Genomic DNA, 72,089 nt, shown 5'->3' with positions numbered 1-72,089 from the left:
GATCCGACCAAAGTCGTTCCTAATCTGGCAGTTTCTCTCTTCCATTTACCGAGTCTTGGTAGATATGCCAGCTCTTAGGAAGACCGAGGAGAGAAATATTCTCCATGTCCTTATCGACTGTTGTGATCCCTACACTTCCAATCTCATCCCTGCAGGTGGTGAGCTTGTTCAGATATGTAGAGATTGTGTCACCCTTTTCACACTTGATTTTCCAAATCTTGTCTTTCAACGCCAGCTTCCTCTGATCATTTTTGTTCTGATATAGATCCTTCAATGTTTTCCACATTGAAAACGATGTCTCCTTCCCATGGAGACTCGAGACAATGTGGTCTCGAACTCCCTCCAAAAGGATCATCCTTGCTCTAGCCACACATTTCTTCCATTCTACCAATTCTTGGGCATTAGAAGTTGCTAGCTTGGGGACTTCTTGATCAATGAAGTCCTTCAAACCGTTTTCCTCTAATACCGCTTCCATGTGATCCTTCTAGGCTATATAATTCGAGCTGCCATCAAGGGCATACTCGAGTCTTAAACCGTTGAACACCATTGGTGAAATTTGAGATGTGATAAGAATTCGATTTCTATAATCAGGAACTTCAAACTTCGAACTTCTCCCTTCTTTGTATACTGTTCTTCGCTTTGATCACCTTTGCTCTGATACCATGTAGAGTTTCCCGCTGTAGATCACTAGATAATGCAATATACTAAAGCAAAATACTTGATCTACTTCTACAAACAAACTTGCGTAAGCTTAATCAATTTTGAGCAAGATCAAATAGAACACATATAACAGAAAATGAGAAATCAATCACACATGAACACATAAGAATACTCTGGGGAAAGCCTTAGCTAAAAACCCCGATATTTGTATTATCATACAAGTGGAAATATGTCCGGATTACATAAAGCTTTAGCTCACAAGCTATCCAGCTCTCAGTACAGTCTCTCAATGCTGCTCATAGAATGAATAGACACAACATATGCCTTCCCCCAGTCCTCCAAGCCTCCTATTTCCTTGCACAGTTTCTCCTGGGTCCTTTGGCTGCCACCTATGTGAATTGACCTCTCACACAACTCACCAAACTCCGAAGTAACTACATAATCTCCAAGGAATGAATTCCTTCTTGATCAGGTGCTCATGTCCTAAGTGTCATAAAATGCTCAAAATTTAAAGTGCTTAGAACTAGTTCAAAGTTGAACGACTGGAAAGTGCTCATCTTCCCAATTCCGGCGCCACAAACGGTTCGAAAAACGGTCGCCGTATGAGGAAGTTATGGCAAAAAGAAGAATTTGTTGATAACAGTTATGCACTTTACCGTTAGGCCACGGGGGCATGTGTTGATAAAAGGGCGGAAAAAGTCTTATTTAATGTTTAACATTCTGTTGGGCGGGGCCCAAAGGGGGCCAGCCCCCCTTTCATATGACCACGACCCAGAACCAAGGGCTTAAGCCCCAACCGCCAGCCCAAACCGCCAGCACGAACTCCGAGATAAACCACAGCAATAAATGTAACTGCAGTCTTTTGGCGGAAATTCTGGCAGGAGCGCCAAAATTGGCGAGCCTAACTGGACATTAACTAAAGTTAGCTAGAGTTCTTTTAGGCTAAACTAGAGGGGATCCTTAAATGGCCATAACTTTGGCTAGGAAAGGCGGTTTTGGACGAATTTTTTTATTTATTTTTTATTTTTATTTTTTATTTTGGGTATTTTCGACCTTCTGAAGCCATTGGTGTAGGTATTACAGCCATATGAGGTCATTTGCAGAGGTTTTGGAGCCGTGAAAGTTCTAGGAGCTACCAAGGCCCAGTATTGTGAAGACTGTATAGGGTTGCAGGTATCCATTGGAGGTGATCCAATAGTCAATCCTGAAGGATTCAAGTGTTTTGAATCCATTTTTACCATCTATTTCACCTGTAGATGCTTCTATTTAGCTGTATTTTCAATTTGAGCATTTAATGAAAACAAGGACAAGCCCATCTGGGAGCTTTGGACCCAGCAGACGTAGCCCAGGAGGGGTGAACTGCTTTATCAACTTCTTTTGCATCTGTGGTTGAGTTATTTTGCAGAACAAATTCGTTTTAGTGTGTTAAACAGTAAAAGGAAATAAATCTGCTATGCTTAAATGGGTAATGAACAACTGAAAATTTCATTTGTTTTCTTTCTGCAAGACATGGAAATCTTTTAAACATGTATAATTCTGAATTGAATACCTTGCAAACAAATTACAAGTAGTTTCAAATTCAGATCAAGTTGGTATCAGAGCTCAAGGTTTTGTGCAAAGATCTTCTAACTGTCTTTCAAGTATTGATGCTTACCAGGTTGAAACTTAAAAGAGGGGAAGGACAGTTGACTAGAGAACGAGAGAATCCTCAGTCAAGGAAGGCCAGAGAGCCATCACCTCCACCTTCCATTTCACCCTCAAGAGTCTCAGCAGAAGTTTCAAGGATGTCTGAACATGAAGGGGAAATTCCTACAGAGATAGATCCAAAAGAAGAAGAAAGAGTTTTCAGAAAGGCTTTCTTGGACCTCACTGAAATGGTAAGGATATTGTACCAAGAAAGAAATGAGAAATTGGCCGGAGAAGGGTCCAAACATCCACATGAAGGAGAGGGCTCTTCAGGAGGTAAGAAGGATGATGATCATTCCAAGAAAGGACATGGAGGAAATGGTGATCCACCACCCCCATCTTCACCTTCTTCCTCTTCATCCTCGTCTTCTTCTGTTCATAAGCATAGATCCTCTGGAAAAAGTCCTTTTTTGAAGCTTGATGTAAAATTTGAATTACCTATGTTTAATGGTGAAGTGAATGTAGAAAAGCTTGACAACTGGATTAGGCAGTTGGAAGTTTACTCGAGGATCCAAAATATGCATGATGATGCCACAAAGATTCAGTTGGATTCTTTGAGAATGGATGGAGCAGCATTGGTCTGGTGGGAGGCCAAGACTAAAGAGGAGATCAAGAAATTTGGTAAGGTTACCTTAACATGGCCTGAATTTCTGTTAGCCATTAAAAAACAGTTTTATCCTCTTGCTCACATGCAGAAAGCCATTATGAATTGGCAAAATTTCAGAAAACTTAAGGGTCAGAGTGTCCAAGACTACACCCAAGAATTCAGGAGAAGAGCTCTCTTTTTAGGGGTAGATTTACAGACCCAGGAGACCTTGCTGAAATACACTGGTGGCTTGCATAGCTACCTTAGACACACCATCTTGATGTTTAACCCTACTAGCCTGGACGAGGTTTGTGTCCAAGCTACCCATTTAGAGGCAAGGGGAAAAAACACATTTGAAGAGGGGAGAAACAAGCCCCCTAAGGGGAAAAACAAAGAGAAAACCTCCAAGGGAAAGGGCAAAAAGAATGCATCTGTCAAACAGGAGAGTGAGAAAGTGATCTGTAAACACTGTTCTAAACCAGGTCATGAGAAGAAAAACTGTTGGAAATTACATCCTGAAAAAAGACCTCAATCTAACAAATCCAAAGGGAAACAAAAAACTGCTGCTACTACATCTACCCCTCAGGATTTAGGGGATGATTCAGGTGATGAAACCAAAATTGCAGCCATGGGTTTGAAAAACTTGAAGGGAAAAGAAATTGAAACTCAAGCCAGCACTAGTACCTCAAACTGCCATGTACAAGCTCCTAATGAGGAAGAAAGAATTGAACTGTTTCATGTGAGGGTGATTTCAAAACATACTAAAATTGACACAATTTTTGATAGTGGGTCACAAGAAAACCTTATATCAGAGGACTTGGTCAAGCAGCTTAAACTTGAGACCGTTCCACATCCGAAGCCATATCCACTTGGATGGACTTGCAAGGATGCAAATTTACAAGTTTCAAGAAAGTGCACATTGCGCTTTGCAATTACTGCACATTTTATTGACATAGTTGAACTTGATGTGGTACCTTTTGATATAGCAGGAATTGTTTTGGGAAGTCCTTACTTGTTTGACAGGAAAGCTATCTTTCATCGCCATGAAAACAAATATCATCTTTTCAAAGATGGAAAGGAGTTCATTGTTAGAGCTCATCACAAGAAGACAAATATAGCGATGGTGAATGCAGGACAGGTAAAAAGGCTGGTCAATTCAAGTAAGAATTTTGTTCTTCTTTTGATTAAGCCCAAGGTTGATGTGAATCATGAGTCATTTGACAATTGTGATCCAAAACATAAATCAGATCTGTATGATGTTGTTGATGCATATCATGAGATGTTTCAGGAGCCAACAGGTCCTAAGAGGGAGATTCAGCATGAAATCCATTTGCATCCAGATTGTCCTCTTCCAAACATAGGCATGTACCGCATGTCTATTATGGAGAATGCTGAAATAAAGAAGCAAATCAAGGACTTGTTGGACAAGGGTTTCATAAGGCCAAGTACTTCGCCATGTGGGTCACCGATTGTATTGATTCCAAAGAAAGATGACATTTGGCGTATGTGTGTTGATTTCGGGGCCTTGAACAAGATAACGGTAAAGAATCGTTACCCACTCCCAAGGATAGATGATTTGTTAGACCAGCTGAAAGATGCTCGATATTTCACTAAGCTAGACTTGCGCAGTGGATATCATCAAGTAAGAATTGAAGAAAGTGACATTTGGAAGACAACCTTTAAAACCAAACAAGGACTCTTTGAGTGGCTTGTGATGTCGTTTGGTTTGTGCAATACACCTGCAACTTTCATGCGGGTAATGGATGATGTCTTGCGTCCTTTCTTGATGATTTCATTATTTTCTACTTAGATGACGTCTTAATTTTCAGCAAGTCTAGAGAAGATCATGTCATACATGTTAGGAAAGTACTTGATGTTTTGAAGAAGAATCAATTATTTCTTAAAATGTCAAAGTGTGAATTTGGAAAGACTTCTTTGGTTTATTTGGGACACATAGTAGGAGGAGGTGCTTTGAGAATTGATCCTGCTAAGATTGAGGCTATTGTGAAGTGGCCTACTCCCAAATCCATAACAGAGGTAAGAAGTTTTTTGGGTGCAGCTCAATATTGGAGGAAGTTTATCTCTAACTTCTCTTCTATAGCAGCTCCTATGCATGCAGTGACAAGTGTGAAGCATGCTTTCCAATGGGGAGGCAAGCAGCAAAGAGCTTTCGAATCTTTGAAAGAGAAGATTAGTTCAGCTCCAGTCCTTGCATTACCGGATTTGAGACAGCCATTTGAGATACAAACTGATGCTAGTGATTATGCTATGGGTGCAGTTCTTCTACAACATGGTAAGCCTATTGCTTTTCATTTTGAAACTTTTAATGGTGCTGTTGTAAATTATCCTACATATGATAAGGAGATGTATGCGTTGGTACAAAGCGTCAAAAAGTGGAAACACTATTTGATGGGCAAAGAAACTGTTATACATACTGACCATCAACCCTTACAGTACTTGCAATCACAAAGCAAGTTACAACAGTCACGACACTTCAGATGGATGGGCTTCTTGCAACAGTTCCATTTGGTAATAAGGTACAAGAAAGGTACTTTGAATAAGGTTGCTGATATGCTTTCAAGGCCTATTATTGGTGCTGTTACTTTACTTAAGAATGATTCCATTGTACATGATAGTTACATAGAACAATATGCATCTCATGATGACTTTAAAGATGTGTATGCTAACTTGAGTAAAGGGAATCATGTAGAGGAAAATGACTATCACATGCATAACAATTTGCTGTTTCATTTGGGAAAGTTGTGTATACCACAGGGGGAGAGGATAAATGTCATAAGAGAAGCTCATTCTTCTCTTATTGCTGGCCATTTTGGTGTGAGCAAAATAGTTGCACATCTACAGAGGTATTGCTATTGGCCTCGCATGGTAGATTCTGTTTCAAGGTTCATAAGAGGATGTTCATTATGTGCTACAAGCAAGCCTAGCAATAGGAAGCTTGGTTTGTATACTCCTTTTCCGGTACCTTCTAGACCATGGGAGAGCATCTCTATGGATTTTGTAGGAGGTTTGCCAAAATCTAGAAAGCAACATGATTATTTATATGTAGTAGTTGATCGTTTCAGCAAAATGTGTATACTTATGCCTTGTAAGAAAACTATAACTGCTGAACAAACTACAAAATTATTTTTTCATCATGTATGGATTCACTTTGGTTTGCCTACTTCCATTATTAGTGACAGGGATTCCAGATTTGTGGGGAATTTTTGGTCCAACCTATGGGAGATGATGGACACAAAGTTGAAGAAAAGTATTGCTTTCCATCCGCAAACAGATGGACAAACCGAAGTTGTGAACAGAACCATTGTGCACCTCTTGAGAGGTTATTGCAGCAAGCATCCCAAGCTTTGGAATGAACATTTGCACTACATACAGCATGCTTACAATCGTGCCAAGCACTCTTCCACAAACACCTCACCGTTTGAAGCTTGTTTTGGTTACTTGCCAAAATCACCTCTTGATTTCATTCTTGAGAAAGATGTTGCCATTGAGGGACATAGTGATATTGAAAAAGCTCGTTCATTCATTGAAAGAATTCAGCAAATACATCAGCAAATTCAAGAACAGCTTGAGAAGAGTCAAGACAAGTACAAGGAAAGACACGACAAGCATAGAGTTGATCACAAGTTTCAAGAAGGGGATGAGGTATGGCTGTACATTAGTAAGGAAAGGATGCAAGGAGAAGGTAAAAAGCTGAAGCCTATTCATTATGGTCCATTCAAAATCCTCAAGAAGGTTGGAAATAATGCTTTTCAATTAGATTTTCCTTCCTACATGCAAATGTATTATGTTGTCAATGTGGAGAACTTACGTTTGTATGAACCTCCTTTGATTGCTGATCATGAAAATGTTGTTTAGTTGCCATCTATAGAATATTTCTCACCAGAATTCTTAGATGAGCTGAAAGAAGATACAATCCTTGACAGAAGGACACGCACTTCAAGAAGGGGTAGTGTAGATTATGTTTGGGTTGGTTTCAAAGGCAGCAAAATGAACAAGGAAAAGTGGATGGAGGTGGACAGAGTGAGGGAGATGTACCCTCACCTCTTTAACAGGTAGTTGAAGGCTTTTGGGGTCCAAAAGCTTCCCAATGGGGAGGCATGATCAGGTGCTCATGTCCTAAGTGTTGTAAAATGCTCAAAATTTAAAGTGCTCAGAACTAGTTCAAATTTGAATGACTAGAAAGTGCTCGTCTTCCTGATTTTGGTGCCACAAACGGTTCGAAAAACGGTCGCCGTATGAGGAAGTTATGGCAAAAAGAAGAATTTGTCAATAATATTGGAAATTTTAATTTTTGAAAAAAATTAAAAAAGGAATATTCCGCCGAATATTCCTTGGAATATTCTAGGCAATATTCCCTTTTCAGCAACCAATCACAGGCTGCCACGTGGCCCCGAGATGACGTCAGCAAGCTCATGGGCGGATATAATCAAAATTTTATGGTTAGATTGTGAATCGAACCGCGACCTCATCAATAACAATTATGCACTTTACCATTAGGCCACAAGGGCATGTGTTGATAAAAGGGCGGAAAAAGTCTTATTTAATGTTTAATGTTCTGTTGGGTGGGGCCTGAAGGGGGCCAACCCCCCTTTCATATGACCGCGACCTAGAACCAAGGGCTTAAGCCCCAACCGCCAGCCCAAATCGCCAGCGCGAACTCCGAGATAAACCACAACAATAAATGTAACTGCAATCTTTTGGCGGAAATTCTGGCAGGAGCGCCAAAATTTGCAGGCCCGCCATATTTGGCGGGCCTAACTGGACATTAACTAAAGCTAGTTGGAGTTCTTTTATGCTAAACTGGAGGGGATCATTAAATGGCCATAACTTTGGCTAAGAAAGGCGGTTTTGGACGATTTTTTTTTTGATTTTGGGTATTTTCGACCTTTTGAAGCCATTGGTGCAGGTATTATAGCCATCTGAGGTCATTTGCAAAGGTTTTGGAGCCGTGAAATTTCTAGGAGCCACTAGGGCCCAGTATTGTGAAGACGTATAGGGTTGCAGGTATCCATTGGAGGTGATCCAATAGTCAATCCTGAAGGATTCAAGTGTTCTGAATCCATTTTTACCATATATTTCACCTGTAGATGCTTCTATTCATCTTTATTTTCAATTTGAGCATTTAATGAAAACAAGGACAAGCCCATTTGGGAGCTTTGGACCCAGCAGACGTAGCCCAGGAGGGGTGAACTGCTTTATCAACTTCTTTTGCATCTGTGGTTGAGTTATTTTGCAGAACACATTCGTTTTAGTGTGTCAAACAGTAAAAGGAAATAAATCTGCTATGCTTAAATGGGTCATGAACAGCTGAAAATTTCATTTGTTTTCTTTCTGCAAGACATGGAAATCTTTTAAACATGTATAATTCTGAATTGAATACCTTGCAAACAAATTACAAGTAGTTTCAAATTCAGATCACTTCTGCATGCAAGAGATATCCTCAATGGAATATTCCTGCAACTGATAGTACACTGTACCATCATTTGATCTCAACTGGGTCTTTGATTGAACTGACATGCATGAGTTATTTATGAGAGAATATTCAGTTATCTAAAGTATAGTAGTTACATGCATGCATGCATTAACTAACTAAACTCACAATCAGTTCCACAAACTGTTGGAACTAATCTAACTGGAATTAACTCAATTAACTGAGCTAACTCATTACAACTCAAAGTACAACTCATCCTGATCACTTTAATTAAGGGATAACTTCCTCAATCAAAGGGAGAACTGTTGCATGTCTTCACATAGACTTCATGTTTGATTTTCTCCAACTAATTAACTCAAGATGAATTAATTAATTATTTTTCAAACAACTGCTAAGATCAAATTCGAATTTTAGTTCTCAATTTTAGTTCAGGGACTAACTAAAATTGGAATGTATCCCAAAACGCTATTTATAGCAATGCTATTTTTAGAACTTCTATATTTAGCATTTCTTGTTGCTATTTTCAACAAAATAATGGTGTCTCGGTGGGCCTAGTGATTAGGTGTGGATTGTGGTAAAGCCTATAGACTAAGAGATATGAAAATTCCTCACGGTGTAGGTGGATAAATCCAGTGGAATCCATGCTTGTTTTGGCATAGTGATCCAGTGTGGATTGCGGTAAAACCTAGTTTCTATTGATGAGGGTGAGGTGGTTTAGCCTCGGGATGCCCTGGTTGGTTCTTTTGATTCGAGTCCCACATTCATGCTTGGAATATGGCATAAGGGTGATTGGCTGAAGAGAGAATTGGCTCAGCAAATCTATGGTCAGGTGGAATGTGGTAGTCCCATACAGAGTTGGCTTTTGCATTCATTAATAAGAGGTTATTTCCTTGGTATCTTATGTGTAAATGTACTAGTTTATATGTGGATTCTATGACTGATGTATCCTTGATATTTCTATTGTTATTATGTTGGTTATAAGCATGTATTATGACAATGATGATGTATGTCTCTCCTCATGTTTTGATTTGTAAATGAATGAAAAATGTATCTATGGCCTAATAGATGATAATGCAACTAACGATATAAGGGAACAATGCTTCTTAGTGAAACTCAGATAAGTATGAGACCCCTATGCTCAACTCTACTGTTAAGACCTGTAGCTTTCATATTTGCGATATGTTTGAGGAAATGCCTATCATGGCTAGTAGGGGTCCAACCTAGTCCTTGCTAATGTTTTTGCAAATGTATATTTGTTCCTGTTGGGACAAGGTCCCCTAAGGTCAATTTTGGGGCAAAAGCCCACGTTTTGGGGCTAAAGGTCCAAGTTTTTGTATGTAAAGTGTAAAGTCTCCACAATTTGTGGTTGCGGAGTGCGTAGATGTAAAGTGTCATAAAAGGGTTTTACCCTTTGTTTATGTAAGTTGTGTCGGCTTTAGAAGATCTACCCATGATCCACAGATCATGGGATTGTATAAAAAAGGAGAGTCTTAGAGAGTATAAGGTAGTTAAGAAAAAGTAAGTCTTGAAGATGAATGTAATGGGTCAGTAGTAGTGAAGAACAAAGAGTCTTAGAGTAGAATAGAGGCTCTGCAGTTGTGTGCGCAGAGGCCTAGAGAAGAGTCCGCAGTTGAGTGTGCGGACCCCTGCAGCTGAGTGTGCAAGGTAGTTTTGAGTCTGTAAGCAAATCTGAAGTATAAATAAAGAGATTGTTCTGAAAATATCTGTGTTCTATCCATTTATTTCTATTATGAATGAATGCATTTATGTTATGATGAATAATGGGTTTATGATTTAATGCTTTATTGATGCACGAATATGTATGTTTTACATTGTTATATGAACGCAAGTAATAATATATGTTTTTGCGAAGAGTATCTTAATACATGCTAAAGATATCAAAAACTTAAGATGATCTAGGTAATAACAGACTTAGGAGTGATTATAGAGGCGTGTAAGTGGTTGATTCTCCTGTTTAGGGTCTGCAAAAGACAGTCGTAGACCTTCGCGAAGGTCTAGAGGCTAGTAAGAGGAAGTTATATCGATAAGCCTCTAGGGCTTATCGATCTGAACAAAAGTAGATAAAGGGTATACAATGACATCATAACCATCTCTGGGTGTGGAAACTTGGTTCCAGTATCCCCCGCGATTGACAAAAGAACAGTGGTTGGATAGATATCTATACACAGAGATACATGAAATTTTCTTCTGTTCCTTCCCGGTTGAATTATATGAGTGGATCGCTAAATTGGCAGACAACCAAGGAAGGTGGAGGCTTGACGACCCAATAGTGTGGACCCCGGAGTTAGTGCAGAGATTGGAAGCCTCTAAAGATAAGATCACACGTGTTGTCGATCACTGGCTTGATTGTATCATACGAGGATTTGTGACAGAGTTCACGGTCGATACCTCAATTAGCTACAATGAAGTAGAGCGACGCTTCTTCAAAGGACCATGAGGTAAGTATTTAAGGTCTTTGAATACTTGGATTAAAATTCTCTTGTGTGAAAAGCGGGTTATGCAATTACCTTGATGTTTGGAGCTACGAAAAGTGGAAAGTTATTCAGGGATAGAAAAGGAACAAGACCTAAATATAGCCCACTGATTGAGCCTCCTTTGAGTGATGATGAAGAAGCAGCATAGGCTTCCCGATGGTTGCGTTAGCAGACATACAGATTGCACTGAATAAGGAATTCAGTGGGCCTATGTCTGAAGCACATTCAATCGTTGGATTCAAGGAAATCATGATGAAGCCTAGCGAGACACCCTGGGAGTTGGATCGGATTGAAATGAAAGATCCATGAAGGTAGCATGAATCTTACGGATGGGCAGCACCATAAATGGTTTGTGGCTTCACTCTTGCCTCATCTAAGGGTTGCTTTATCATAGCAAAAGATTGGGACCCAGGTGGAGGCCTTGGAGATTGCAATGAGATTACATGAGACACCAATTCAAGATGTTGCTTTGGGAGTTCAGCAGATTCACGCGGAGTTGCAGAACCTTTTCCTAGAATTCCAAAGTCTGAAGAAGGATAGAGCAAATCGGTCAGAGGTGCGCAAAGAGGTTTGGTGTTTGAAATGTAAGATTCAAGGGCATGATAAATATCATTGCCCTGTCTTCGCGAATTATGTTGCAGGAGGAGGGTCGATGCCTCTGAGGCCGGAAGCTCAAACAGGGCCAAGTGCAGGGCCCGCACTGTAGGGCCTGCACTGTGGTGTGCTATCTGTCAGGTAGCTAGAAAACATGCAACAGATAATTGCCACTTGTTGCAGAAATTTGTACAGACACCGCAACATCTCTTCTGCAACTTCTGCCAATCAGTAGGCCATGATGAGTGCAATTGTTGTAGTCATGAGTTAATGATGGAGAGAATGCCCACATATTGAATACAGACATAAACTCGGCCTTTAGATCAAGGCGTTGGGGGGGCGCAAGAAGAATATCAGGGGCGTGGACGAGGCCGAGGTGGAGGAGGACCTGCGAGAGGTCAGGGCCAAGTTATTTGCTACAATTGTGGAGGTCCAGGACACTATGCACGAGAATGCATGAACCCGACGCACCTGTCTTGCTGATATTGTACCCAGTTTGACCGCGTGACAGAAGATTGCCCTGTATTAATAGCTAAGATGCACGAAAAGGGGAAACAGCGTCAGCAGCCTACGCAAAACTTACAGATGATGAGGGCTAAACCCTGTGAAGAGGAACCCAATGTGAATATTGTACTACGAAGTGGAATGAAAACTGGCGAAGATAAGGGAAAGTGGCCTGAAGAAGGTGAATGGGTCTATAAAGCTCTAGAAAAGGAGGTTGGCTTTGATTTGGAGCATGCGAAGGAAACCTTCATGGAAGTAAAGAAAAGCTTCGCTGAGGCTTATACCTCAGGAAGTCAGGATAAGCAGTCTGAAGAAATGGACCCATCCATGCTTACTACATTTTTTGAGACCTGTATGAAGCTGCTATGCGATAGCAAGGCCGTAAAGGGATTAAAGGAGTTGATCAATAAATGTGCTAGTAATGCTCGTGAGTGACCGCACGTGGTCAGGAAAATTGGTAAGCATAAGGCTAGAACGGGGCATGAGATGAGGCTCACCATGCAAATAGGAGAGTATGAAATGGACCAAGTTAGTTTGGATCTTGGGTCAAATGCAAATGTTCTATTGAAACATACATGGGAGAGAATGGGGAGACCTGCACTGCAGTGGTATCCTATTCAATTGAGGGTGGCAAATCAACAAACGATTATCCCCATGGGAAGATTGCATGGAGTAATTGTCGATATTGAAGATGCGAGCACGTTGGCAGACTTCGAAGTGATAGAGATTGTCGATGACAACAATCCCTACCCCGCACTCCTTGGGATCAACTGGGCTATCAAAATGAAGGGGGTGATCAGTTTGAATAAGTGGATGATGTCATTTGAAAGAAAATTTCTCCGCGTAGTAGTACTGTTGGACCCTGCAGAATGATCGTGCTATACTGAACCAGTCCGCGATTATGAAAGTGACGATGATTTGGACCAAATTTATAAGTTAATGGCATGAGATCAAGATTAGGTGAATCCGATAGAAAATGGAAATATTGCATGGGACTACAAAAGCTCCTGCACATCAGATTCAGATGAGTAATTGGAACACTGATAGAATAGATTGCACGAAGTGTCTACGCTACGATGTAACGTGATGAACAAATCGCTGCGCTGTGTATCGTTGGAGGTAAGAAGTCTACCTTACTAGGATGGTTTACTTGACATTGATAAATTTTTGGATGCATTTGAAATCGAAGTGCCAGAGAAGCATCACTTCTGAGCCTTGGACTTGGTGCTGCGTGCCACGCCTGCAAGATGGTGGGGTATGCATAAGGAAAATTTCAATGGATGGCACGAATACATAAGAATGATGAGGGTGCGGTTTCATCGCCCAAAGGTGCGATTGGCAGAGAAATACAATGGAAGGAGTGATCTGCGCGATCACTTAGCAAAATGGACCAATGCCTATGGACCAAAACCACAACTGGAGTGGGTGCATCTGTTCTGTCACACCTTGGATGTAATACCTATGAATTGGTACTTTGAGACAGAGCTCCGCCATGGCATGAACGAATGGGATATTCTGAAACAAGGATTCTTGATGACATTCAACTTTGAAGATGGATTCGAGTGCATTGATGAGACACTGTAGGAGGTTAAGGCAACGATCTTCTGAATCCCACAAGATCCCTTGGATTTGATTCAACCAGATTGGACCACCCAGCTATGCCATGCGCTGGAGTGCTATAATGTGACTACTGAAGAAGAAGAGGATGATCCAAGGAACATTACTATCCCAAATATAGAAGGTCACTGCGAAGTGGAGGGGCCGTAGATAGAGAATCCTGGTATCACCGCACCATTGAAAATAAGACAAGTCAACATTGGGACAAATGTGGAGTTGAAGTTTCCGAAGATAGGGGATTACTGGGATGATGCTATGGTGGATAGGGTTGCTGAGTTGCTCCGTGAGTATTAGGATTTGTTCCCTACGAAATTTTTAGACCTGAAAGGGATTATAGGCGATTTAGGGGTGATGAGGATAACATTGAAACCAGATGTGAAGCTTGTGAAATAGAGGCCATATCACCTCAATCCTAAGTACAAAGAAAGGGTCCACTTAGAATTAGACAAAATGTTGGCAGCAGGAATCATTGAACCAATGGAGGAGTCTAATTGGGTCAGTCCGATCGTAGTTCAGGAAAAGAAGCAGAAAGATGAAATAAGGATCTGCGTAGATCTCAGGAAGCTGAATGATGCTTGTGTGCATGATCCTTTTCCAACTCCGTTCACCGATGAAGTGTTGGATAATGTAGGAGGACAGGAAGCATATTCATTCACTGATGGGTTCTCGAGCTATCATCAGATCAATATCGCACTGAAGATAGGAGTAAGACGACCTTCACAACTGAATGGGGATGCTTTCAGTATATTGTAAGGCCTTTTTCCCTGAAGAACGTGCCAACGATATTTTCGCGCATATTCATTGTGGCGTTCAAGGACTTCATTCGCAAGTTTTTGGAGGTACACTTTGACGACTAGACAGTGTTTGGACTGGTGAAGCGCCATGTAGCTAGTCTATGCTTGATGCTGGATACATGCCGGAGGTATCAGATCACGCTAAATTTGAAGAAATGTTTGTTATGTGTTCCCTTTAGAATCTTGCTGGGTCATGTAGTATGCAGACAAGGATTAATGGTGGATCCAGCTAAGATTGCGGTTATAATCAATTTGGAGGCGTCAAGAAGTGTTAAACAACTATGCGCAACGTTTGGGCATACTGGTTATTATCGAAATTTCATCGAGAGTTATGCTCAGATTACAATGCTGATGGAAAAACTGTTGAGGAAGGATGCTACATTCTATTGGAATGAAGAATGTCAACGAATCTTGGATGAGTTAAAAGAAAAGATGGTCATTGCATTGATCCTAGGCTTGCCAGATTGGAAGAAGGAATTTCATGTGCATGTGGATGCGCCATGTATTGCACTGGGAGCAGTACTGACACAGGTCAGTGAGGGAGAGTTGGATCACCCTATCGCGTTTGCAAGTAGGAAGTTATCTAAGGTTGAGAAGAATTATTCGACGACAGAGCGTGAAGGTTTGGCTATGGTGTACACACTCCAGAAGTTCAGACACTACTTGCTAGGCAGACACTTTAAGATGTATATAGACCATTCTGCATTAAAGTACCTAGTCAAAAAGCTTATGTTGGGGGGGGATATGCAAATGAATATTTCTATTTCAGGAATACGATTTCGAAGTCATTGTGAAGCCAGGGTGATTGAATGCAGGACTAGATCATCTGTCGCACATTGAAATAGGTGAGGAGCCCACTAATTTGGAGGAAGGAATGCATGATGCACAACTCTTTGCAGTGTGCATAGCAGATAATAATTTTGTAGACATCATACACTTTCTGACTAAAGGAATGGCTCCTAAAGGGTACACCGGCGAACAAACGAAGGAATTGGTGGTGTGTGCAACAAATTTTTCTGTTATTGCAGGTCACTTGTATAAGATGGGAGCAGATGAGATATTGTGACATTATGTGCCTGAGTTTGAATGAAGCAACATCCTAGACGATGCTCATGGAGGGGTTGCAGGAGGCCATTATGCAAGAAAAGGAATAGCGCATAAGATTTTATGCGCTGGGTTGTGGTGGCTGACATTGCATAAGTATTCCACAAATTATTGTAGGGCATGTGATGCATGTTAAGGGATTGGAATGCTATTACGGAGGGATGATCTGCCTATGAATCCGCAAGTGTCATTGTAGCCATTTGAAATATTGGCAATTGATTTTGTAGGACTGATTCAATTCGGCCTCCAGGAAAGAAGACAGGTCTGTGGTATATCATCGCCTTGATTGAGTATTTGGTTAGATGGGAAGAGGTGCAACCTGTAAAGGATTGTACAGGGGCAACATCAACGAAGTTCCTATTTGAATATGTGCTGAATAGGTTTGGTTTCCCGAAGATTTTGATGAGCGATTGCGGTACACATTTCCTTAATGAAACTATCAATGTGCTGACGGAGGAATTCCAAGTTTATCATCAAAATAGCACGCCATATCACCCTTAGGCTAATGGGACGATGGAAGTGTTTAATAAGATATTGGAGAACACACTGAAAAAGGTTTGCAATGCATAGAGGAATGATTGGGACATGCACATACCAGCGGTGTTATGGGCTTATAGAACTACTTGTAAGAAGCTGACTGGACAAACACCTTTTCAACTGGTCTATGGCATAGAAGCTGAGATGTTGATGGAGTGCATTGTGCCTAGTATACAGATAGTGGCTTTCACAGGAATGGCAGACCACAGAGCTTTAGAAGAAATGCTCACATAGCTGACAGGGCTAGAGGAAGATAGATTCTTGGCTAGATTCCATCAACGAGTTCAAAAGGAGCGTGAAAAGGCATGGCACGATCAGCACATAAAACTGCACACCTTCAAGGTAAACGATTTAGTTTTATTATATGACAACAAGTTTGATAAATTTCCAGGAAAATTTCAGATGCATTGGCTTGGGTGATATGTGATCAAGGAGATTACTGATGGTGGGGCAGTTCAGCTCGTGAAATTGAATGGAGATCCACTTCCTGGAAAGGTAAATGGAAACCGATTGAAGCTATACATCGGGGATCCGTCCAGATGACTATATGATGGTATCACACTCTTAGCGCTCTAGGCAGCTGTAAGGAGGTGCGGGACTATAAACTACCCTTCCTAGGTTGTAGAGCTACACAATGAGGGGCTTGTGCAGGACAAACGGGTGTCACAAAGTCAGTGGATGCGTGAAGGGAGTTGCGCTATAAGATGAGAGACTGGGCAATGTAGCTAGAAATTGACCGTTACCGTCACTGTTATTTGACAGTGAGAAAACGGCTAAGAGGAGGGGGGGGCAACATTTAAGGCTGAATTTAAGAGCAAGATCTTTGAAAATCTACCGCCAATCTAACATTTATGAGCGGATTTTGGGGGGAATGGCTGAATTTAAATTCAAACTTGCCTATAAATTACAGATGGCCACCCAATGAGAGACACTTTGCATTCTGATAGTTTATATGTCACATTGTCTAGTGTGCATGAGTCGGGTGTTCTTTGACGATTTGGTGGCTAGTTCTATGTTTGACAGGTTACCTGAGGCAACGTAACAGTTCATTAATAGCTTCATGTCTGAACCCGTGGAAACTACAAGTGCTGGAGGGTTTATTTCCTCTAAGGGAGCTACCCTCGAGGTCGTAAGTGTGGAGGCGCTCGCAACAGTGCCAAAATCGCTGAGTTCGCCTAGGCCGAAGCCTACGCCAGTAGGAGAGGCTCCCAAGATGAAGAAGGATAAACAAAAGAAGTTGCTGCTGTTGTGCGAGTCACCAAGGAAACATTAGAGAAAAGAATAGCCAACTACGTTGGAAAAGGGAAAAGTGGTCGACCTGGAGGGCGAAGAGGGCACATAGGACATTGATATTGAGGGAGTTCACCCCATTTCGAAACTACCAGAATACCTCCCTCCGCGCCAGGGAAAGGTGAAGGTCCCAAAGGACCCAGAACAGAAGTGGTATGAATTACCATATCTCGCGACGGATGATGCAATTGCAGCAATCCTCAAGCATTGGCTAGTAGATTGGCACACAACATCAGATTTGTCAGCCAGGACTAGTAAGTCCATGGAAAAGTAGAAAAAATAAGCGACCCCCTTAAAAGTTTAGTGGTTGGCTGAAAGAGAAAGAAGGAGACTGAGGAGAAGGTACACGCAAAAGCGGAGAACATTGCCAAGGAACAGGAGGAAGAGCGCGACTCTAATAGAAGTAAAAAATCTCCTTCACTACAGATAGAGGAAGAAGAGAAATCAGGACAAGGCAGTGGAGATCTAGAAAGCACTCCCTTTCAGGTGAAGTGGAACAGGGAACAGGAAAAAGAAGGACTACGGAAGAAGACCAAGGCCACTAAGTCGTCGCTAGACCTGATCACCTTGACAGAGGGTGACTTGGATGAAATTGGAGACAAGGTAAGGGATACAACAATGAAACTGCTACAATAGTTTGAACAGTAGCAGAAGTAAGCATAAGTGCCATTCAGACGTGTTTGCACAAGCTGCAGATCCAAGCCACTAAAATGTAGACTGGTGTAGGGCAGAGCAACGTGGCCTCAACTAGTTTAGTGCCAGGGACAATGGCAGTGACATAGTTGGTTCACTATTTGGATCTTTAGGCAATCATGCTACCTTATGGAGCCTTGATCCTGGAGGTGGATGCTAAAAAGGTTACAGTCACCGCTTTGAGGAATGTTGGACTAAAGTTGGCGACGCTCCCTAGCAAATTCCTTCACACACTACAAGAAGATGTGATTGAAGAGCTTAAAGCCCGAGAGAAGTGCACTACGCATGATCAGTGAGCAAAAAATCAACAATGAATAGATATTCATTGAGAAGAAAACTATGCTAGAAGCCTAGAAGAAGGTGCAGGAGAAGAATGAGCACACCGCCATGATAGTAGCCGAAGCATGCAGAACCATTCTGGAACTGCATATCCCAGAAGAAGCACTGGTGGAAGCCAAGATTTGGAAGTTGGTTGCAGGCATGCACGATGCGAAGAGTGAGATGGAAAAGGTTCAGTTTGAGCTGAATCTAAAAATTACAGAGCTTGAGTTGAAGACACAACCTTCAACTCCACCAGAAGTCAAAGAATAGTGTGAAGCTACTATGAGGGATGGAGTCGCTGCAGTAGATGTCGCGGTGGCAGAATGCACTGCACTCTTCGAGCAGTCTATGGAGCTAATCACAAGTTTACAGGAAGATCCTAACTTGCAGAGGTTGAACATAGAGGCCCGGGAACTGCAACAACAATATGACGAGGCAAAGGCGACAAAACACACCATCATTGTCATGCAGAGATTGGAAAAGTTGCAGGAGGCAGTCCTAAAGGCCGGATTTAGGCCTTAGATAGATGAGGCCTATATGATCTCTGCTACCATTGGGGAGAAGTTGGCCAGCCTGTAGAGATCATAGCAGAAGATCTAGGAAGATAGCGTAGGACCAACAACCGGGCAACTGGTGGAGTAGGTCAAGCAGGCAGCTACGCATTACACAACTGAAGTTGCAGTAGCGCAAGTGGAGTTGGGAGGACTTCATAATAAGATATCCGCGCTAGAAAAGTGACTCGGGGGAAAGTCACGATCTTTGTGTTGAGGGCCTGTTGGGACAGGGTTCCGTAAGGTCAATTTTAGGGAAAAAATCCAAGTTTTGGGGCTGAAAGCCCAAGTTTTTGTATGTAAAGTGTAAAGTCTCTGCAATTTGTGTTCACGGAGTGTGTAGATGTAAAGTGTCATAAAAGGCTTTACCATTTGTTTATGTAAGTTGTGTCGACTTTAGAAGATCTACTCATGGTCCGCAGACCATGGGATTGTATAAAAAAGGAGAGTCTTAGAGAGTCTAAGGTAGTTTAGAAAAAGTAAGTCTTGAAGATGAACGTAATGGGTCAGTAGTAGTGAAGAGATAAGAGTCTTAGAGTAGAAGAGAGGCTCTGTAGCTATGTACGGAGAGGCCTAGAGTAGAGTCCACAATTGAGTGCGCAGACCCCTGCAACTGAGTGCGCAGGGTAGTTTTGAGTATGTAAGAAAATCTAAAGTATCAATAAAGAGACTGTTCTAAAAATATCTGTGTTCTATCCATTTACTTCTGTTATGAATGAATGCGTTTATGTTATGATGAATAATGGGTTTATGATTTAATTTTGTATTGATGCGTGAATCTGTATGTTTTACATTGTTATATGAATGCAAGTAATAATATATGTTTTTGCGAAGAGTATCTTAATGCATGCTAAAGATATCAGACACTTAAGTCGATCTGGGTAATAATAGACTTAGGAGTGATTACAAAGGCGCGTAAGTGGTTGATTCGCCTATTTAGGGTTTTCAAAAGATAGTCGTAGACCTTCACGAAGGTCTAGAGGCTAATAAGAGGAAGTTATATCGATAAGCACCAAAGGATTATCGATTTGAGCCAAAGCAGATAAAGGGTATAAAACAAAATCATAACCATCTCTAGGTGTGGAAACTTGGTTCCAGCATCCCCCCCTACTACTTTAGGTGAGACTTCAGTCCGCACTCTATGGATTGATGCCGAAAGGGCCAGTGGTGTAGGGATTTGTTTGGATAACTTAACGCTGAACCTGGGTCAGGGCCCCCTAAGCCAACAATTCTGTTGTGAAATTTCATCTCTGAAGGTGTCATTAAGTTCTGGGCAGTGACTTGGGCTTTGGGCCTTCAAAAGTGGCACAAAACCTGGAGTCGCAGGCATAACACTGGCGAAGAAAGTCCTCGAATTCTCACTTTCCCTTGCCATGGGAGCGTTTAGAGCCTCCTAGATGCACCCTTTTCCATATCAAGGGAGTTTCCAGAGGTTTGATGCACTAAAACTTCAGTTGGTTTCAAGGGTTGGTTACCTGAGTGGTTGGGATGGCTCTTGGGAGTTATGTTGTTGATGTGGAAGGTCTATGTGATGTGTTCTACCAGTTCCACTTCCTTAACTAACACATAGGGAGTCGAATCATATCATAGTAACTTCTCATCACATGTTTCCCCTGATTGGCCAGTTACTTGGATAGATGTGGGATGAGAGTGTTACAGAGTGGTATTAGAGAAAGTTCTGCTCTCTTTGGGTGATATCTAGTTTCCATTCTATTTGGGTTATATTTGATACCACAGAGTGGTAACAAAGCATGGTTCAACACTTGGATTGGAAGGGCATAATGTGTTTGTCATAAATGCATGTAGGTAGTGTATGTGCTTGTTATATATGCATAGTAGTGGTCAATGTTATAATTCTGTTTCCATGTAGCAGTTGATGATGTTGTTGTTGGAATGGATTAGTCATGAATGCATGTCAGTTATATATTCATTTGTTATGCATGTTGGTGTCTATATGTTGTTATGCATGCATTTGATTGGTGAAGGTTGTTGTGCATAAGGCCATTGTATGCAATCATGTCATCATGATGCTATTGGTATGTTATGATGCTAATGAGTTGGTTGAGAAAAGTAGGAGATGTAGACCAACAAAGTGAAGTTGGAGCATTGACCTCGAGGCAAGAGCATGTCTTCATACATGTTTGTATGTTGGGCATGCATGTATGTAGGTGAAGGATTGTTATATGCATTATGGTTAGGTGTATGCCTTTCATTCTATTGATGTTATGGTTACATACATGATAGATGCTAGTTGATTAGTGTAGTCATATGCACATGTGTCAGATAGTCATGAATGATAATAACCTATGGTTGTATGCATTGTTGTTCTTGTTTTATGTTAGTTAGCTTGATGATTATGTTATATATCGTTTATGAATATGTTATACGTTAACTTGTGGTTAGCTCAATGATTATGTTATATGTTGTTGATGAGCATGTTATATGTTAACTTATTGTTGTTATATGCTGGTTAACTTAATGATTAGGGTTATAGCATTAATATCTTGATGTTATATGTATCATGCTAAATGGTATTGGCCTATGTACATGGTTAGGGTTATGACATTCAGGTATGAATCAACTTATTTGTGAAGTTATATCATGCTAATCTAGCTTGATTGTTCATACAAGATAGTCTCACCTGTGATACATTAAGGTATGCGTTTGCTTATGTCATCTACTTTGTGCTCAAGTGTTTGATTATGTCTTCTAGTTGATTTATTTAACATTGTATGTGTGCAAGTTGGTTGAATGTTTGATGAATTGCATAATATGATTAAGTGTTCAAATGATCTTGTTTTAAGATGGTCGTACTAACACGTATGTGTTGAGACAACTGATATATACTTGAGTGTAAGTAGGTGATAGTTGTAGCATTATGTATAATGACTAGGAGTTGACTATGGATTATGACATGGTTATTAGTCTTGGTAAAGGTTGATTTAAAATTGATAGATATGATTGTATTGATATTTGGAACATGTTATTGACATATGTGAATAGTTGCAGGAAACATGCTTGGTATTAGGATGACAAGGTAAGTTTATATAACTATCAATTGGGTGATGTGACAATACATAGTAAGACTCAGTTGCAGCAAGGTAAAGGTAAAAGAAAGGAATTGGGTGAGAATTCCTTTGGATATGTTTGGAAACCACAATTCCAGACGAAGGAGTGCTTTGCATACATGAAGTCTTCTTAACCCTAATTTGTTTGAAATTATGTGGGATATGCTATATTCATGGACATATATTTGACAGGTTTAACAACTAGTGTCTAGTTATATCGAGATCTGTCAAGGGAATTGGAGTCCCTTGAGACATGGCACATATGTGTTTAGTGACAAGGTAATGTGATTGGCACAACAAGGTAAGGTAACTAGTATGTTGTTATGTTTATTTATGCACTGAAAATTATGTGTTTATGGAAATATGATGTAGGGGATTGCATATAAAAGAGATTTCCATGAAATCTTGAAGAAGGCTCGAGTTGAGCTTTCCTTGGGAACCATGGAGATTGAGTCATGGTGTTTGTTGTTAGTCTTATTCTTTTGGTATTTTGTGATTTTTTGAATTTGAGTTGCAGTTTTGATTGCGTCTTGTTCATGATCATGCCACTTCGTTTGTGGTGTCGTATTGCTATTTTTTTCATTTTTTATTCTTGGTTGCTTTTTATTCTTGCCTTTTATGTTTGAGAGCCTTGCGAATTGGTTTGTGAAAGAGGAAATTTGATGAAGCTCAGGAATGGATGAATGTAAATTGATAGGTAATGTAAGATTCAGATGAAGTGGGTGCATGTATAAGGGCAGCTAAAGGCAAGAATATGACAGTTGGTTGAGTTGGTTGGGTCCATTGGGATACATGAATGATGGCAGAACAATCATGAGAAAGGTTATAGGAAAGGTAAAGTAAACGGAATTGAGGTGTCAGATGCCTTGGCTATGTTGGGAACTGTTGTTCTCAATATTGTGCATGTTGGGCACGAATAAAGGAAGTTCTCTTAACCTTGGCCTTATGATGTCTAGTAATTATGATGTGATCATGATTGCTTTATGCTAATGTTTATATGCATATATGTATGTATGCACGTTTTTATCTAACAGGGTCATCAGGGATCATGATTGTTTTATGTTGATATTATATATATGTATGTATCTATGTATCTATATCATTGTCCGATAGGGTCATCAAGGATCATTCTTGTGGAATAATGATTGCTTTTTTAGGTGAATGACATGAAGAGGTTCCTGGTCTTACGAGGAATCAATTGGGAAAAGTAGCCCTAACAAATCTATGAGGTCAGTATCATGTGGATATGAAATGATAATATGTTATTATAGTATGTTTATGTTATGGATAGGCTAGGCCAAGGGATACATCAACGAAATGAAATGAGTGTGGTTTTCGGAATGCTGGAACAAGCATGGATAAGACACTCAAAGCAAGGTTTCTTGGTAGAGACAATGTGGTTTTGGATGTGTGGTACTTCTGTTGTGCATATGTTGTATATGTTGTACATGTTGCATTAGTGATGTTGTGTGCATGCAATGCTATCTACATATTGTACTATGCGCATGATGGATATGTAGTGTTGTGTGCATATGGTGCTGTGCCATTTTTGGATATGTGGTGCTGTGTACATATGGTGCTATGTACATGTTGTATATGCAATTCTATGTACATATGGTTTTGTGTGAATGTTGTGCATATGGTACCATGTATATATGGTGTTGTGTGCATGACTGTACATGTGGTGCTGCGTGCACGTGGTCTTGTGTACATGTTGTACATGTGGTGTTGTGTGCATGTCATGCATGTGGTGTTGTGTACATGTGATGTCATGTACATGCCGTGCATGTGGTTCTGTGTACATGTGGTATTGTGTACACATTGTACAGGTGGTTCAATGTAGTGACGTTGTGTACACATTGTGCAGGTGGTGTCATGTACATGTGATGTTGTGTACACATTGTGTAGGTGGTGTTGTGTACAATTGGTACTGCGTACATGTTGTACATATGGTATTGGTGTACATGTGATATTGTGTGCATGTCATACATGCTTTGTTGCGGGCATGCAGTACTATATATGTGCATTGTGTAGTCGTGGTATTGTGACATGTGTATTCATTGTGTTGTACTCTGTATACATATATGTGTTGTGTCATACACCAGGTGTAGGTGTATGTATGTATTGTGTTGTGTCATACACTGAGTGTAGGTTTATGTATGCGTTTTGTTGTACACTAGGTGTAGGTGTATGTATGTATTGTGTTGTGTCATACACCGTTTGTAGACGTATGTATGTGTTGTGTTGTACACTAGGTGTAGGTGTATGTATGTATTGTTTTGTGTTGTACACCGAGTGTAGGTGTATGTATGTGTTGTGTTGTACACTGGTTGTAGGTGTATGAGTTGTATGTCAGGTGTAGGTGCATGTATTGTATGGTGTTGTATGTTGTGTGTGATTATTTGTGTGGGATGTACACTATGTTTATGTGCACATGGTTGAGGAGAAGGGGCCAGGTGTTTGTTGTGTGTTGCAACCGATCTTGAGTGCACACGAAATAAGGACAAAGGTAGAAACTAAGGATTGATTAAAGGATAAGTATTAATATTTTATTTTAGTATTATGCATGTGATTTATGATTCTTGTCTATGATGATTACATGTGATCTATGATTCTGGTTTATGATGGTTACATGTGATTTGGTTTTGATTTATGATGGTTGTATTTTGAGCTAACTTGCTGTGATATGTTTATACATAGTAATTTGGTCAAATATGTTAATTCGAATTGTTATGATAGGAAGTGAACATAGTTGCAAGTGTACCTTATTGATGGGCCACCAATGAGGTATGATTTGAAGCTATTCAATTTACTTTGAATCTAATTGATCCAGGTGGATATTGGTGGCCACCCGCTAATTCCACTTGGATCCCCTCTAGTGCTCCTTACAGTTTTTTCAGTTTCCTTAATTATAGCACAGTTTACTATTTTTAGCAGTTTTTCGGGTCCTAAACTTCCGAAGCCGTTTTGAGGCCCTAAACGACGTTTTTTGGGAAATCCACCGCTAGCAATTTTTCTAATAAAAATCGTCTTTTCCGTCGTAGTCCTCGGAGAGATCTTTCCAACGGGCTATCATGCACGTCAAACGGAGATAGTACGACCAATTCGCGACCCCGGGAAGTTGATGTACCAACTTACCCAAAAACGGGGCCCACAATTTGGCGTTTCATCTTCTAGGGTTAGGTTTTGGAATGTGAAGGGTTTTCAATTGTTTCTCAACAATAAATAGGCCTCTGAGCCTCATTGTAAGACAGTTCAGAGGCATGTAGCAACCACATCTCTTCTCAGAGATAAGCTACCATCGCCCTAGCTGGTTTATTTCCATTTCTATTTGTAAGCATATTTCAGTATTTTACAGTAATGAATTGAGGTATTATTTCCGTTGCGTACCTGTCTTTATGGTTATCTCTGTATTTTATTGCGTTCTTGTTTAAATCCGGATCAGTGGTATCAGAGCGATCTGCTTTTCTTCTCTGTTTTTCTTTGCATGTCCCCAACGAGGTCTGGATATAAGGAGTTAGGGCTTGAATTGGTCGAACCTTTGCAAGACCAGCCTCGCAAATCCCGACGGCCTCCCATGGCGGATGAAAAGAAAGATAAGGGGGCAGGAGATCCTATCAAAATCTTGCTCGAAGAAGCCCTCGAGCAACAAAGGAATGCGATGATGGACAAATTTGCCCAAATCCTTCAGCGGCTACCCAGGGGCGACGCATCGGCTTCCAACAGCAACTCTGGAAATGCCACACCATTTAAGGTACAAGTTAATTTTGAAATCCCCATATTCGAGGGTTAGATAGACGTAGATGTCGTCGATAAATGGTTAAATGTGCTAGAGGGTTATTTTTCTGTTCATGATTTTTCCAGTCGGGAAAATATTATTTTCGCTCTTCTCAAAGTAGCCCCCCACGTCAAGGATTGGTGGGAAACCTACTGCGAGCAGAAGGATGAAAGTAGAGGCTCACTATTTTCAGTCGCACCGACTTGGGATTCATTTCGAGATGCCATCAAGGAGCAGTACTACCCTGTCGGAAGCTATGAGGATCAATACATAAAGTGGACCACGCTATGGCAGAGAAGGGACCAAGATGTACCATAGTTTACCAATATTTTCCATACCCTTCGCACAAAGTTGGGTATCAAGGATACAGAGCAGCATTTGGTACTCAAATACCGTGGCTGCCTGCACAAGTACATCCAAGAAGAAATAGAATTCCTGAACATCTCCTCGCTCGGCACGACATACCGATATGCCGTCAAGGTCGAGCAAAAGTTTAAATAGAAGAAGCGAGACTTTGGGTCTGCGAATCCGAAACAAGGGAAAGGTGCCCCCAAACCGCAGAACAAAGGACAAAGCCAAGGTGGGGTAGCCCAAGACAACCCGCCAAAGATGCAAGCAAAGAACAACGCCGCGAAGCTGAAAAAGGACACGGGAAAGTGGTGTGAGTTCCATAAGAGCTCTACTCACAACACAAGTGAGTGTCGGGCCAAGCCGTCACTGGTGGCCGAGCTAAAGGTTTCAGAATCAGATGCATGTTCTGACTCTAAGTCAGAACCCGATAAGGGGAATGACAAAGGGAAGCAGATTATCGATGCGGAGCCCAACGCCACCGTTGCCACCACGAAGATCTAGAAGGAGGAACCTGAAGATCCAAAGGAGGAGGAGCGTCTCTTCCACTCCCAGATGTGGGTAAAGGGTTCCCTGCTACAGTTCATTGTCGACAGCGGGAGCCAAAAGAACCTCATTTCGGCAGAGGTCGTGAAACGGCTGGGCTTACCGACCACAACACATCCACAACCATAGACCATTGGGTGGTTGCACCAATGACGGGATCTTCGCGTGAGCCAAGAGTGTCGCCTTCCATACAACATCAAGCCCTTCACGGATGAGGTATTGTGTGACATTGCTCCCCTTGAAGTTTGTGATGTGTTATTAGGACAACCATACTTGTGGAAGCGAACTGCTGTGTATGAGTCAAGGCCCCGTGCTGTTATAGTTACTTTGGGAAATAAGTTGTACAGGATACCAGAGGTAGCACCGCCTACCGCCATCTCTTTGGTTACTGTAAAACAATGCAGTAAGCTCATTTCCAAAACCGGGAAGTTTGTTTTCCTGATGATACGCCCTCAAGAAAAGAAGAAGACGGTGGCCACAACCTCCAGACAGGGCCCCTCTGCACGACAACTACAGATGGACAACGTCGTGGAGGAGTATGAGGACATCTTCACCTCCCCCGCAGGGGTTCCTCTGCACTATCAGGTCAAGTACTCCATTGATATGACCCCAGGTTCGCCGCTACCCAATGGACCAATCTATCGGCGCTCTGTTCTGGAGAACGATGAAATCAAGAGGCAGATTCAGGAGCTGCTGCAAAAAGGTCACATCTATCCGAGTTCATCGCCCTGTGGGAGCTCGATCGTGCTGGTACAAAAGAAGGATGGGACTTGGAGACTCTGTATTGACTATCGAGCGCTGAACAAGATCACTGTCCGTAATAGGTACCCAATCCCACGGATTGATGACCTCCTGGACCAACTAAAGGGGGCAAAATATTTCAGCAAGATCGATTTGAAGTCAGGATATCACCAGGTACCAATCGAACCCTCCGATGTGTGGAAGACTGCCTTCAAAGCCAAGGAGGGCCTTTTCGAATGGTTGGTTATGCCTTTCGGATTGACGAATGCTCCTGCAACCTTCATGAGGCTAATGGACGACATCTTGCGGCCATTCACCAACTCATTTGTAGTGGTATACCTGGATGACATCTTGATCTTTAGCAAGACTTGGGAAGAGCACCTCCATCACATCCAACAGGTTCTCCAAACACTGCGACAACACAAGTTATGTGCCAATTTGGAGAAATGCACTTTTGGCATGACCCAGGTTCAGTATCTGGGATACATTATTGATGAACGGGGGGTGCATGTGGATCCAGCGAAGATCCAAGTCATTCGGGATTGGCCATCTCCAACCACTCTGATAGAGCTTCGCAGCTTTCTAGGCCTTGCCAACTTCTACCGCAGGTTCGTGTTGGGATTTTCTCATATCACTTGGCCCTTGATTCAGGTCACCAAGGGAGGAGCGAAAGCAAAATTTTTTTGGTCTAAATCTCAACAGAAGGCATTCACAGAGTTGAAAGATCGACTCTGCACAGCACCAGTTCTTTCATTACCAGACTTGCAACAACCATTTGAGGTCGAGACAGATGCCTCTGACTATGCTATTGGGGCAGTCCTTACTCAACACGGGCATCCAGTGGCATATCACAGTGAGACACTTTCAGACACAGTCCGGAAGTATCCCACTTATGACAAAGAGATGTATTCCATTGTGCAGGCCTGCCAACAATGGAAGCATTACATTTTGGGGAAGGAAACGGTCATCCACACGGACCACCAACCCTTGCAGTTCATACAGACCCAAGGGAAATTGCAGAATGATCGCCATCAGAAGTGGTCCACATACCTGCAACAGTTCCATTTGAATATCAAGTATAAGAAGGGCAGCACCAATAATGTTGCAGATTTCCTTAGTCGACCATCGATCATGGCGTTAACCACCGTGCTCAACTCTTGTGGGCACGAGACTTCTGATTGGCCACTGTTCTACAAAAGCAACCCAGAATTCGGCCACACATACCAGACACTCTTAGAGGGTCAGCATGTTCCAAATTTTCACCTCCAGGACAACCTGTTATGCCACCTGGGTCACCTTTGTGTTCCTTCAAGCGAGCGTGCCAAGATGATCTGGGAAGCACACTACAGTCAGGCCGTTGGGCATTTTGGGGTCGAAAAAACCGTGGCAGTACTGCAGAAATATTTCTATTGGCCGAATCTTCGACAGGATGTCGGGAAGTACATCAGATCATGCACTGCTTGCGCCATTGCCAAACCGACCATCAAGAAGCAAGGCCTCTATACCCCGCTGCCTACCCCTAGTCGACCTTGGGAATCCATCTCCATGGATTACATGTCAGGCCTCCCTTCCACTAGGCATGGAAATGACTGTGTTTTTGTGGTCGTCGACAGGTTCTCAAAGATGGCCATTATGGTGGCCTGCAAGAAGAATATCATAGCAATCCACTGCTAAACTCTTCTTTGAACGAGTATGGGTACACTTTGGGATCCCACAGTCTATCATTTCAGATCGGGACAACAGGTTCCTCAGTACATTTTGGTCTAGCCTCTGGTCGATGCTGGACACCAAACTCACTAAGTCCACAACCTTCCATCCTCAAACTGATGGCCAGACTGAGGTCGTCAACAGGATGATCGTACACATTCTGCGCATGTACAACTCAAAGCATCCACGCACATGGGACGAGAGCCTCCCCTATGTTCAGCACAGCTACAATCGGGCTCTCCACAGCTCGACTGGCCACAAGCCTTTCCAGGTGGGATTGGGATTCCAGCCACTATGTCCCATCGATGTGGCCATGCCATTTGCAGCTACTCACGCAGATTCTTCTCATGTCCAGTCTGAAACAGATAAGGCAAACAGCTTCATTGAGCACATCCAACATATTCGCCAGCAGGTCCATGACATTATGGAGAAATCAAATGCCAAGTACAAGCAGCGACATGATCAACATCGGGTGCCACACAAGTTTCAAGTGGGCGACAAAGTCTGGTTGCATTTGCAAAAGGAACGCCTTACTAGAGCCTATCAGAAACTCAGACCACTCCGATATGGCCCTTACACCATTACCAAGGCTGTGGGAGACAATTCATTTGAGCTTAGCATTCCCCCATTCCTTGGCCTGCACCCGGTGTTCAATGTCGACCGCCTTCGGCCATACTTTCCACCATTACTAGACACGTCCGGCATTACAGAACAACTCACACCCACAGAGTTAAATCCAGCTTGCATGGAACAAGTTTCAACTGATCGGATCATGGACACACAGATCAAGCACACTCGCCAGCAGAATATCCAACTGTATCGAGTTGTCAAAGCAGGACAACTCCTTCACCAGGGCAAGTGGCTCACCAGGGACCAAGTGCAACAGAAGTTCCCTCATCTCATGGAGGAACTCAACGCAATGGGGACCATTGATTCCTAAGGGGGGAGGAATGATCCAGGTGGATATTGGTGGCCACCCGCTAATTCCACTTGGAACCCCTCTAGTGCTCCTTACAGTTTTTTTCAGTTTCCTTAATTATAACACAATTTACTATTTTTAGCAGTTTTTCGGGTCCTAAACTTCCGGAGCCGTTTTGAGGCCCTAAACGACGTTTTTTGGGAAATCCACCGCCAATGATTTTTCTGATAAAAATCGTCTTTTCTGTCGTAGTCCTTGGAGAGATCTTTCCAACGGGCTATCATGCACGTCAAACGGAGATAGTACGACCAATTCGCGACCCCGGGAAGTTGATGTACCAACTTACCCAAAAACGGGGCCCACAATTTGGCGTTTCATCTTCTAGGGTTAGGTTTTGGAATGTGAAGGGTTTTCAATTGTTTCTCAACAATAAATAGGCCTCTGAGCCTCATTGTAAGATAGTTCAGAGGCATGTAGCCACCACATCTCTTCTCAGAGATAAGCTACCATCGCCCTAGCTGGTTTATTTCCATTTCTATTTGTAAGCATATTTCAGTATTTTACAGTAATGAATTGAGGTATTATTTGCGCTGCGTACCTGTCTTTATGGTTATCTCTGTATTTTATTGCGTTCCTATTTAAATCCAGATCACTAATGGAAATTATGTGCTTGGTACAGGGAAGCGTGAAATGCCCGGTTGAGTGGTCGAAACCGACGACAAGAATTAGCAACAACATCAAAAGGAATTGGAACAGGTAGTAGTATGCTGGTAAAGCATTCAAGAGCAAGGCCATTGTGGGACACTGGTAACCAATAATGTCCATTGATTTCCATAAGCATGCTATGACCGGTATGATGGTTTTGAGGCAAGTATATGCCTTGATTGTTGGACCTTATGATACGAGGAAACCTTGTTGAGGGATGGACTGCCTGGGATGGTGGTGCCAATGAACCCTGGAAGGTGTGCGACTGGATATCCCAAGGGACTATGTAGCAGAGAAGGGAAGGCCTGGGATATATTTGTTTTTGTCATTAGCATTTCTAGATGGACTCAAAGGCACATTGGGAGTGTTCCCTGGAACAATGAGCCAGTAATTGTTCATTGAGAGGACAAGTGGCGCAAGATTATAACGCTGGACATTGGATGCAGATTTGACCTTGTAGTGTATTTTGGACTTCTTGGGAAGGAGGTGAATCCTGATATTACTTTGAGGGTGGAAGTGTGAGCCTCTAGATTCCCTTGTTGTGGGTGCAGGCATCTTATCCTTTTATTTGTTGTTTGAGAAAATGTGCATATGTGTATATGTGTGTATTATTGTAAACACTGTATCGAGATGGATTTATAAAGCTCCATAGATAGTATGATTATTTGTTGGGTGAAGCAAATGTGTATGTGTGTATATGTGTTTATTATTGTAAATACTGTAATGAGTTGTGTTATAAAGCTCCAATAAATGATATGTTTGTCATCTTTCAATAGTGGTCATTATAAATATTGCAACAAGCTAATTTATAAAGCTCCATGGGCAATGTGTTTTCTTTTTTAGTAGTTTTGCTGAGGTATATGTGTCATTGAACACCGAAGACAGTGCCCCCCCAAGGGGGGGGGTTCTGTAACAACCCTAGTTAAAAATCCATGTAAAGAAAAATATATGCCCAAGGTCATGGGACACATATTCCAAGCTAAATTTTGGGAAAAACATCCTAGTGGGTGTTCATTTCGGTTATTATGGCTAAGGAAATAGGCAACGTCAATGGCTAAGGAATTTGGAAAGGAAAAGTGGAATATTGGCACATTTATTTGTGAAAATAATGGAAATTAGGAGAAAAGGGAGGTGAAAGGTCACAGGTTGAATGTGAGGAGGAAAATGAAGGGAAAGAATGGAAAATAAAGAAAATAGAGGCCTCATTGATAAAAAGGCTTTTGAGGATCAATACATAGACTTTTGTCAATTCATTTTTGGAGTTCTCTCTCTATTCTCTCTCTCTCATACTCTTGGACACTTAGATTTTTCTTGGAGCACTTTGGTATTTGATCAAGAATGGCAAAGAAGAAAAGAGAAAGGAAGGAACAAGCAAGGAAGAGCAAGATGAAGAAATTAAAACATGATTCTTTGCACGTATTGATTTGCATGTGTGATTTCTTTGCTAGATTTGGCATGCATGGTATTGCATGTGGTTCTTTGCTGTCAATGCATGGATTTTTCTAGGTGTGATAGTGTTTTTAGCCCAGCCTTTCCATTTTCGGATAGCCATGGTGTGATGGGGTTCTCATGTTTTGGTTGACCTGGATTTCTGGATGGATTCGAAGCTAAGTTAGGTGGATCTATGAATAAAATAACAATTGGCATAGTAACCCCTAAACCATACTGTGGGTTGCAGTAAAGTTAGCTTTCGTGTTGCCTCGGTGGGCCTATGAATCCTCGACCATTGAATGGAGGGATATATGGTAAATCCTAGAGGTGGGTGCTCTCCATCAGGCTTAGTAATCACGAGATGGGATGTACGGTAAATCCTGGAGAGTGGAGTTTCAATTAGGGCGTAGTGATATGGTTTGGATTGAGGTAAAGCCCATAGATTGGTGTCTCATTTAGAGCCTAGTGATATGGTGTGGATTGCGGTAAAGCCTAGAGACTAGGAGACAAGAAATTTCCTCATGGTATAGGTGGAGAAATCCGGTGGAATCCATGCTTGTTTTGGCCTAGTGATCTAGTGGAGACCATGGTAAAGCATGTTATTACATGCTTATTGTTTTTTCCTAGTGATCTGGTGTGGATTGTGGTATCCTGGTTTCTATTGATGAGGGTGAGGTGGTTTAGCCTCACAATGCCCTGATTGGTTCTTTTGGTTTTATTCCCACATTCATGCTTGGAATATGCCATGGGGGTGATTGGCTGAAGAGATAATTGGCTTAGCTAATATATGGTTGGGTGGAATGTGGTAGTCCCATATTGGGTTGGATTTTGCATTCATTAATAAGAGGTTCTTTCCTTGGTATATTTTGTGTAAATGTACTAGTTTATATGTGGATTCTATGATTGATGTATCCTTGATATTTTTGTTGTTATTATGATGGTTATAAGCATGTATTATGACAATGATGATGCATGGATCTCCCCATGTTTTGATTTGTAAATGAATGAACAATGTATATATGGCCTAATAGATGATAATGCAGCTAATGATATAAGGGAAAAATTCTTCTTACAGAATCTCAGATAAGTATGAGACCCTTATACTTAGCTATAATGTTAAGACCCGTGGTTTTCATATTTGTGATATGTTTGACGAAATTCTTGTCATGGATAGTAGCGGTCAGTCTAGTCCTTGTTGATGTTTTTAAAAATGTATCTTTGTTCTGACGTGAAATTTCATCTCTGAAGGGGTCACTGAGTTTTAGGTAGTGACCTCGGCTCTAGGCCTGAAAAAGTAGCACAAATTCCGAAGTTGCAGGCACAACACTAGGAAAAAAGTTCGTGGATGTTCACTTACCCTTGTTGTGGGAGTGTCTAAATCCTCCTAGAAGCGCCCTTGTCCATATCAAGGGAGTTTACAAGGGTTTGATGCAGTAAAACTTCAGTTGGTCTCAGGGGTTGGTTACCTGAGTGGTTGAGATGGCTCCTAGGAGTTCTTCTGCTGATGTGGAAGGTCTATGTGATATGTTCTGCCAGTTCCACTTCCTTAACTTCTCGTCACATGTTTACCCCAATTGGCCGATTACTTGGGTAGATGTGGGAGGAGGTTGTTACAAAATTGTTACAAGATGTTAACCAGTTGAAATATTACTGCATCAAACACAATTCCTCTATTATCATAAATTTGAGGCTTCGGGGATGCTCTCTAGAAACCAGTAACCCCAAGGGATCTATTTCATACAAGGATGCCATGAAAAGTAAGGGCAAGTCACAAGCTCTAGCTAATTAGGTTAAAAAATTTACAGTTGTGCAAACCCAAAATATTATGTGCCCTTATATTGTTGAGTAAATGGAACATTCTTTAGCTATGGTAGTAAATCTACTAGATGTTAGCGATCTATTTAATGTCCTGCAATATCGAGCTATTGTATACAGATTCAATGGATTTTGGCCCAAATTAGAGGATCTACACCAGTGGGTATTCTCAAACTAGACTTCAAATTGTGATATTCATTTATTCTCAAAAACATTTTTTATTGTACAATTCGACATACAGAAAGACCTAGATTTTGTTTTTAAACAATGGGCCATGGTTTCGGCACTGAGAAATTCATTTTATAATTCTATAGTTCTCAGGCTTTGATGCCAACACAATGGTGGTCTCTAAAATTTTGGTTTGTGTGAGACTGCATCACCTTCCTCTTCCTTTTTGGCACCATCAAATATTAGAGGGAATTGGAATTACATTGGGAAAGTTCATAAAGATGGATATGGAAAGACCTAAAAAAGGAATTTTTACCTTTTCCTGAATATGTGTAGAGGTTGACCTTAGAAAATTATTACCTGATCACATCCACTTGATTCCTATTAGTTTTCATTTGACCCAACCACTAGATTTTGAGAACACAACATTCATGTGTCACATTTGTTTTCATAGAGGACATTTACAAAATATATGGCCACAAGCATAGAAAGTTCCAAATAGGAAAAATAAGTTGCCTCAAAAGCCAAAGGGATGGCAGGTTCTAGATCCGCACCTCTCAGAAGGAGAGGATGATGAAATAGTGGAGAATCATACAAATTAGGAGGTTTAGAAACTACAAGGCACACCAGTGAATGGAGGGGAAGAGTAGGTAGGAAGAATGGTCCAAATTCAAGGGAATACTGGAAAAGTAGAGATTATAGTGCAAAATAAGAAGCACCCCCTCGATTGGAAGTAGGAGGTGTAAAAATATCCCATGTCTCTATGAGTTCGTACTTCAAAAAAATATGCCTCTCTAAAGGTAGATGAAAACCATTGAGCAATTTTAGTTGTCATGCCCATTTAAGGAGTTTGGTGAAAACTTGAGAAAAAGAAAGGTAGAAAGGGGTAGCTAAGTGCTCTTTATTACACAGCCCTGAAATTTTAGTATGATTTTCTTTTTGGGGTCTAACCATAAGCGAAATGGCCCATATATGTGTAGTCTAACTAAGACGAAATGGGCCTTATTTAAGTATTTTTTGTGGTCAAATTTACCCAAAATCTAGTAAATATTTTTAAGAATCATAAGTTTAAGTTGTTTAATCTACAAATTTTGAGTGCCTTATGGGTCTTTAAGGGTGTTCAATCCATTCATGCATTCAAAAGTGCATCTATATATATATATATATATATATATTTTGATTTAAAATATAATATTTAATTTAATTAGTGTTTTAAATGTTACATTTCATTTATTCATTAAAAATATACATTTTAGAGTTTCTGTTTTCTTTTTTCATCTGTCACTTACGAAATCAGATTAGTGAAAAAACCATAGTGTATTTGACATCCATGCATGTAAATAAAAAATTGTTCTAAAAAAATAGAGTGCTTAGTTTAATTGTTGTTACAACTTGATTGAACAACTAACATAGAAACAAAAAACCACAATAAAGGAGTAAAAAAACCAAAGAAACCATAGAAATTTTCTCTCTTAATGTGGAACTAGAGGTGTCTAAAATATCTATTGTGATAGGCTACTTGTTGCTACTAAGGGATATTCTTGATCCCATAGGCAAGTTGAGATGATCATTTATCCTTTTTAGATGGTTATCCAAGGTTTTCAAGAATATCTATAACTCATATAACATGAGGAGGATTTCCTCCTTGGCTTCGTTTCTATCCATCAACACTTGTCTCAATAGAATATTTATGTGTCAATGTCTACTATATGCACATACTGATTAAACTTTCCTCTAGTGTGCCCAATGTGTGGAAAAAATTCTAAAATCACCTATGAATATGAGAAACATCCATGTTGTAAAATAATATTACATTTAACTGTTGCAATTTTATCATATATAGGTTGGGGGTGTTTTCCATTTTGGTACCATATAAATGTGTAGAGAACTTAATACATTGTCGGGCTCGTGAGCCTCCATGATTGGTAAAGTACCTAGCCCCTCTCCTACATCAATCTCATTGCTCAGGCATGATGTATATTAGTAAGATAAGGCATAATATATTGGACAAAATGGAGACTTTACATGTGGAAGATGGAAGGGAGGATGGATTCACATGTGGAAGTTACTACAGGGGAAGTGAGGAGCCTAAGCAGTTAGAGCTAGGAAAGGAGCAGTAAATAACCAACAAGAAACATAAGAGATACAAGAATTCGGGAAAGAGTAAGAATAATAAATGAAGAAATGCCTAGAGAGGTTTAGTAGGAATAATCTAGAAGGTGAGTTTCAATAGAGAATAACCATAAAAAAGAGTGGAAATAAAACTAGTGATGCCTAAAGTATTTGAAATGGTATAATTGCACTAGGACCAAACCAGATTGTAAGAGAGAGTTGGCTTACCAAATGAAATATGTTGCACATGAGTTCTAGAAATAACCACCAGTTGCATAGTTGTTGATGGAAGTGTAATGCCCAGGATGAATAATAAGTGTCAAACCTTCAATGCTTTATACTTTGATAGAGAAGGGGATTCGTACAAAAAACATCCACCTCGCATAATGAGAAACCACCCCTATGATACATAGTTTTCATTCATGGGATGATGAGTAGATATACATGGTATAAACAAATTCACACTAGACCATCCTTATGTCATATTGTCCTATATTCTATCTTCTATCAAGGCATTCTATCTATTGCTATTTTCGAGTTGATTTTTCATCTTGGAGAAGGAATGTCACATGATATAATTTGTAGGCTTACTGGTAAAAAAATGAGCATTGTGGAGGGTGCATGGTCTCATATCATCTATTATGGATTGTTGGTATGACTGCCATGTGCCCTCTTGCCTAGTATTCCTTGAACACCCCATTTATGGGGGTGGAGTTATTTCTTTGCTAGCTTTAAACATGCTTGTTTCAATGTTGAATTGGGATATAAAGTCATTGTGTTTTTAAGAAACATTTCTTCTTCTTGACAACCTGCATTGGTAGGGGAATTGGAAATTTTATTCCCAAAGAATGGCATATGCAAGGTGATGATGACAAGAATTGAGGGGAGGAATTTTTCTACACACTCCAAGCCACTTTATAATGCCAACAATTTGATACTTTTATAGGTGTTGTTCCATGCAAAATATTTGTGATTATTGAAATGACTAGTTGGGCGTCTCCATCTATACACAATTTGATGAATTTTTGGGACTATGCTATCTAGAGGTCCATAGCTTCAAGTTTAGCTGCAATGTTTCTATTGAAACCCATTGGTGCTAAGTGGAGTGAAAGGATCTGTTGACTTCGGAGCCTACTGAGGATCTTGCAATCTATCGCCTCAAGGTTACTTCATGGCCAACTGATATTTTTTTAAGTGTTTAAATCTTCCTCTTAGACTCTAAATGTTAAGTTCACTTGCTTACACATTCTCAGTGAAGTCATAAACACACATCTTTTTATGCAACCTTAGATAGGTATTGCACAAACCTTGAAAATAAGACTTGTGCACTCACTAATGACAGTAAATGCACACTCCATAAGAAAACTACACTGTGTAGCCTTATTCGATGTTTGGTGCACACTCTCCATCATCACTCTCCCTCTAGCTTTGGTTGTAATTGTACTTCTATTTTAGTGAGTTTTCTCAATTGTCTCTTTTGTGCACCTTTGTTTGCAAAAGTGTTTATTTCACATTCACGACTGCCATTTTTTCTTGTTTTCACTTTAACAAGTGGTGTTTTCTTTTTATCTTCACTATGGAATGTGTCACCTTCAATTTATTTAGCTTTTGCAAGTGTTGTTTTCACGTTTTTTTAGTGTCGCAAGTGTTGCTTCTAACTATTTTCACTCCTGTATGTGTCACACCTTTGCACATTACTAGAGGTAGCTCTACCACACTCTTCTACATTAGATGGTACTATATATCATAAGAATATGTGATAGACACATTCCTATAACTTATCACACTTTCTGGTTGCAATTGACACTGGTGTAGCCACTTGTATTCTAAGTGTCACAATGTGGCATTTCAAATGTCACACTTAGAAATAAGTGTCACTTTGCTATCATTTCAAGGTGTGATTTTTGTTACTAAGACTTGTGCATTCCCCTAGCTTTTATTTATGGAATTCATGTGTGTGATCCATGTTTGAATCTTGTTCAAATTATTTCCTCACTCTTACTCTACTGGTAAGACACTTAGCCATTTTGGAGCTCTTCTTGGTCCTACTACCTAGTGCAAGTTATGAAAGATTCAATTCTTCACCAAGTGATGAGAAATTCCTATTCATGAGCCTCATTCATCATGTCTCTTCCTCCTAAACTTTTGCATTGAGTCTTTCTTAAATTCATCTCTTATGGCCACACATTTAGAACTTTCAATGAATAATCACCTAACCCCTCTTGCTTGTACCAACTTACTGCACTGAGTTTTGAGAAATCTCGTCTTTTATAGCGCATGGAGCATTTCTAGAGGCCATTTGCAAAATAAAATTGTGCCATACAGGGTATCCTCCCTATGACAGTGCATTAGATATATCTTGGTAAAAGTGACTTACCTTTTGCTGTCTACCTCAATGCACTCCACAATCTTCTCTTATAGATAGCCAATGTGGAAGCAAACTACACCAGCCTTGCCCCTGTCTCTCAGTTGAGAACACTGCACACTCTCAATGGGTAGTAATTCCTTCCATTATTCCTTTTTTATGTTCTCTTCACCCTCGTTTTGGTCCTAGCTCTCATTCCAAACACATATCGCATCGTAAGTGAACAATCACGCTATCTTGTTTTTTGTGGGTGTGCATTACGCGCAAGAATTTTCCTACCTTGCATCCTTAGTGCATGCTGTGGTCTTAGAGCATAGTGAGGCCCCTTCTCAGTCATAGTTAAATCAAATTTTTCTCTCACTAACTCTTACTCCCTTGAGCGTAGTGCAGGGCACAATTTTAGTCAACAAGCTCATCACATTGTTCCTTGCACTTTCCGACTACATTGGACCTTGAAGATCCCCTCCTCATAGTGCATTGAACATTTCTAGTGAAAAATGGTTCCCCCCTTAGCCACTTTTGAGCTCAACTACACCATCTTCAACAAGCCCTTCCTTCTCAATCCTTTCACAGGCCGACCATAAGCAGTTCTTCCATGAGAAAAGTAGGTATTGATAGATGATTTCATGACTGATTTTGCCTTGTCATGAATCATCTTTATTCATAGGTGTGCCATATCAGTATGACAAGGTGATTCTCAAGGAATATGTAAAGGAAAATAAGCAAATAATCACTTATAGAGAAGAAGCACAAAGAAGAACCATCATGAAGACATGGAGATATCCTAAACCAAGACAGGTTGATGACATTGCGTGATAGCTCAAAAGGTCTTGATGATGTCCAAGACCCCTTTTGAGGGTAAAAATGGTGTACTAATTAGATCTATAATAGAAAAGAGTGAAGCTTGAAATTTTCATATCATCATGAAGTTCCATGTCATCAATGCCAAGTCATGGCTTGCACAAGTTTCATAACAATGTCATATGTGTCCATGTGTCTTGCCACATCATTTGTGGATGTAATGATGTAATTATTAAAAGGAAAATTACAAAATGTAATTCGTGGAAGTCTAAGAGTCACATGTGGAATATGATAAGTCACATATGGACCAATGAGTCATTAGGAAGAGTCTAAAAGTATTATGAAAGTTAAAAGGTCACATTGGAAATCTAAGAGTCATGGGTGCAGTTCAAGAGTCATGGGGATATAAAAGGTCATTCCTCTTGTTATAAAAGTAGCCTCACAAATCAAGAAAAAGGGTCTTTTTGGAGGCTTAGAATTTAGAGAGATAGATTTGGCTTCTTCAGCTTGGCATAGGGGAGAATATCATTCTTTTGGAGAAGCAAGAAGTGACTTAATGCTCCACTACTGGAGCTAGTATATCACCACTGTAATTGTGTACTTGGATATTTCACATAATAATTAGAAGCTCATTGAGCCAAAATATTTTAATTCATGTATCATGAATATTGTAAAACCATTCTTTGGATGTATGCGGTATATGTTATGTTCATAATTACTAAAGAAATTGAACTACTTCATGTGATTTGGTGCCCATGTAATTGAATATGTGTTGTATTTGATTTAATGATCATTGTGTTTATGTGAACTATTTTTCTAGATAAATAATGGATATTTTCTTCTCTCATGTGCCTATCTTAGGATAATACTATTACTTTCCTTCTAGAGGATTGAGCTCTTGACTCCCGCTTGTGAAGGTCTCCTTTTACAAATTGCAATTGGTGTTCCACAATGTCAACTTACTTGTTTGTTCGAAATTTATGTGTATAATCTATTATGTTATCCATTGAAACCAAGAAAAACCTTAGATTTATTGTGCTTAGGACAATACTCTAGATGGGGCTCCTACTCCAAACGATGTGAGGTATAATTGGGACTTCACATCAAGGAGACCCCCTGTATGTTGGCGGTATCTAGAATCGTCAAGAGGATATTCCCTTTAGGATAACAAAAAACTCCTCTAAATATTTCTTGATTGGGGTTTTCTTTTGAGGCCTAATCAAAATATAACTTGATAAAGTCAGGGGAAGTGAATTCCAAGTCATTGGGCTAGAAGGAGAGATTGACGGGGGTAGTTTTCAATATGTTGAGGCCTAATTGTCAGATCCCATTTTTTGAGAATGCCCAATTTTGGATCCTTAACTTGCCAATCCTTTTTGGCCCAATGTTGAGAAGCTATTGTTTCTTGAATACAATTCTTTATTTTGATCTAGAGAACTTCCTGAATCAGAGAACAATTATGATATATTATGTGATTTCTTTCTTTCCAAAAGACCCAAGGGATGAATCCAAGCCAAAGTGGCCAAATTATACTGAGTAAATGATTTTGATAAGAATTTTTCTGCCAATTCTTAATGATATCATTAATGTTTTTCTTGTTATGATCCAATTGATGCATAAAGGATATTGTTGTAGTCCAAATTATTCAACAAAAGGGAAACAATTGAATATATGTTCTAAATATTGTGAGGTTAATCTAAATAGACAGTAGAAAGAGGACCCTAAGAAACCTATTTTGATGAGTTTATCCCAAGTGATATTTTTTCTTTGAACCAAGAGCCAAAGGAAAAAGGAGATTTTAGGCCAAATATTTTCCCCCATATGATATGCCAAATTTCATTCTTGGGATGAGATTCTAGACTAGCTTCCAAGTGATATGATTCTTTGATAAACTAGGTGCTTTGAGAAGTGTGTCCCCATTGTAGCTTCTCTAGGTCCTAGGAGTATGGAATTAGTCTTACCTAAAGAGAATTCCATAAGGATTTCCTCTCTCATCCTTCGGGCTATGGTTGGCATTCTTCCTTTTCTATTCATTGTCACCATTGATCCCTATATTTTCTAAGTGATAAGTAATATGATGCCATATGTTTGAATTTTGTTTTAATATTGATTTGTAACTCTAAATCATCCAGTAGATTGATTTTGGGGAGTTTCTACTAAGATTCTTCCCAAAAGAGGCTAGTATATCCATTTTTCAATTCCCAAAAGCAATGTTGTTGAATAATATGCATTCCTTTCTTAGCTAAATTACATATGGATGATCAAGGTTGGGAGAACTATGTTCAAATGAGTTGATTTTGGTGAACACCCTTGCTATATTTAATTCCAAATCTTTCTCTGTAGAGTATGTTATTCTTGTATCCATCACAACCATACTTTTTCTTCCACCACTATTATTAGAGTTTGAGGGTTACATAGGCCAAGACCTTGTCATAACTTTGGGAGGCATAACCATGTTCTAGGCAACCAATTCCCATTTCTATTCTTTTGTTACTCCTCCACAAGGAAAATATATTTGAATGCTTCTAATGGAGTTTAAAATGGAGTTAGAATCCATAACAATTGAGAAGATATAATCTCAATGAGCCTGAATGATTGATTTTAGAAGAACCAACCGAATTGCTATGTTAAGAGAACAAAATGTCCATCTGACCGATCTTCCATTCATTTTGCTTAACAATTATGACAAGGTTTAGTTTTCATAGAGTTTTCACTAGAGGAAATCCTAAGTATTTTGAAGGAAGATTACAACATTTCTACCCTAACAATCTCGAAACTTAAAGTATGATCTAAAAAAGGAGTGTTAACATTTTTATTTATTTATTTAGATTGGTTTATATCTATACCCAAGGATTTTGTGAAGACCTCTATGACCTTGCAAATAGCACTAGCTTTGTTCATTGGGGGGTACTTATACACATAGTGTCAACAATGAATTGTCGATGTGAGATGGGAATATCTTCTTAAAATAATATTATTCCCTTCACTTTCTTGGATGCAACTGCTTCCTTAAAAGCACATCCTAGACCTTCAGCTACAAGAATAAAGAGGAAGGGAGGTAGGGGATCTCCTTGGTGAATTTCACATGATGGGGAAAAGGTCCTCATGGGAAATTCGTTCATCGACACTGAAAATAAGGTAGATTATGTTGGAAATACTGGGGGGGGGGTGAATCAATATTTCCTTTTACAATTTTTATTTTACCAGTTAATATCTCTTAAAAATAGAACACAATATCAAAAAAAATTTTTTTTTTATTAATAATAATGATGATGAATCCAATCCTCTTTACAACGAATCAAGTACAATGATAGTTTAGGGCACCAACCCTAGATGAAGACTCCAATATTCAAATTAACCAGGCTCCAACATGTATGGTTCCAGGCTCCAAATTGGTGCCCAATCTTATTTCTTGCTTGCTTGTGGGAACCGGATGAAACGGATCTAAATGCTACTTTCTTAGGTAGGAAGGGCTTAATGAATGCCGGCCGGAAAAACGGTTCTATTATATATAGATAGGGCTCTGGCTGGCTTGCTGGTTAGAACCGGCTCACCCTTTTCTTCCCCTCAAAGCCTGAGCGGGAAGGCTTGCTTAAGTCGTGTGATCCGTGAACCGTTGTTGTGGGAGGCTACACAGACATCTCATTCGTGGGTGAGCCATGAATCGATCTAGAGTCTCATTTGTGGGTGGGCCAGGAAGACCGCATCGATTACCGCATCGATCAGGACGCATCGAGGGGCCGAACCCATTGCTAATTCTCTTTATTGACTATATTCTAGCCACCTCTCTCCAATCGATCCTACCTACTCTCGGCTAGTGGCCATAGAGGTCTCCAATCCTCTCACTACTTCAGGCTCCAACTTGTTATACCACAAGGCTCCAACCTTGTGGGAGGAATCCAATCCTTTAGGGCTCCAACACTTAAAAACTACTTCAATTATTCAAAGTGGATTTAGTGCTGATTCATGGCTTCCATTATATTCTTCAACAAGTCCTAATTATACCTACATGATCACCTTCAACAATGGTTTATGTAGAGCTCGAAGGTCTGCTTCATCAATTTCCTAATATGTGTCTCCACAACTCCTCATACCTTCACACGACAATTTTTCTCTAGGCTACTTCATTAGAGCATCAAAAATGATCCTATAGGGTCTCAAAAAGTACTCCAAGGTCTGTTGCAAGGATATCTTTAATACGTCTCCAATGAGTCTTCTTCACAAGATTTTCAAGGATTTTTCAAGTACTCTTCAATGCTGCTTCTTCAGATAGCTCCAAGATCCACAACTCTAGAATTTCGATTTCTCCAATGTAATTTTGAAGTCCAAAAATACTTCAAGATAACCTTTAGGTCTAGAAATGGTCCAAAGGATGTTTTCAAAATGAGGCCTACAAAACAATGTCAATATTGTGTTTTTAACCTTCCAACCAAGGTCTACAAAAAAATGCTAAAATTGTGCATCCAACCTTCCAACCAGGGTCTGCAAAATAATACCAATATTGTGCTTCCAAACTTCCAACCAAGTTTTTCAAAACAATGCCAATGTTGTGCTTTCAACTCAAATATGTTCACAATAGAGGATTAGGATCATTGTACTCCTCCAAAAGTTTTCTCTTTCCAAATGTCTCTAAATCTTCAACAATATGATCTTTGTAGTCAAAATTTTGTGCACTTGTCCAAAGATTAGGTTTGAATTGATTTAGGTTACTTTGTAAACAGACCCAAGTGCTTTTATTCCTCCACAATATCTACAAAGAAGTGTTATTACAGGTCTAAAATAGTCCTTATAAATGTTTCTCCATAGGTCCAAAAAAATGTCATCAGAAGTGGGCCTCCACATGTCCGAGAAGGATGGTACCACAGGTATGAATGTGTCTTATATAGGTCCAAAAAAAATGGCAGCACAAATCCTAAGCCTGTGCCACTACAGGTCTGAAGAAGGTGCTTCCATAGGTCTTGTTCTTTTGCAAATTCTGCTGACAGATCCAAGATCTTTATTTATTCCTGCACTATTCCGTGGGAACAAAGGTATCAACAATTCTCCAAATAGAAACTTGGGTAAAAAAAGATGTAAAAATATCAATAAGTTTTTTCCCAAACGGTAGTCATAGGCCCAAATCCAAGAATTAATTCACAGAAATTGCCTAACAAATTCATCAAAAATATCTCCGTCTTTTGCCTCTTCCAGTTCATGAGTTGTGAACTTGCTCTTCTCTACACTTTTTCTTCTATTTTTGTCCTTTTCTTCACTAATTTGGTGGCTTAGAATGATGAACACAACTTTATATTTATACACATTTAACCTTATTATGAAGGGGCACGACATTCAGAGGATGAGTTGACTTGTATAAGTAGGCTTAGGTCAACTAGGATCAAGAATATATTATTTCAACTCGTAAAATTATTTTCTCTCAAATTATAAGGAGTTATGAGGAAGTGAACACATGATGGAAAGGGCTTTAATCCCTCTACAAGCTGGTGTAAAAGGGTTTTTAAGTTATTTCCTTTTAATGTAAATTATAATTTTCTGTTCCATAAGAATATATTTTTTATAACAACCCTTAAGGTTTCATGGCTTGGACAAGCAAGGGCTTCTTCTCAAGTGTCATTTATTCTTTAGAATTAGGGAATTATGTAGTTATCAAATATCTAGGGCTTTCATTTGTGCACTAAGTTTTTTTATTATTCATGCATCCATAGGCTTAGGGTTTCATTTGTGCACTTAGGGTTTTCATCATTCATCCATCTAGGGCTATTCAACACAAGTAGGGTTACCAGGCTGGATACATGCTTCAACAAGAGCTAGGGTCTGTCGTGTACCTAGGGTATGCTCAGAGCACCAATGGAGCATTTTCATCAACACACTCAGGGTTAGGGTTTGATATCAACACCTATGGTTTTCACTTAGGATCCTAGGGTTTGCATCTAGGGTTTCATCTAGGGAATGCTTCAAAAATGCACCTATATTTCCATCTTATTGACATTAATGAAAAATTTATCCAACAATAAAGATTGTTGGACATTGGGTTTAGTGCTCCCCATGTGTTTCACAACATGGAATAACCACCTCTTGTGGATTCTAAGTCTAACGATTGTAGCATAGACTAATTCCTATTGGTTTTTTTCTAACAAAAACAGTGATTCAAACAAGTGGTATCAGAGTGTTAGGTATCGAGTTTGAAACTCACCCGACTCACACTTGGGGGGAGATTGTTGGACATTATGTTCAATGCTCATCATGTGTTTCATGATATGGACTAACCACCTCTCGTGGATCCTAACTTTGGTGATTGTAGTGGAGACTAATTCTTGTTGGTTTTGGTCTAACAACAATTGTGATTCCAACAGAGGAAACTAATGCATTTATCAAGTTAATTCAATATCTTGCAAAGTCAATTGATGATAAGAGCTATAAGAGGTAGGACCATTTGAGCTTATTAAATGTTTTTGAGTAGTCCAACTTAATTAGCATTATTGGATTTTTAGTGTGATTTAGGGATTGAATTACTTCATGAGTGACCAGGATCTTGTCAAATATTTCTTGACCTTCAACATAACATGTATATTCTAGCAAGATTAGTTGAGGTAGGATGGATTTCAATTTGTTTGCTATGATTTTGGTGATTAATTGACAATCACATTGCATAGGACAATGAGTCTAAAACCACTTGGGCCATCAACTTTCTCTTATTTGGGAACCAAGGTTAGAAATGTATCATCCAACACTAGGAAGATGAAAGGGTTCTTCTAGACTCCTCAACTACTTCCTATAGGTCCTATCTAATAATTGGCTAACAAGCTTGGAATAAATTCATCGTAAAATTATGCAGTATCGATGCCTTGTTTTTAGGAATTAAATTTGCAATTTCCTCCTCTTCAATTGGAAATGATTCTAAGCAATTATTCCCTCTGCTCTTGAGATATTAAGGTTGGAATATGATAATTTATTCTACGTACCGCCTCTTCCCTATTTAGTTGAGTATTGATCAATACCATTCCAAATAACACACTAGCTTAGATTCCATTTCCTTATGGTCTTGCAATTCATTTCACGCTGGATCCTTTAGTGATGTTATTCTATTATGATGCCTGTGTTGAAACATGGATTTGTGGAAGAAGGAAGTATTTCTTTTCCCTTTAGCCATTGGGTCTGTAATTTTTGATTCCATAAAATCTCTTCCTATTCTCTCCTATCTTCTAGTTGGGCGAGTAGTTGGGATTTTTCCTGGATCAATTCATTTGATCTTATATTTTGAATTAATTCCTACTCATTTTTTCCTCAATCTCTTGTTTTAATTGAAATATGCTCCAAAATTATCCTTTTCCCATTTTTTTACCCAGGCTTTGACATATTTGATTTTTTGTTAGATTTGATACATCACATGGTCTTCAATGTTATGTGCTTCCACCTACCATTATTTAATTTGATCTTGCCAATTTGGATGAGAGGGATAGAAATTTCAAATCTAAAGGGTTTATGGATAGGGCTAGCATTGATGTCTATCTCTAAGCTGATTGGCCAATGATATGAACCCACACATTTGAGGATTATAGATTCTATGAATATTTCCTATTCCATCAGGCTTTCTGATATTAAGAATATGTCTAAGCATGATGCTATCTATTGTATATCTCCTCTTCTATTATTCCAGGTGAATACTATATTTATGGCATCTAGATCTAGCAAATTGAGGTGTTTCATAATGTATTAAAATAGTGCCACCTCACCTTCCAAGCATATGATGCCTCCTTTATTCTCTAAGAGAGATTTAATTAGATTGAGATATCCTCCCAAAATCCAAGGGGTCTTTCATATTAGGGATTGTATATTTCTAATGGACTATATAAAGTTGGATTTGTCTTTTTGTAGAGTAGGTCCATAAACATTAGATAAAAAACATAATTCTCTCAAGCCTATAGGTTGGAACTTCATGGTTAATAATCTATGGGAGGAAGATATATCTCGAACTCAAATTTATTGAGAATTCTAGATTATATCCAATCCCCTTGATCGTCCTTGAGCGTTAATCGTCTAGATTGACAACCATGATAACATATAGTGGCTATCAATGTTATCTTTTCATAGGATCTTTTGGTTTCCTGAATCATCAAAAAGGTTATTTGATCATTCCTTCATCTTTGCTTAAAGAGTTATTACTTCCCTTTACAATTTAAGCCCCTTTTATTCCAAGATATGATCTTCATTTAGTGGGAAGGTTTGTTGGAGGAATATGCCTATATTATCAACTTGATTCTACCTGAATTTAATAGGATTTCTCCCAATTCCTTCAAGATTTACGGGTTACTATTGTGCCCCTTTTTTTTCTCCTCTTTATGTGATTTGGGGGTATTCTTAAAGGAATGAATATGGGCTCCTATATTGGAGCCAAAACATGCATACCTAGGGGGATTTTTGAAGCTTGAAGGTGAGACTTAAGGTATGATCTTTCTAGACTTGGTGCTCTAGAATTGAGTGTAGATATTTTCCCTTCCAAGGTTCTGCAATTCTTAGTAAGTCCAATGTGTCTAGGTCTATGTCCTCTATTTCTCTAATTTCAGGCGCTATTTTCGTTTATGCAAAAGTTATTTCATAAATATTTGTTTTTGGTTTCTCCTTATCTTTCCTTGATCTTGTTGTTGTATTACTCAATGGGGTATATTTATTTCTACCTCTATATTTGGAGATTGGAGTTTTCTAAGTTATTTTCCTACTTCCTCTCTTGGCTCATTGAAGTTTCCATATCTTCAAAGGATTCAAAGCTATTATTAGTTTTTGGATTTTTGTTCAAGGATGGAGGTGGAAACACTCTTTGACTCCATTTGCGAGGAGAGGGTTTCATAAATCCCTCGGTGTTGTTGTTCTCTAATTAAGTGGGATGAGAATATGGAACTATTAGGGGCAATCCATGAATAGATGCCCATATTCATGGCATCTCCTGCATCTAAAGGATATGTGATCTATAGTCTAGGGCTTGCTTTCAAAGTGATTCATGGTAGCAGATGTAAATTGAATTTAGAAAAGGTGCCACAATGTTCATGTATACACAGATCCTTGCATATGAGATGTATCCTTCATATTTTTTGGATTTTGATATTTTTACAAAATCTTTTAACACATTACCAATTCCTTCCAATTTCTCCTCTCCACAAAACTACCATAGCAAGGAATACGTTCAAATCCAAACCAACACTACCTTGAAGTCTTCTTTGTTTGGATTAAATCACTCAATCCAAAAATATCATATACAATCTTGTTGAGTTGTAAATATATGGTTCGTCAAAGATCCACATTTTATCCTCCAAATTGGAAAACATTATTACAAAAAAGCCTTTTGCCTCCAACTCAATATTTATCTAGCCTTTTGGTTTCCATTTTTGCTTGATCCATCATGATAATGTTTTTTCCAAAGGTTAAATCCATAGGAGCTTCCTAATCATGGCGTGATCCTATATATGCTAGATATATTTTTCTATTTTGTTTGATTTGACCTCAATTTTCAGATAAGTGACTACCTTTGCCCTAGAATTCATCTTTGTTCTTGTGATTTGAACTTGTCTTTTCCAAGTTATTGACATCTCTAAATGGAGTTGACAAGTGAAATGTTTTTTTTGTAATTATGGGTTGGCTTTTTCATGGGAAATGTTATTGTTGCAAGTAATGACATTGTTGTAGGAATGAGTGTCGCTCCCTCCTAGAACTCAAGCCATGTGCCGGGCTACTTAAAACCATAGGGCAAGAGCCAATAAATTAGGGTTTCGATATTAATTTATTTTTCTTCAATAATTTGTTATCCTCACTAAGTAATTTAATTATTTATATAAATGTATCAATATTTTTTTTGTAAGCTAATTTGTATTACCTCAAAATAATAGATTACATCATGTCATCCTTCATAGATCACCCAATACAGGACAATAGTTTTGCTACAATCCTGGCCTCATAGCCAAGGATTTATCATAAGTTTTTCAAAATTTCCTTTTCTCTTACAAATATCATTCCATTCCAAGGAGTTATCAAGAACATATATATGAGGAAAAATAACTATATTTCTTTGAGCCAATTCCATAGTTGGGGGTTCTTTAATTTTTTTTGTTTCCTTATCACTATTCGAGTGATCGAATTCTTGGGAATTTTTTTCTGCTCTTTGACGAATCCATGGTTATGTCCGAGTCTCTCTCTCTCTCTTTCTGTTGATGAGAGGATCCCCAAGCTAAGAGACTGACTGGCTCTACCTGTGTCTGAGTTGAGTTGGTAGGAGTTGAATTGTAAGTAGGAGTCTTCTAAGCTACATGTTGTCTAGCTTGTAAGTTGAATAATTCTTGGATCCTTTTGTATCTTTTGGTTCTTGCAAACCATGGATCTTTTTCTTACTATCCAAGTGGGGAGAAGTCCCTTGAGGAAAATAAAAGATACTCTAAAGATGACTAGGTTGTTGACATCTCCTGGATCGTAACGCAATGTTCTTGTAGTCCACCAACTGTAAATAAACATTGTCCCTCTACTTGAGGATGATTTTATCTGGCAACCCATTACTATATCTAGTTCCATACATATGCATGTAATGTGACAATACCCTTCTCAAAGATTTCAATTTCCATCTTAATGAAGCAACCTAGTAAATACTCTATATCAACTAAGATGCATGGTTGAAGAAAATGAATGGGTAGGTTTGGATGCCTTACCTAGACTAGAGTAGCCAACATTGTCATAGGGAGAGGATTAAAATTAAGAAGCCATTGTTGAAATGAAAGCTCAAATTGGCCCCAAAATCAAGGTCCCTGATCAATCACCTTTTGATGGTCCTTAAAAATTTAGAAAAGAACCACAAAAAATCCTTTTGAACAAAACAAATAGCTTCAAATGTGGGGACCAGTTCTAATGCACCCATTCCTAAAGTGTAGATGCTGAAGGAAAAAATCCATTAACTCAACCAATAAGTGCCCGCTGTGAATAATATGAAGAAGTCAATTTGGCTACAAGGTCATCCACTTCAAGAGAGGGAGTGTCTACTACCTCATTGACAACAAATGTTGGCCTTGAGAGGAAGTTGGGGTTTTGAGGTGAAAGCCTTTAGGGCATCCTTAAAGGATTTGGGTTAGGAAGAGGAGGACAAACCCCAACCTTTGGCTCCACCCTATAATATTGAGACTAGATAAATTTATGCATCCTTAGCTATGCCATTTCATTGAGTGTTTTATGATATAGATGCTTCCTACCACCATGTAGGAGACAAGAATAAGTAGCAACAATTCATAATTGGTTTTGGATTTTGGGTGTGAATGAAGATACATAATTCGTGCCTTTTTCCTGCAAACATAACGATCCTCCTGATATTGGTCTCACAAAGAATGTAATATTTGCCAAAACTGGGGTAATAACCTCATCATTAATGCATGAGGAATCCCACAGTAGAGGGGATTTCCCTTGGTTTTCATGATCTTGTGGAAGGTAAGGATTCTTCAAAACCTCCTTCGAAATCCAAATGACACCCCATACAATTACAAAACATTCGAGATACATCGATGAGCCATAATTCTCATACCCTAAGTTTCCTTAATGAAGTAGTGGCGCCATTGGGCTTGAAACATAAAACCTTTCAAGTTCATCTTTTCTTGCATTAAAAGGACTCACATACAACTAAGGGTTTTCGTGCACAACATAATTTTTTTATGAACCCCATCCTTGGATTTTAAAGGAAAAAATTCAATATCGTTGTTGCAGAAATCATCATTGCTACCAAGGTAAGTGAAAAGGGTCAAAATACACTGAGATTGCACCACATGCAACCCCATGACATTCCCATGGCTGATCGGTAGATAATAAAGAATCGATCCCACAAATTCTCTCTATTCAAGAACAACTACTCCTTGAGATATTTCCTTGTCCTTGGATAAAAGAGGGCTTCCTTCCTTTCCCACACCCATCTTCGTCGCTTCTACCACTGGTCTCTGGGGCGAAAGAAGATCCCAACCTACAAAACCTTAGTAGGACATAAAGCAAGAATTTCATTATATATCATATTAATATTGTTTTAAAAATTAAAAATATTTTTATGTTAACCACTTATTGGTCTAAATAATAAATCCAAGGAAGAGTAGACATGAGTAAAACTAATATGGTAATGTAACATTTATTATTTTAGGAATACATTACCATTGTCATTAATTTCACCCTACTTTTCTTCATGTTATATTAATTTTTATATTAGGATATAATAATTGAGATATATTAATTATTAAATTTTTTCTCTTTACTTTTTTTTTTCATTTTATATTAAATTTTATATCGATATGTACTAATATGTGTAGTCTAGCTAATAGATGGAATGACCTTTTTCTTGGCACTTTTCTGGTCAAAGTTTTGCAAAAGCTGGAAAAGATGTTTAAGAACCATAAGTTTAAGTTGTTTAAGCTACAAAATTTGAGTACCTCATGGGTTTTTTAGGGGCGTCATCTAACTATTCTACATTTTGGACATTTTGGCTAGAATCTGGAAAAACAATTTTTTATTAGATCATGAGTTTCTATTATTTAAAATGTGTTTTTGAATGCATAAATGGATTCAATGCTTTGAAAAACCCATGAGGCACTCAGATTGTGGATAAGCCACAACTCAAACTTGTGATTCCAACAAATCCCTGTTGGATTTCAGGAAACTTCCATATGAAAATATATCCAGAAAAGCTCTAAAATGTGGAACAAGTCGGCTATGATTTTTTTAGGGTGTTGAATCCATTTATGTGTTCAAAAAAGAATTCTAAATAACAAGAAATCACAATCTTACTCGAAATTGTATGGCCAAATTCCAACCAAAAATTCAATTTCATTATTAGTTAAACTGCACCATTAAAATACACTATTTATATATATAAATAATATTAATTTTTTTTAAAAGAAATAATTATGAGTTTTCTCCTTGACTGATTTTGATTCAGAAGGAAGGATCACATTTCCCATCTTGACATTCAACAGATTGGTTGGCACTTGTAGCCTTGCCAATTTAGTCTCCAACATATTCATATTCAGTTTTTGCTTTAACATTTCAAAATGAGCTTGTGATTTAGTCAGAATCATTTCTCCTTCCTTGGAAATCATGCTTATAACAAATTGCATGGAACCAACAATCGAGGTAAAGAGAAATTACTCTCCTCATGCTCAGAGTTATGGAGATTCACCCAGGCGGAATGAAGACTAGACAAGAATCTCTATGCTTGCAGGATCATAACTCCTCTTCTTATAGCCATAGAATTATGCTTTCCCTAGACCAATGATCTTCCCTATGATTTCAATGTTGCATTGTTTTCCATGCAATCATCAGACATAGAGATCCAAAACGATAATTCTCAATTTGAATTTTATTTCTTGCTCCATTAATGACTGCATGCTCAAGCATGCTTCATGTGTATCAAATGAAAATTTGCTAATTCTAAACTTCCACTCAAATTTATTAATAATGGGTTTCGACCTACATCTGTCTCGTGATAGATCTTGAAGTACGTGGGTGCTCCAAACGGGTACAAGTATCTGAGCCTCTTCGTGGGGAATGAGTTTCTAAAATAATATCAATAATGGAGTATATAACGAAACACTTGTGATTGATATGACAATGGGACAACATACATACCATCCCTTAATTTGCTAAATGACTCTAGCTGCAACATCCAAATTTAGAATTAAAAAAAATCTTATATGGAAAAGGCTTATGAATTGGGTTACCATCATCCAATGCCAACACTCCTTGTTCCAAGGTGGCACCCTTATTTTCCAAAAAATCTGCCATTGAATTGAGATTTCTTCTAATAAGAAATAATTCCATACTTTCAAACTTGGAAATTTGGAGACTTATCCTATGCAGAATGGGAATTTGAGACTGCTCAGGGCTCTCTTTTAGCCTAATCACTTGTTGTATTACAATCATTGAGTCCCCAAAGACATAAATATGTCAAATTTCCCTTGATATTTCTAGGTCTAATCCTTGCCATAGTGCTAGATATTCAAACTAGTTGGAATTTAAAGATCGTAGACCCCAAGATTCCCGAATATCTATTTATTTGTTGAGGGTAAAAAATATTTGTCCCACTCTTGCCTCCCCCAAAATAATATTAATTATTAAAATTATTAATATTTTTATATAATTTTTATTATAATAATTAATTAATTAAATTATATAAATATATTACTATTATTATTATTAAAATTTAAAAATTAAAAATACTTTCATTTTAACTATCTACTTAAAAGAGGAGAATGGCATGATTTTGTAAATACATAACCATTGCCACTAATTTCACCTTACTTTTAAAGGTGCATCATTCTCACATTGTGTTAGGTAAAGTCCATTTGTTGGCTTGAGGGGTCCTGGCCCAGGTTCAGAGTTAGCTGCACTAACCAACAAAACCCTAACTACTGGCCCTTTCGGAAACAAGCCGCGTAGCCCAGGTTGCAGTCTCGCCCGAAGCAGTATTGGGGGATGACAGAACTAGGTTTTTGCATACAAAGGTCAGTATGATGGGTTCCTACGTCTTCTAGGACTTCTTTCATTCTTCGTGAACCCTAACCCTTAAAATATAAATAATTGTAGTAACTCGTTAAAATATAATCTAAACCTTCACAAAATTCTTTAAACATTCATAAAAGTAAGTAAATAAGTAGATCTACTACCTTTGCACATCAATTAAGCTTATTACTTCATATAAATTCAGAAGAATAGAGTGAATATACAAAAATTGCATAAGTAAAGATAGATGCACTGATACACAAGTATATCTCAAAATAGTCTTTATTAGATGTATTCTTTGCTGTTACAAAATCCTCTTCCCTACGCACTCAGCTGGAAGAGAAGGGGAAATTTCCTGGTGCATGATGGGTATTTATGGTTGGAGGAGCCCATCCCCATCACGACATACCTGATTCATCCTCCGACAATTCCCTTGCCATGAGCATTATCGATAGCAACAACCACACATAGTGGAAGGTTTTACCCTGCTCCTAGGCTTCACGACAATTCTCTAAGAATTCCGTGCAAAGGAATTCGGACCAGTTAAACTGGACCCCCTTCACGAACTGCTTGGCCAGTGCGACCGCTGACGCAGGTACCTCGTCTGTGTGACACTTCTGCATAACTTTTCTTGCCATAATTTGGGTTGCCACACATACTACTTTGTCCTTGATGCTGGAGATGGTGTAACCCCTCTTTTCCAGCTTATACTTCGTCTTCATGGCTTCCACGAGTGCCAAATCACTGCCCTTTCCTTTCAATATGGTTGTGGGGTCCTTTCCTTTGTATGGAAGCCGGGAAACGCGATGAATCAGGTCTGTCGTGATGGGGATGGGCTCCTCCAGCCATAAATACCCATCATGCACCAGGCAGAGCAGCTTCTTGATGACAAAAATGGTTATTGGGGGGCGGTGGAAATGTGACACCCAAAGTAGGTTCAACAGCCTGGCCTTTTCCACACCGCTCAACCACTTCTGCGGCTTCAATGTTGTTACTACCCTCGCGGTGTGTTGCTTCATGAGGTTTCTAGTATCAAGGTGAGGGAACTTCTCGCGGTCAGTGAGGACCCAATCTTCAAATTTCATAGTTAGAACGCGGCCCAGGTGCATGCCTTCAAACGTAATGCCATATGGGAGGAGCGAGGTCTGGAGCGAACTCTTGGTCTCGTCTAGGTATTTGGGTACTTTGGCCTTCCCTTTCCACGAAGGGACATAGGCGGGTAGTTTTGTCGCAGAGTGCCTAGGCTGAGTATCCACCTCCATGCCTTCATCTTCTTCCTCTACGATGATAAGGGCTTGCAAATATTCTTCTTCCTCATCTGTTTCTATCATGACAACTTTCCCCTTCTCTTCTTCTTTATTGGGGCCTGACCCAGGATCAGAGTTAAGTTAGCCAAACAAATCCTGGTACTACTGGCCCTTTTGGCAACAGTCTGCGGAGCGCGGATTGGGGTCTCACCCGAAGTAGTATGGGAGGGTGCTAGAACCAGGTTTCCATACCCTGGAGATGTCTGATGAGTTCAAGTGGTTCATGGCTTGACCCTGTGTGCAAGTCACTTCGCGCACATTCCCGTACCTTGTAGCCTGATATACTTCCTTCGTGCAGCCCTTCTCGGGGGCCGAACACTATGCTTCTGCGTTATTACCCAAGTCCTTACTAGTATTCCAATGTTAGTTGATTACTTTATCCTACTTGCGTACTTTACGTTATATTGAACAACATAAACCATTCATATAGTGCGTGATGAGCCCCAATTTTGGTACAATTTGGGCTCATTTTGGCCTATTCTACTTGCTCAAACCATTCATATTTTATTGCTTATGCATGCATTTCTTAGTTTGTTCGTGTTGTTTGTAGGAAGAAGGGTAGACATATTATCTACGTGACTAATGCATGATGCTTTTAGGTTTTTTGCATTTAAAGGGAGAAAAGACACGAAAAAGGAGACAAGGGGACAATGAGGTGGCACTGCTGGTTTTTAGGAGAGGATGTCCACAGTCTTGGGGACCTTCCTCGTGATTCCCACCATAGCTCCGAGCTCCAACCAATCTCCCCACCGAGCATAGAGCACCGAGCATAGAGGTAGCCAACTGTTCTACAGGAACAACAGTCATAACTGTTCTACAGGATCACCGAGTTAAACTTCAGTTGGACAGCCGAGTTCCTAAAATCAAGGAGACCTGTTGGATGATCGTTTTTGCATAAGTATAGAGGCCGTAGCCTTTGATAGGTTGTTGAAAATTTCGCATTACTATTGTAATTTTTGAGCACATCTCGGTGTTAGTTCTTGTTGTAAGCCAGTTTTGGCATAACATCAGATTATGAATAAAGAAGGCAGATTTTGATCTAGCTCTGAGTTTTCTTAAGGAGACTATAGCTCTCAAGTTAGGGTCCAACCTGAGAGCCATAGATCCCCTCTGCTGTAGTGTTGTTTGCATTTCGTTTCAGCACTCTGAGTTTTCATTTTCACATGCAATTTGAATTACAGGTTGTTGAATTAGTCTTTTTCATGAGCATAGATAGGACTAGTTTATGGTTGAATTGCTTTCGGTTGTTTAGTTAGATTAGCAGGTTGATAATACATTGGAGCTCCAGCAAAAAAGGTTGAGGAAGTCTCCACTGCCATCTCCGTTTGGAGATTGGAGTGCAGCCTATACCAACCACAAAAACACGCAGTTCTTCACTTCATACATGCTGCAACATAGTCTCGTTATGATAGATCTTTCCACATGATTCACACCTGCACACACGCCTTCATCACAGCTTCATGCACATTCTCCTTCGCGTTTTGGATTGTTGTTCATTGAATTTATACGCACAGGTAGTTTAGGTTGATGCATTTTCGGTTTGGTGACAGTCATAAGCATTTGTTTCACTTACACTGCTCTCTCTCGTTCCATTACCTCATTCTCCATCTTGATCACGCATGCAAACACATCGTTGACCCCTGCTCCGCTCTGTTATCTCCCAAAGTCTTTCACTCCTCACATAGCTTCATTCTCTAGCCCTTTCGTTGACCTATTCCTCTATCTCCCAACCTACTCCCTACACTCACTCCCTATCCTATTCTTCCACTTCTGAGCCATCACCAGCCTTATTCCTACCTTACACATCTCCCCCTACCATTCCATCACTCCTCCATCACTTCAAACACTCACGGTAGGTCATCCTGTAGCAATTTGTAGACATCCTGTAGAAATCTCTGCGTATCCTGTAGGATCCCCTGCAGACATCCTGTAGGAGGCCACTCACTCGGTTGCTAAGCATCTGAATGCGAGGAACCTCTGTGGATGGATGCTAAGGATCCCTAGGGACCTCTCCTAGCCTCCCCAACCTGTCCCACGCTTTCCTTCCTTCTCCATCCCATCTGCACAACCAAACCCTAGTTAGCACAAAATCACAATCATTCCATCCACTTAAAGGAAAAATACAAAAACATGTCTTTTATGATGCAAGTAGCTTAGATCCATGCATTTCCACTTATTAGAGGTAACAGCAGCATTGGTAGAGGTTTCATTCACATTCTTTGCATTATAGAGGTTAGACTAGTTAAATTAGGGTTTCCTAGGTTTACATGCTTTGATTTGCTTTCAGTCCATTTTGTCAAGTAGAGTAGTTTTCCTTTGAGAATAGCTTTCGTCCATCAATTAGCAAGCTTCTTCTGAGAGCCTATATAAGTTGGCTTGAGCCTAGCGGACTTGTGCCAGCTGACCAAGTGACAGCTGCGACAAGAGCTAGTACTTGTGCATATAGCACCGTCGCTTCCAAGTTTGTACGAACTACCAGGTTGATAAAATGAGAGACAGGAAGCCCCAGGAGTTGTAGCATTATTGCTACAATACTGGAGCTCACTAGTGCATGCAGTAAATAAACATTATATTTGCAATTTATATCAAACATGCATTAACACAAGAAAAAATACACAAATTGATAACAAACTTCTCTTTATTAATTCCTTATTTGGTTATAGACTCGACTCCGCCCTACACACTCAGCTGCAGGGGTCCGCGCACTCAGCTGCGGATGGCTAGGCCTCTACGCACTCAGCTGCAGAGCCTTCTCCTACCCTACGAACCAAAGACACACTTCACATTACAAAACTAGAGTAGACAATCTTGTGACTCTAACTGATGCAGGAGCATTTGGACTTAGCCAACAATGTGAAAGTCTGTTCACATGTTGTGGCTAAGCATGTTGAATTTCACTAACCTGAGTGGTCAAAAGTCAGTTTTTATCAAGAGGGTTGGATCTCTCAAGAAATGAGTTGTATTTCATTATTGTAATAAGTAGAAATTGTCTTATTTTAGGTCCAAAGATAAGTTGTTAGCATAGGTGTGTGATAGAGCTTGAAAATAGAGATTGATTGTTAGAATGTTTGAAAATAGAGATTGAGTTGTTAGGCAGGATTGGATTGATAAAAAGAAGAAAAATGTAATGCAAAAGGATGAGCAAGGATGAGAGAGGATTGAGGAAGCAAGAGTCAAGTGACAGAGCGAGGATTTCCATATTGAACAAAGGTCTTTTAAAATAGTTGTAAGTGAGCCAAAGGGCGAGACTCTGTAACTTTGATAGTATTGATTAGTTGATGCCGTGTGAGATTATATATATATATATATATATATATATATATATATATATATATATATATATATATATATATATGTATGTATATATATATATATATATATATGTATGTATATATATATATATATATTATATATATATATATATAGATATATACATACATACATACATACATACATACATATATATATATGTATATATATAGATATATATATATATATGTATGTATATATATATATATATATATATATATATATATATATATATATATATATATATATATATATAGATATATATATATATATATATATATTCGATTGTGTGTGAAATTCAATTTTGGCCTTTGTTTCTTTGTATTTGGGACAGAATCAAGTGTTCTCTATTTTTATGCTTTATGATATAATGCACAGAGCTCAACGGGAATCACAATTATTAATGTTATTAACTTTGTTGACACCTGCTTAAAATACCAACCATTGATCTAAGTTCCAACCATTTGGATCACCCCTATTGCAATATTTGGTTCCAAAGGGGTGGACCTCAGGCCTTGAAGAATCACAAATTGCGATCTCCAAAACATTGCATCACAACAAAGTATTGGTGTATGATAAGGACCTCCAATTGTGGAACAGTGCAATGTGTGATTGTGATCCATCGCATCGCAATATATTTGTCGGAAAGGAAGTGGGCCTTGAGCATTGGAAACCTGCGATATGCGATCGGTGATGTGACCATTGAATATATCACATCGCAACATTCTATATGTGTGTGCCACAACCTAAGCGCTTGCCCATAGCAATATCTGATTACGATATAACCTGGACTGTTGGATCAAAGGTGAGACGATCTATAGAGAATCCTGAGCAGTTCTATTAAAAAGGGGAAATACCAGTATTCTGGCTTTTATAAAGGAAATCTGATCAGAGTAGAAAAATATTGGACTGTAAAGGGAATGGAAACGCAGGGCTGATTGTTGAGATTTCTTTGAAACAATTGATTCATGTGTCATTTGTGGTATCAAAGAACAAAGAGATTAAGGTTGATTACAATAAACATGCCGCCAAGGAGAGGAGTTGGCATTGGTCGAGGAAGGCCGCGAGAAAATGCAGTTCTGTTGGAGGAGATCCGAAGTCTACGTACGAGGATGGAAACAATTGAGACTGCTCAGGGAAGAACACCTGATGAAGGGGATGACAGTGCTAAAGAAGAATCTTCTGAGGAAGAAGAGGAGGAAAATGAAACTACTAGAGTTGTTAAGATGCTAGCAAAAGTAGGAGGAAAACCAAAGGTGGAAATTCCTACATATGAAGGGAGTCTCAATGAAAAAGAGCTAATGGATTGGATCAAGTCATTAGACAAATATTTTGACTATGAAGAGGAAGCTGACGACAAGAAGAAGGTGAAATTTTCAGTTACCAGATTGAAGGGTCATGTAACTATTTGCTGGGATGAGCTACAAACATCCAGAACGAGGAAAGGAAAATCCAAGATCAAGTAATGGGACAAAATGGTAAGTAAGATGAAAGGAAAATTTATGCCTAAAGATTATCAGTTAAATATTTTTAAACAGTTGCAGAATTTAAGGAAAAAAGGAATGTTTGTTAAAGAATACACTGAAGAGTTTTATAGATTGAGTATTAGATTAGGACATGTAGAAGATGACATGGAGAAGGTAGCCAGATATATCAATGGCTTAAGATATGACATACAAGACGAGATCAACTTGTTAAGTCTGAAGACTATTGAGGATGCCTATCAAGCGAGTTTGAAGGCAGAGGAGAAGATGTTGAGAAAATAGAATCAGAGGAATAGAGGAAGAAGCTCGGTAAGAGGTAGAGGAACTACCAAACCAAGGGGACAACAACATCAGCATGAAGTAGGCAGTTCAAGTAGTAGACCACCACAGAGAGGGGATTTTAATAGAGGAATATTTGCGCCCAGAGGAAGAGGCTGAGGAAGAGATGTTTGATGCTACACGTGGAGAATGGGGACATGTGTCATGGGACTATCCTCATAATAAACCAGCAAGTCAGAGGAATGCGAATGTGGCTGAGGCAAAGCTAGAAACACCTCGACTTATGGAGAAGGAAGAACCCCCTAAAGTAGGAGAATCCATGTTGTTGAGAAGGACATTGCTTTAGACAGAGAAAGAGATTGAAGAACCAGCACAGAGGAAGAATTTATTCAGAACTATTTGTAAATCAAAAGGTAAGTGTTGTAAAGTAATAATTGACAGTGGAAGCACTGATAACCTTGTTTCTACAGAGATGGTGGACAAGCTCGGATTAGCGAAGATAGTGCACCCTACTCCTTACAAAGTGTCATGGTTGCAGAAGGGACATGAGATTATTGTGACAGAACAATGCAAGGTTGAAATACAGGTTGGTACATATAAGGATGTAATATTATGCGATGTAATGCCAATGGATGTATGCCATGTATTCCTGGGGAGACCATGGCAGTTTGATCAAAAAGCTATTCATGATGGGAGAAAGAACACTTATACTCTGGAGAAAGATGGAAATAAACATGCATTGGTACCATTGAAGGATGACGCTAACAAAGGAGCACCTGGAAATAGTGTTATGCTGATCAGCGGAAAGGAGTTGTTACAAGAGGTTAGAAAAGGTGAAGAAATGCATTTTGATGTCATAGGGAGACCAAAGGTAATTTTAACTTCCACAAACTTAGATGATTTACCTGAAGAAATCAAAACTTTTTAAAATGATTTCGCTGATATTATTGTGGATGAGATGCCAAATGCATTGCCACTGATGAGGAGTGTTAGTCATCATATTGATCTAATACTAGGAGAAAGTTTTCCAAATGAAGCAGCGTACAAGTTAAAACCTCAAGAGAATGCAAAAGTTGGAAGACAAGTGCAAGAATTGATGGATAAGGGACTAATCAGAGAGAGTATTAGTCCATGTGCAGTACCAACAATACTCAGTCCAAAGAAAGGAGGTGAATGTCGTATGTGCACAGATTCCAGAGCCATAAACAAGATCACAATCAGGTATAGATTTCCTTTGCCACGTATGGATGATTTAATGGATTGTTTGAGTGGATCAAAGTATTTTACTAAAATAGATTTGAAGAGTGGATATCATCAACTAAGAATTAGAGAAGGATATGAGTGGAAGACTGCATTTAAAACAAATAGTGGGTTATATGAGTGGTTAGTGATGCCTTTTGGACTCACTGATGCACCTATCACGTTCATGATATTGATGAATGAAGTCTTGAAGGAATATGCAGGCAAGTTTTTTATTGTTTATCTTGATGATATTCTAGTTTTAGTAAAAGTAAGGAAGAACATATAGAGCATATTAAATTGGTTTTAAGAACTCAGTAGAAAGAGAAACTACTGATAAATCTGAAGAAATGTAGTTTCATGAAGGAAGAATTAATTTATTTGGGGTTTGTAGTTTCTAAAGAAGGATTGAAAATGGATCTAGAGAAAGTTCAAGCAATTTGGAACTGGCCTATTCCCAGAAATATATTTGAGGTAAGAAGCTTTCATGGTCTTGCAAGTTTTTACAAAAATTTTATCAGAGGTTTTAGTCAGATTTGTGCACCAATTATTGAAACAATTAAAGAGACTAATCAGCCGTTCAAGTGGATAGAAGCAGCAGACAATAATTTTAAATTGCTAAAGAGGAAAATCACAGAGGAACCGATTTTAGCTTTGCCTGATTTTGAAAAAGTATTTCGAGTTGAAACAAATGCTAGTAGAGTTGCAGTTGGCACAGTTCTGAGTCAGGAACAAAGACCGATAGTGTACTTCAGTGAGAAATTGAATGAAGAAAAGAAGAAGTATTCGTCTTTCAATAAAGAGTTTTACGTTATTGTGCAAGCCTTGAAAAATGGAGACATTATTTGCTGCCAAAGGAATTCATATTGTATTCAGACAATCATGCATTACAGTTCATAAATAATGAGTCGAAATTGAACCAGAAACATGCCAAGTGGGTAGAATTTTTGCAGAGCTTTACTTTTGTGATAAAGCACACAAGTGGTAAGTTGAATAAATTCGTTGATGCATTGAGCAGGGTAAGTTTTATTGTGCAAGAATTCAAAGTTGGTGTTGTAGGATTTGAAGAAATGATTGAAATGTACAAAGATGATGTAGATTTCAAAGATATCTATACAACAGTTCAAAATCCAATAGTTCATAACAGAAGTCAATGGTTAGATTATCTCATCCAAGGAGGCTTATTATTTAAAGGCAACAAGTTGTGTATTCCCAAATGTTCTATGAGGGAAAACATAATAAAGGAGAAACATAGTGGAGGATTATCTGGTCACTTTGGACAAGATAAAACCTTTGCTCAGGTGAATGCTTTTTATTATTGGCCAAAAATGCAAACTAATGTTAAGATATTTGTTGAGAAGTGTAGGATATGTCAACATGCTAAGGGGAGAAGTCAGAATACAGGATTGTATCATTCATTGCCAATACCGGACCGACCGTGGGATGCAATTAGCATGGATTTTGTTTTGGGACTACCTAAAAGACAAAGAGGGAATGATTCCATTTATGTTGTGGTAGATAGATTTTCCAAGATGGAACATTTCATTGCTTGTAAGAAGACTAGTGATGCAACACATATAGCTAATTTTTTTTTTTTTTTTGGAAATTGTAAGATTACATGGATTGCCTATAAGTATTGTGTCTGATAGAGATACAAAGTTTGTAGGACATACTAGAGAACTCTTTGGAAGAAACTAGGATTTAACCTCAGTTCCAGTTCAGAATACCACCCTCAAACAGATGGACAGATCGAAGTAGTAAACAAGAGCTTGGGGGAACATATTGAGAAGTTTAGTGTATCAAAATCCTAAGTAGTGGGATTTAGCACTAGCTCAGGTTGAATTTTCTTATAATGACACTCCAAATCGAGGTACTGGAATGAGTCCATTTCAGATTGTTTTTGGAATTAATCCAAGAGTCGTGTATGAGCTCAGAAATTTGGTTAAACAGGAGACAAGAAGTGCAAAAGATGAAGAGTTTTCAAAACATATGCAAAGACTACAAGAAGATGTCAAAGGTAGATTGCAGGAAAGCAATAGTAAATACAAACATAGAGTGGATATGAAAAGAAGAGAGAAGGAATTCCAAGTGGGAGATTTAGTGATGGTATATTTGAGAAAAGGAAGATTTCCTACTAAGACTTATAATAAATTGAAAATGAAAAAGATAGGACCATGTAGAATTGTAAGAAAGTTTTCAGCTAATGCCTATGAAATTGAATTGCCAGAAGGGATTTGAATATCGCCTATCTTCAATATTTCAGATTTGTATCCATGCAAAGGGACAACGACAGAGCTACAGGAGGAAACTACATAAAATGAAGTTCAAACCTTGAACTGGGAAGAACAAATGCCAAGGGTCATTAAGAAAGAAGCTGAAGCTGTTTTGGAGAAAAGAGTATCCAAAAGAAACAGAGGATAGATTTATTTCCAATATCTAGTCAAATGGAAAGGACATCCAGTGGAGGATGCTAGTTGGTTGATTACACCAGAATTACAAAAGTATGGAGTAAGCCCTGAAAGTCTGAAGGATGATTCTCTTCTTCCCCAGGAGTCTGATGCAGGAACATTTGGACTTAGCCAGCAATGCAAAATTTTGTTCACATGTTGTGGCTAAACAAGTTGAATTTCACTAACCTGAGTGGTCAAAAGTCAATTTTTACTAAGAGGGTTGGATCTCTCAAGAAATGAGTTGTATTTCATTATTGTAATAAGTAGAAATTGTCATATTTTAGGTCCAAAGATAAGTTGTTTGCATAGGTGTGTGATGGAGCTTGAAAATAGAGATTGACTGTTAGAATGTTTGAAAATAGAGATTGAGTTGTTAGGCAGGATTGGATTGATAAAATGAAGAAAAATGTAATGCAAAAGGATGAGCAAGGATGAGAGAGGATTGAGGAAGCGAGACTCGAGTGATAGAGCGAGGACTTATAGAGGTCTTTTAAAACCATTGTAATTGAGCCGAAGGGCGAGACTCTGTAACTTTGATAGTATTGATTAATTGATGTCGTGTGAGATTATATATATATATATATACACACACACACACACACACACACACACACACACACACACACACACACACACACACACACACACATATATATATATATATATATATCGATGCTATGTGAAATTCCATTTCAGCCTTTGTTTCTTTGTATTCGGGACAAAATCAAGTGTTCTTTTTTTTTATGCTTTATGATATAACGCACAGAGTTCAACGGGAATCACAGTTATTAATTTTATTAACTTTGTTGACACCCACTTAAAATCCCAATCGTTGATCTAAGTTCCAACCATTTGGATCACCCCTATCACATCGCAATATTTGGTTCCAAAGGGGCGGACCTCAGGCATTTAACAATCGCGATTTGCGATCTTTGAAACATCACATTGCAACAAAGTATTGATGTATGGTAAGGATCTCCGGTTGTGGAACATTGCGATGTGCGATTGCGATCCATCGCACCGCAATACATCAATCGAAAAGGAAGTGGGCCTTGAGCATTGGAAACCTGCGATATGCAATCAGTGATGCGACCATTGAATATATCACATCGTAACATTCTATATGTATGTGCCGATACCTAAGCTCTTTCCCATAGTGATATCCGATTGCGATATAACCTGGACCGTTGGATCGAAGGTGAGATGATCTATGGAGGATTGCGAGCAGTTCTATTAAAAAGGGGAAATACCAGTATTCGGGCTTTTATAAAGGAAATTTGATTAGAGCAAAAAAATATTGGACTGTAAAGGGAGTGGAAACTTGGGGCCAATTGTTGAGATTTCTTTGAAACAATTGATTCCTGCGTCACTAACATACTTCCACGCCTACAATTCATGGAGCTTTACAACACAATTCGGCTAAAACTTGGGCTTTGAGCCCCAAAACATGTCTTGGGGGGATTCCATGCCCAACAAGGGGCCTGCGCACTCAGCTTGCGGACTTACCAAGGTCTCCGCACACACAACAGCAAGAGCCTTCCCCTTTGCCTAAGTACATGAAACAAACTTTCATGCATTAGCTTAATTGCCCATACAATGATCTTCTATTCTTATTCCCCTCCCTTAGACTCACTATGACTCCTTTATATATAGCCTTCTCTTTTACAATACCATGGTTTGAGAACCATGGGCGGGTCACAAAAACTCCTATCTTCTTAACGAACTAAGGGACTAAGCCCATTTTTACTCTTATGACCTTCGCGCTCCGCTCCCACAAAATGTAGAGACTTTACAATTATAACAAAATTAATGACAAAATTTACCCCAGAGCCCCCAAAAAACCTTTGGTGACTCATCCTCGAGTCACTCTACTGGTGGCGCCTCGATCTTCTTTTATAGCTCGCTAAACTCCATCTTTAAAACCTGCAGGTCTATAGTACCTTGCGTGGCAGCTCGCTGCACTTATTCGACCAAATTTTCAGTAGTTGGGCCTTTAACTACAAGGCCCATGGTCCTTTGAGTCTGTTGCATCCCTTTGAGCTTACTTTGCATGAAAAACGTCAACTGGATGGCTTCATCTTCCCATGGTTGTGTCCTTGAAGAGATGATCGTTTCCTTGTGACATAGCTCATCGATCCATCTTTTAATTAACTTACCTTCCTGCAATCTGGCGAACCTTTGCGTTGATGCTAAGGTCCGTGTTGTTGACCTGAGTTTGTTGAATTTCCTCAGCTACTCCCTGATGTCTGTGGAAATCATTTGTAGAGTAGGATCCTCCTGCAATGAGGTCCACAATTCCAGGGATTTCTCAAATAGCTCAGTGTAGCCCTTGTAGGGTTGTAACAAGGGTCTCTTTCACCTCTAGTTATGCTACATTAATAAGTCAATCCGGGAACGCTTTGTTATTGCAAAGAGTAGCTCAATCCGAGGCTATTCGTCAGAGTAATGCTTCGTAGTACAGTGTCTAGAAAATACAAGAGTAAATGGATGCTAAGCTATAACTATTTTGCTTTTAAAAGAAAGGAATCACACCAGGCAATTCATTAGTCAAAGGTGCGGAAGCAATAACCCATCCCTCTAGAAACTGATGGAAGGAAAAATAGAGTATGGACCAAAGATCTGGGAGCTAAGCAGCGACTTGCTGACTCACTACAGCTTTCGACCTCCTCTCACACCAAAACAGTAAATGCAGGAAAATGGAACAGCAGAAAGTGAAATGGAACAGCAAACCTGAAATGGAACAACAGTAAATGGAAAATGGAACAGCAATAAATGGAACAGAAACTCAGTAAACTGGATCTCGCGAGTTAGAACTGAACTCTCATTCCGTAATCAAACAACAATCGTCAAAAGCAATTCCAATGAACCTTACTTTATGAGGAGATATTCACAAATGAGTTATGAAACAACATTTATCATATCTACACAACACACTTATTATAGCAATCTGATGTTTCCAAAGAACATGACTTCTGCTTCCAAATGGAATAATATTACTTTCGGGTTCCCACGAATAAGAGTTCAAATGAATCCAATAGCAATATTTAATATGAAAGCTCTGTAACAGAAACAATTGGCTTAAATAGTGAACATGCAATCAACTCTGAAGGGGTTCATTTACGTGATACAGAGTTACTTACACAAATCTCCTGAATAAAACCATTAATGAAGTAGTCATAACATAGCATGGAACAACATATGACAAACACGACAGATTACCAAATTATACAAACAATCCACACAGAAACCAAATTATAATGATACAAAAGCAAGTGTCCTTCGGAGCCGGGCCCTTAGCTTCCAAGGATACACTGCCTTAGATTACTCCAGTCGCAGAGATGAAATAAAGCACCAAGCCTTTCGTATTAATGCATCAACAAAAGTACAGCAAAACAAGCCTTAACGAGACTCGATGATCAAAGTTCAAACTGAGACTTAAATTTACATATATGAAAAAAAGGTCCCCGAGCTTAACACTGCTGCCCCTTTTTATAAGAGAATTGGCGGAGGTATCTAGATAGCAAAAATAAGCAAGACAGCGATCCCTCAGGATCAAAGATCCCGAGGGATTCGCCAAGCCGTTACTCCTTGATTTTCCTTTCCCTGCTTCGCCGAATCGATAATTCTTCTTCCTTTCCCGGGTTGTTCTGCTTCGATCCGCTTGATCTTGTTCGCATCCGGTTTCCTCCCAAAGGGACAGCAGTTACTCTTCCTTTGTCTTTTCCTCTTAAACAGTAATCCTTCGTTTCCACCCTTTCCTGCATAGAAAAATAGCAATTATCAGTGATTAAGCTTTTCATACTAATTCTCACATATTCTACTAAAAATTCTTTATTTCTTTAAATTCATTATGCCGAAAGGGTTACAATTGCTACCAAAAAGTCACTAAATTGTTGGTCAAAAACATACCTTTCCATAGCTCCACACACCCCCCTGCTTACCCTGTTTCATGCCCTCATGAAAACATTATAGTTGATATGCAGAGCAGTAAGAGAGTAGGCTGGAGAGGGAATCTCGTGTGGAGACCTACAACCGTGATGAGCAACCAAATCATCAAAAAACTGATTTGTTTGACCTTCAGGCATTTCATACAAGGCCTGGTATCCGGGTGCAGGGTGCCAAATGATTGGACTACGAAATCGATACCCTAACCAGGATGGCCCTGCTTGCAAGATTCGTTCACCATAAAGGTTCAAACGGCTGGCTGCCAGCTCAAAATTTTCATATCTGAATGGTTCCCTGAGCTGGATGTTTGGGTTCGAAATCTGATATCGGAATTTTGCAGCATCGGTAGCAAGGTCTTTAATAGTCAGAAAGTATTCCAAATTTTGTTTGATTAAATCCTCATGCATGGGTCCTAATGTCTCCATAACACCCGAGGTTCTCATAAGGTTCCTATGTGCTCTCCATAACCGTACTGGGTCTCTAGGCTCGGCTCTCACCCACAAGTCTAGGCTATTTTCCTGTCTCTGGAAAGTGGTATAAGCCCTGAGCCATTTTAGCTGATTAACCCCGAAGGAAACAAAGGTTTGCAATTGTATGTCCCCAACAAAAGGGCCAGGATTTAAATCAGTTTCCTGGTCTAGCACGAGGTTATGCAAGTAAAATTCACATAATAATCTTTGGACCTTACTTCCATAATGCTTGCAACAATCTATGAAATCATTAAGGGTATTGATTTGTATAGGGGCACCTGCCCTGACAGCTTTTATCTTTAATCGTAAATATCGTTCAAGCAAAAATAAAGCATAGTTTTTAGCAGGGGCCCTACAAGCTAGAATGTCATTATACAAGGAACACACAGTGTCCATCTGTCTAACAACAATATCTAATCGACGAGTTACCTTTGCAACCTTTTCCTGCTCTTTTTGCCAGCCTTCGAAGGCTTGGCTCTCGGACTGACTAATATTCCGAAGTTGCTGCTGCAACTCTTCATATCTCTCCCGGGGGACTGTTTGTCCCTTCAATCTTTCAGTTTCCTGTTGAGCTTCCTTCATCATTTTATGCAAGGTCCTTGTTTTTGGATCCTTTTTCCATAAGGCCGTAGAGGCCGGGAGTTTTACCTGAACCTTTTTGTTATGCTGCTTAGAGTTCCGAACCCGGATCACCCCTGAGGGCGGTGCCTCTGTTTGGATTTCCTTATTCTCCTTTTCTTTCTTGACATGAACAAAAGGTTGTTGTGGTTCATGTGCTAATGGAACGGCAGTCTGTTCTTTGGTAGCAATTGGAACAGCAGTTTGGTCCTCATTATCAATTGGAACAGCAGTCTGTCCCTCAGTGGCCATTGGAACAACAGTTTGTTCCTCAGCGTCATTTGGAACAGCTGCAGGTCTTCTAATCGGGTTTCGGCCAACAGTGCGAGTGTAAGTCCCTCGGCTTCTTGTTCGACGAGATTCTGCTGTAGCGGTCCTCTTCCTCTTCTGTGTGGTCCTTTGTATCCTTAGACTTGCTTTCAGAATACGAATTTTCTGTCGGAGTCGGGCTATAGTGCTCAGTAGCCTCTGTTGTTTAGTCTTCAATTTCGTGATTTCCCTTGTCTCGGCAGAGGGTTTGGGCCTGGCCCTTAAATCTGCCCCTATGTCCAGCACTTCTTCTGGTGCTTCGGGAACAGATTTTTCCCGGCTGGTATCCCTTATTTATTCCTCATGAACGGGTGGATTTTCTTCTCCTTGGTTCTCTGCATGTGGATTCTCGGGTATCTCTTCCTCTGGTGGTCCATCGGGAGGACCTGCTGGGCTGGAGGGTTGACCATATTCCCCCAAGCTGGCCAGGATTGCGGCCAATTCTTCTTCGCCCACAGGGTCTCGCAGTGGACTGCTTTCTGGCTGTCTTACTTCCTCCTCCCGATTGTCTTGCTCAGTGACTGCCTTGGGGTGTTCAGCTTTAGAGTGCATTTCTCCTTCCTTTCCTCCTTCTCCGGCTTGTTCAGCCTCGTCCTCAGATTGTCCAGCATTTTCATCAGAAGGTATTTCTTCTAGTTCTGGAGGTTCGTCCGTAATCTCAATTGGTTGGCTGGTGTTCCGAATATTTTCCATCCTCCCTCGTATTCGAGCTAGGCGAACTGATTTCCTTGGTTTTTCTGGCTGTTCAGGTGTATTGGCAACAAGTTTTTCTGCTATCACTTCTCTGCATTTCTCTGGTCGCTCCGGTGTATCTGAAGAATGCTTTCGTTTCGAAGCGACATGTTTTCCAGCTGCCACTTCTCTACGTTTCTCTGATTGTTCTGGCGTGCTGGAGGAGGTTTTAGGTTTTGGAGGTGGTGCAACCAATCCCCCCTTAATCACTGCAATGAGCTCCTCCCAGCTGCTCTGCTGTTGAGTGAGACTATGGCTCACTATCAATCGAATCAATCCATGGTGGCTAACAACTGCGTCTTCATGCTGGGCCATTTTCAGGCTTCGGGCCGCATCATGCAATAGCGAATCTAAAAGTGCAGGCATATTTACAGAACATTTTTCTTTTAAAACAGCTAACAGTTTAAGATGGCGAGGTCTTACCACGTCTTTCCTTCCTTCACAAGTAATGTAGCTCTGCACTATCTTTGCTAGTTCAGTCCAGGGTTCTCCTAACGTAGCTGGCAGAACTCCTTTCCCTTTCACTGTCAGGCTTTGGCCTTCATCCTGAAAAATCTCTATAATCTTCTGCAGTCTTTCTTTCTTCAGCGTCCATACAGGTCCGGTGGCTGGTAGGCTTGAAACTTCTGCAATTACATCGTCAGTGACCAGTATCCGTCTTTCTCTTACTGTGGAGTAGTCTTCCTGCAAGTTTTGCAGAAATTCCAACGCCACTGTCTCGTTTGGTTCTTGTAAGCGATTGAAATAATTCAGCCATCCAGCCTTTTCCAGGATCTCCCGAGCAGCAGCAGAGGCTGTCAGTTCCTGAGGCTCGCTTCAGACTGCCTTACCTCCCATGGTTCTACTAAATTTTTTTTAATGGAACAGCAACTGTCTGAGCTGTTTTGGGATGTAGAGAAGATGATCATCGCGAAAAAACAGAGCATGCAGCAAAAATGGATTGCGGATGGCAATTTTGCATAAAATAGAACTATCATACCGTTAAAGCATGCCATTCCTTCGTACACTATCTACCCCGAATGGTGTGGTGACACGTACCCCGTGGAGTAATGAGATTACCTTCCCCCCCCACGATGTGATAGGCTGCCCCAGCCGTCAAATAGAGGAGCAGCAGCCATCGTGTTACCAGTCATTAAGAACAGCATATAAAATTATGCCATGTTTTGGATAGACAACTAAATACCGAAATCGAGGCAAAAAGGTGGATCGCGTTTTACATAAGAGCTTTCATAATATGATGCGAGGCTGGGAGATGGGACGTCTGTCACTCGTACGAAGTCCCGAGGGGTCATTGTCAGTTCCTTTGCCATGATTGGTAGTAATGAGTATTCATGTGATATGTTAATCAGGGAATAAAATATGAATTATTCATAAGATAGAAGAAATGAAGAGGTATTAATATTATCCCTGTTGGTGTAACCATTTATGACTTCGATACCATTAACAGAGCTCTGCTGCCAACAGGTGTCCATAACCTTGGCAGAGTTGTTTATTTCGCCCCCGGAACCATGATCCTGTATGTGTATAAAAATATTTTGTCAAAATACAGGCCATTATGCTGGCTTGGTAACCAGGTAACCATAATGCCATTCACCAGGAAGGCGCGAAACGTGGGCAGGTCGGCTCGTGATGAGACGCCCTGTTTCAAGGTCTACTTAGTTAATATACCTTTGGACCATATCCCTGGTATGGTGGCCATGCTGGGAATGCCACTTCGCTTCCAACCTGATGATCATGGTAGGCTGGCTCTTGCTGAGACCCCCTATCCTGCATTTGACAATAAATCACATTCATCATCATTTTTTCTTTTGTTTTTCCAGTACTTTTTCTTATATATTTACACATAAGGGTGGTTCAACACTCCTTAAGAGTGGGAATGGCGGAAGAAGTCTTATCATCCCAACAGGAAAATATAAATCCTCTGTTCTTGTTCTTATGTAATAATCAGAAAAGTTTTCTTTAAAGGAAATCGCCATGATAAAGATAACCAACCAGGGCAATGGGAATAGGTCAATGACAACGGGGATGAGAAGTAAATATGTCCCCCCTCTTGTCCTCTT

The sequence above is a fragment of the Pinus tabuliformis genome, chromosome 4_2, assembly GCF_031772625.1.
Source record: "Pinus tabuliformis cultivar Carrire ecotype Pingquan chromosome 4_2, CPIR1, whole genome shotgun sequence".
NCBI lineage: Eukaryota > Viridiplantae > Streptophyta > Pinopsida > Pinales > Pinaceae > Pinus > Pinus tabuliformis.
This window is presented reverse-complemented; position numbering follows the sequence as displayed.